The following is a 70,515-nucleotide window of genomic DNA, read 5'->3' as shown; positions in this document are numbered from 1 at the left end:
ATTTCTGAGTCAATTGCCGAAAGTCAGATTTTTGATGAAATTGTGACCCCGGGGCTTAGGGATTTTTCAAAAAAATATTTTTCTGCCGGTTAAGTTGTCGAGGGCTGATTTCTTGTCCTGTGATAAAAAGCCTTCTGTTTCGACCGCCAAACCTTTCAGGGGAGCATTTGCAACCGTTTCGCACCATTTTTGAGTCAATTGGAGAACGTCAGAGTTTTGATGAAATTGTGACCCCGGGGCTTAGGGATTTTTTCAAAAGAATCTTTTTCTACCGGTTTAGTTGTCGAGGGCTGATTTCTTTTCCTGTGATGAAAAGCCTTCTCTTTCGACCACCAAACCTTTCAGGGGAGCATTTGCAACCGTTTGGCACCATTTCTGAGTCAATTGGAGAACGCCAGAGTTTTGATGAAATTGTGACCCCGGGGCTTAGGGAATTTTTCAAAAAAATATTTTTCTGCCGGTTAAGTTGTCGAGGGCTCATTTCTTGTCCTGTGATAAAAAGCCTTCTCTTTCGACTGCCAAACCTTTCAGAGGAGCATTTGCAACCGTTTGGCACCATTTTTGAATCAATTGCCGAAAGTCAGATTTTTGATGAAATTGTGACCCTGGGGCTTAGGGATTTTTTCAAAAAAATCTTTTTCTGCCGGTTAAGTTGTCGAGGGCTGATTTCTTTTCCTGTGATGAAAAGCCTTCTCTTTCGACCACCAAACCTTTCAGGGGAGCATTTGGAACCGTTTGGCACCATTTCTGAGTCAATTGCCGAAAGTCAGATTTTTGATGAAATTGTGACCCCGGGGCTTAGGGATTTTTCCAAAAAAATATTTTTCTTCCGGTTAAGTTGTCGAGGGCTGATTTCTTGTCCTGTGATAAAAAGCCTTCTGTTTCGACCGCCAAACCTTTCAGGGGAGCATTTGCAACCGTTTGGCACCATTTTTGAGTGAATTGCCAAAAGTCAGATTTTTGAAGAAATTGTGACCCCGGGGCTTAGCGATTTTTTCAAAAAAATCTTTTTCTGCCGGTTAAGTTGTCGAGGGCTGATTTCTTTTCCTCTGATGAAAAGCCTTCTCTTTCGACCACCAAACCTTTCAGGGGAGCATTTGGAACCGTTTGGCAGCATTTCTGAGTCAATTGCCGAAAGTCAGATTTTTGATGAAATTGTGACCCCGGGGCTTAGGGATTTTTTCAAAAGAATCTTTTTCTACCGGTTTAGTTGTCGAGGGCTGATTTCTTTTCCTGTGATGAAAAGCCTTCTCTTTCGACCACCAAACCTTTCAGGGGAGCATTTGGCACCGTTTGGCACCATTTCTGAGACAATTGCCGCAAGTCAGATTTTTGATGAAATTGTGACCCCGGGGCTTAGGGATTTTTTCAAAAAAATATTTTTCTGCCGGTTAAGTTGTCGAGGGCTGATTTCTTGTCCTGTGATAAAAAGCCTTCTGTTTCGACCGCCAAACCTTTCAGGGGAGCATTTGCAACCGTTTGGCACCATTTTTGAGTCAATTGGAGATCGTCAGAGTTTTGATGAAATTGTGACCCCGGGGCTTAGGGATTTTTTCAAAAGAATCTTTTTCTACCGGTTTAGTTGTCGAGGGCTGATTTCTTTTCCTGTGATGAAAAGCCTTCTCTTTCGACCACCAAACCTTTCAGGGGAGCATTTGGAACCGTTTGGCACCATTTCTGAGTCAATTGCCAAAAGTCAGATTTTTGAAGAAATTGTGACCCCGGGGCTTAGTGATTTTTCCAAAAAAATATTTTTCTGCCGGTTAACTTGTCGACGGCTGATTTCTAGTCCTGTGATAAAAAGCCTTCTGTTTCGACCGCCAAACCTTTCAGGGGAGCATTTGCAACCGTTTGGCACCATTTTTGAATGAATTGCCAAAAGTCAGATTTTTGAAGAAATTGTGACCCCGGGGCTTAGGGATTTTTTCAAAAAAATATTTTTCTGCCGGTTAAGTTGTCGAGGGCTGATTTCTTGTCCTGTGATAAAAAGCCTTCTGTTTCGACCGCCAAACCTTTCAGGGGAGCATTTGCAACCGTTTGGCACCATTTTTGAGTGAATTGCCAAAAGTCAGATTTTTGAAGAAATTGTGACCCCGGGGCTTAGGGATTTTTTCAAAAAAATATTTTTCTGCCGGTTAAGTTGTCGAGGGCTGATTTCTTGTCCTGTGATAAAAAGCCTTCTGTTTCGACCGCCAAACCTTTCAGGGGAGCATTTGCAACCGTTTGGCACCATTTCTGAGTCAATTGGAGAACGTCAGAGTTTTGATGAAATTGTGACCCCGGGGCTTAGGGAATTTTTCAAAAAAATATTTTTCTGCTGGTTAAGTTGTCGAGGGCTCATTTCTTGTCCTGTGATAAAAAGCCTTCTCTTTCGACTGCCAAACCTTTCAGAGGAGCATTTGCAACCGTTTGGCACCATTTTTGAATCAATTGCCGAAAGTCAGATTTTTGATGAAATTGTGACCCTGGGGCTTAGGGATTTTTTCAAAAAAATCTTTTTCTGCCGGTTAAGTTGTCGAGGGCTGATTTCTTTTCCTGTGATGAAAAGCCTTCTCTTTCGATCACCAAACCTTTCAGGGGAGCATTTGGAACCGTTTGGCACCATTTCTGAGTCAATTGCCGAAAGTCAGATTTTTGATGAAATTGTGACCCCGGGGCTTAGGGATTTTTCCAAAAAAATATTTTTCTTCCGGTTAAGTTGTCGAGGGCTGATTTCTTGTCCTGTGATAAAAAGCCTTCTGTTTCGACCGCCAAACCTTTCAGGGGAGCATTTGCAACCGTTTGGCACCATTTTTGAGTGAATTGCCAAAAGTCAGATTTTTGAAGAAATTGTGACCCCGGGGCTTAGTGATTTTTCCAAAAAAATATTTTTCTGCCGGTTAACTTGTCGAGGGCTGATTTCTTGTCCTGTGATGAAAAGCCTTCTCTTTCGACCACCAAACCTTTCAGGGGAGCATTTGGAACCGTTTGGCACCATTTCTGAGTCAATTGCCAAAAGTCAGATTTTTGAAGAAATTGTGACCCCGGGGCTTAGGGATTTTTCCAAAAAAATATTTTTCTGCCGGTTAACTTGTCGAGGGCTGATTTCTTGTCCTGTGATAAAAAGCCTTCTGTTTCGACCGCCAAACCTTTCAGGGGAGCATTTGCAACCGTTTGGCACCATTTTTGAATGAATTGCCAAAAGTCAGATTTTTGAAGAAATTGTGACCCCGGGGCTTAGGGATTTTTTCAAAAAAATATTTTTCTGCCGGTTAAGTTGTCGAGGGCTGATTTCTTGTCCTGTGATAAAAAGCCTTCTGTTTCGACCGCCAAAGCTTTCAGGGGAGCATTTGCAACCGTTTGGCACCATTTTTGAGTCAATTGGAGAACGTCAGAGTTTTGATGAAATTGTGACCCCGGGGCTTAGGGAATTTTTCAAAAAAATATTTTTCTGCCGGTTAAGTTGTCGAGGGCTCATTTCTTGTCCTGTGATAAAAAGCCTTCTCTTTCGACCGCCAAACCTTTCAGGGGAGCATTTGCAACCGTTTGGCACCATTTTTGAATGAATTGCCAAAAGTCAGATTTTTGAAGAAATTGTGACCCCGGGGCTTAGGGATTTTTTCAAAAAAATATTTTTCTGCCGGTTAAGTTGTCGAGGGCTGATTTCTTGTCCTGTGATAAAAAGCCTTCTGTTTCGACCGCCAAACCTTTCAGGGGAGCATTTGCAACCGTTTGGCACCATTTTTGATTCAATTGGAGAACGTCAGAGTTTTGATGAAATTGTGACCCCGGGGCTTAGGGATTTTTTCAAAAGAATCTTTTTCTACCGGTTTAGTTGTCGAGGGCTGATTTCTTTTCCTGTGATGAAAAGCCTTCTCTTTCGACCACCAAACCTTTCAGGGGAGCATTTGCAACCGTTTGGCACCATTTCTGAGTCAATTGCCAAAAGTCAGATTTTTGAAGAAATTGTGACCCCGGGGCTTAGTGATTTTTCCAAAAAAATATTTTTCTGCCGGTTAACTTGTCGAGGGCTGATTTCTTGTCCTGTGATAAAAAGCCTTCTGTTTCGACCGCCAAACCTTTCAGGGGAGCATTTGCAACCGTTTGGCACCATTTTTGAATGAATTGCCAAAAGTCAGATTTTTGAAGAAATTGTGACCCCGGGGCTTAGGGAATTTTTCAAAAAAATATTTTTCTGCCGGTTAAGTTGTCGAGGGCTGATTTCTTGTCCTGTGATAAAAAGCCTTCTGTTTCGACCGCCAAACCTTTCAGGGGAGCATTTGCAACCGTTTGGCACCATTTCTGAGTCAATTGGAGAACGTCAGAGTTTTGATGAAATTGTGACCCCGGGGCTTAGGGAATTTTTCAAAAAAATATTTTTCTGCCGGTTAAGTTGTCGAGGGCTCATTTCTTGTCCTGTGATAAAAAGCCTTCTCTTTCGACTGCCAAAACTTTCAGAGGAGCATTTGCAACCGTTTGGCACCATTTTTGAATCAATTGCCGAAAGTCAGATTTTTGATGAAATTGTGACCCTGGGGCTTAGGGATTTTTTCAAAAAAATTTTTTTCTGCCGGTTAAGTTGTCGAGGGCTGATTTCTTTTCCTGTGATGAAAAGCCTTCTCTTTCGACCACCAAACCTTTCAGGGGAGCATTTGGAACCGTTTGGCACCATTTCTGAGTCAATTGCCGAAAGTCAGATTTTTGATGAAATTGTGACCCCGGGGCTTAGGGATTTTTCCAAAAAAATATTTTTCTTCCGGTTAAGTTGTCGAGGGCTGATTTCTTGTCCTGTGATAAAAAGCCTTCTGTTTCGACCGCCAAACCTTTCAGGGGAGCATTTGCAACCGTTTGGCACCATTTTTGAGTGAATTGCCAAAAGTCAGATTTTTGAAGAAATTGTGACCCCGGGGCTTAGCGATTTTTTCAAAAAAATCTTTTTCTGCCGGTTAAGTTGTCGAGGGCTGATTTCTTTTCCTGTGATGAAAAGCCTTCTCTTTCGACCACCAAACCTTTCAGGGGAGCATTTGGAACCGTTTGGCAGCATTTCTGAGTCAATTGCCGAAAGTCAGATTTTTGATGAAATTGTGACCCCGGGGCTTAGGGATTTTTTCAAAAGAATCTTTTTCTACCGGTTTAGTTGTCGAGGGCTGATTTCTTTTCCTGTGATGAAAAGCCTTCTCTTTCGACCACCAAACCTTTCAGGGGAGCATTTGGAACCGTTTGGCAGCATTTCTGAGTCAATTGCCAAAAGTCAGATTTTTGAAGAAATTGTGACCCCGGGGCTTAGTGATTTTTCCAAAAAAATATTTTTCTGCCGGTTAAGTTGTCGAGGGCTGATTTCTTGTCCTGTGATAAAAAGCCTTCTGTTTCGACCGCCAAACCTTTCAGGGGAGCATTTGCAACCGTTTGGCACCATTTTTGAATGAATTGCCAAAAGTCAGATTTTTGAAGAAATTGTGACCCCGGGGCTTAGGGATTTTTTCAAAAAAATATTTTTCTGCCGGTTAAGTTGTCGAGGGCTGATTTCTTGTCCTGTGATAAAAAGCCTTCTGTTTCGACCGCCAAACCTTTCAGGGGAGCATTTGCAACCGTTTGGCACCATTTCTGAGTCAATTGGAGAACGTCAGAGTTTTGATGAAATTGTGACCCCGGGGCTTAGGGAATTTTTCAAAAAAATATTTTTCTGCCGGTTAAGTTGTCGAGGGCTCATTTCTTGTCCTGTGATAAAAAGCCTTCTCTTTCGACTGCCAAAACTTTCAGAGGAGCATTTGCAACCGTTTGGCACCATTTTTGAATCAATTGCCGAAAGTCAGATTTTTGATGAAATTGTGACCCTGGGGCTTAGGGATTTTTTCAAAAAAAATCTTTTTCTGCCGGTTAAGTTGTCGAGGGCTGATTTCTTTTCCTGTGATGAAAAGCCTTCTCTTTCGACCACCAAACCTTTCAGGGGAGCATTTGGAACCGTTTGGCACCATTTCTGAGTCAGTTGCCGAAAGTCAGATTTTTGATGAAATTGTGACCCCGGGGCTTAGGGATTTTTCCAAAAAAATATTTTTCTTCCGGTTAAGTTGTCGAGGGCTGATTTTTTGTCCTGTGATAAAAAGCCTTCTGTTTCGACCGCCAAACCTTTCAGGGGAGCATTTGCAACCGTTTGGCACCATTTTTGAGTGAATTGCCAAAAGTCAGATTTTTGAAGAAATTGTGACCCCGGGGCTTAGGGATTTTTTCAAAAAAATCTTTTTCTGCCGGTTAAGTTGTCGAGGGCTGATTTCTTTTCCTGTGATGAAAAGCCTTCTCTTTCGACCACCAAACCTTTCAGGGGAGCATTTGGCACCGTTTGGCAGCATTTCTGAGTCATTTGCCGAAAGTCAGATTTTTGATGAAATTGTGACCCCGGGGCTTAGGGATTTTTTCAAAAAAAATTTTTTCTGCCGGTTAAGTTGTTGAGGGCTGACTTCTTTTTCTGTGATAAAAAGACTTCTGTTTCGACCGCCAAACCTTTCAGGGGAGCATTTGCAACCGTTTGGCAGCATTTCTGAGACAATTGCTGAAAGTCAGATTTTTGATGAAATTGTGACCCCGGGGCTTAGGGATTTTTTCAAAAAAATCTTTTTCTGCCCGTTAAGTTGTCGAGGGCTGATTTCTTTTCCTGTGATGAAAAGCCTTCTGTTTCGACCGCCAAACCTTTCAGGGGAGCATTTGCAACCGTTTGGCACCATTTTTGAGTCAATTGGAGAACGTCAGAGTTTTGATGAAATTGTGACCCCGGGGCTTAGGGATTTTTTCAAAAGAATATTTTTTTGCCGGTTAAGTTGTCGAAGGCTGATTTATTTTTCTGTGATAAAAAGCCTTCTGTTTCGACCGCCAAACCTTTCAGGGGAGCATTTGCAACCGTTTGGCACCATTTTTGAGTCAATTGGAGAACGTCAGAGTTTTGATGAAATTGTGACCCCGGGGCTTAGGGATTTTTTCAAAAGAATCTTTTTCTACCGGTTTAGTTGTCGAGGGCTGATTTCTTTTCCTGTGATGAAAAGCCTTCTCTTTCGACCACCAAACCTTTCAGGGGAGCATTTGGAACCGTTTGGCACCATTTCTGAGTCAATTGCCAAAAGTCAGATTTTTGAAGAAATTGTGACCCCGGGGCTTAGGGATTTTTTCAAAAAAATCTTTTTCTGCCGCTTAAGTTGTCGAGGGCTCATTTCTTTTCCTGTGATGAAAAGCCTTCTGTTTCGACCGCCAAACCTTTCAGGGGAGCATTTGCAACCGTTTGGCACCATTTTTGAATGAATTGCCAAAAGTCAGACTTTTGAAGAAATTGTGACCCCGGGGCTTAGGGATTTTTTCAAAAAAATATTTTTCTGCCGCTTAAGTTGTCGAGGGCTCATTTCTTGTCCTGTGATAAAAAGCCTTCTCTTTCGACCACCAAACCTTTCAGGGGAGCATTTGGAACCGTTTGGCACCATTTCTGAGTCAATTGCCGAAAGTCAGATTTTTGATGAAATTGTGACCCCGGGGCTTAGGGATTTTTCCAAAAAAATATTTTTCTTCCGGTTAAGTTGTCGAGGGCTGATTTCTTGTCCTGTGATAAAAAACCTTCTGTTTCGACCGCCAAACCTTTCAGGGGAGCATTTGCAACCGTTTGGCACCATTTTTGAGTGAATTGCCAAAAGTCAGATTTTTGAAGAAATTGTGACCCCGGGGCTTAGCGATTTTTTCAAAAAAATCTTTTTCTGCCGGTTAAGTTGTCGAGGGCTGATTTCTTTTCCTGTGATGAAAAGCCTTCTCTTTCGACCACCAAACCTTTCAGGGGAGCGTTTGGAACCGTTTGGCACCATTTTTTAGTGAATTGCCAAAAGTCAGATTTTTGAAGAAATTGTGACCCCGGGGCTTAGGGATTTTTTCAAAAAAATATTTTTCTGCCGGTTAAGTTTTCGAAGGCTGATTTATTTTTCTGTGATAAAAAGCCTTCTGTTTCGACCGCCAAACCTTTCAGGGGAGCATTTGCAACCGTTTGGCACCATTTTTGAGTCAAGTGGAGAACGTCAGAGTTTTGATGAAATTGTGACCCCGGGGCTTAGGGATTTTTTCAAAAAAATATTTTTCTGCCGGTTAAGTTGTCGAGGGCTGATTTCTTGTCCTGTGATAAAAAGCCTTCTGTTTCGACCGCCAAACCTTTCAGGGGAGCATTTGCAACCGTTTGGCACCATTTTTGAATGAATTGCCAAAAGTCAGATTTTTGAAGAAATTGTGACCCCGGGGCTTAGGGATTTTTTCAAAAAAATATTTTTCTGCCGGTTAAGTTGTCGAGGGCTGATTTCTTGTCCTGTGATAAAAAGCCTTCTGTTTCGACCGCCAAACCTTTCAGGGGAGCATTTGCAACCGTTTGGCACCATTTCTGAGTCAATTGGAGAACGTCAGAGTTTTGATGAAATTGTGACCCCGGGGCTTAGGGAATTTTTCAAAAAAATATTTTTCTGCCGGTTAAGTTGTCGAGGGCTCATTTCTTGTCCTGTGATAAAAAGCCTTCTCTTTCAACTGCCAAACCTTTCAGAGGAGCATTTGCAACCGTTTGGCACCATTTTTGAATCAATTGCCGAAAGTCAGATTTTTGATGAAATTGTGACCCTGGGGCTTAGGGATTTTTTCAAAAAAATCTTTTTCTGCCGGTTAAGTTGTCGAGGGCTGATTTCTTTTCCTGTGATGAAAAGCCTTCTCTTTCGACCGCCAAACCTTTCAGGGGAGCATTTGCAACCGTTTGGCACCATTTTTGAGTGAATTGCCAAAAGTCAGATTTTTGAAGAAATTGTGACCCCGGGGCTTAGGGATTTTTTCAAAAAAATATTTTTCTGCCGGTTAAGTTGTCGAAGGCTGATTTATTTTTCTGTGATAAAAAGCCTTCTGTTTCGACCGCCAAACCTTTCAGGGGAGCATTTGCAACCGTTTGGCACCATTTTTGAGTCAATTGGAGAACGTCAGAGTTTTGATGAAATTGTGACCCCGGGGCTTAGGGATTTTTTCAAAAGAATCCTTTTCTACCGGTTTAGTTGTCGAGGGCTGATTTCTTTTCCTGTGATGAAAAGCCTTCTCTTTCGACCACCAAACCTTTCAGGGGGTCATTTGGAACCGTTTGGCACCATTTCTGAGTCAATTGCCAAAAGTCAGATTTTTGAAGAAATTGTGACCCCGGGGCTTAGTGATTTTTCCAAAAAAATATTTTTCTGCCGGTTAACTTGTCGAGGGCTGATTTCTTGTCCTGTGATAAAAAGCCTTCTGTTTCGACCGCCAAACCTTTCAGGGGAGCATTTGCAACCGTTTGGCACCATTTTTGAATGAATTGCCAAAAGTCAGATTTTTGAAGAAATTGTGACCCCGGGGCTTAGGGATTTTTTCAAAAAAATATTTTTCTGCCGCTTAAGTTGTCGAGGGCTGATTTCTTGTCCTGTGATAAAAAGCCTTCTGTTTCGACCGCCAAACCTTTCAGGGGAGCATTTGCAACCGTTTGGCACCATTTCTGAGTCAATTGGAGAACGTCAGAGTTTTGATGAAATTGTGACCCCGGGGCTTAGGGAATTTTTCAAAAAAATATTTTTCTGCCGGTTAAGTTGTCGAGGGCTCATTTCTTGTCCTGTGATAAAAAGCCTTCTCTTTCGACTGCCAAACCTTTCAGAGGAGCATTTGCAACCGTTTGGCACCATTTTTGAATCAATTGCCGAAAGTCAGATTTTTGATGAAATTGTGACCCTGGGGCTTAGGGATTTTTTCAAAAAAAAATTTTTCTGCCGGTTAAGTTGTCGAGGGCTGATTTCTTTTCCTGTGATGAAAAGCCTTCTCTTTCGACCACCAAACCTTTCAGGGGAGCATTTGGAACCGTTTGGCACCATTTCTGAGTCAATTGCCGAAAGTCAGATTTTTGATGAAATTGTGACCCCGGGGCTTAGGGATTTTTCCAAAAAAATATTTTTCTTCCGGTTAAGTTGTCGAGGGCTGATTTCTTGTCCTGTGATAAAAAGCCTTCTGTTTCGACCGCCAAACCTTTCAGGGGAGCATTTGCAACCGTTTGGCACCATTTTTGAATGAATTGCCAAAAGTCAGATTTTTGAAGAAATTGTGACCCCGGGGCTTAGGGATTTTTTCAAAAAAATATTTTTCTGCCGGTTAAGTTGTCGAGGGCTCATTTCTTGTCCTGTGATAAAAAGCCTTCTCTTTCGACTGCCAAACCTTTCAGAGGAGCATTTGCAACCGTTTGGCACCATTTTTGAATCAATTGCCGAAAGTCAGATTTTTGATGAAATTGTGACCCTGGGGCTTAGGGATTTTTTCAAAAAAAAATTTTTCTGCCGGTTAAGTTGTCGAGGGCTGATTTCTTTTCCTGTGATGAAAAGCCTTCTCTTTCGACCACCAAACCTTTCAGGGGAGCATTTGGAACCGTTTGGCACCATTTCTGAGTCAATTGCCGAAAGTCAGATTTTTGAAGAAATTGTGACCCCGGGGCTTAGTGATTTTTCCAAAAAAATATTTTTCTGCCGGTTAACTTGTCGAGGGCTGATTTCTTGTCCTGTGATAAAAAGCCTTCTGTTTCGACCGCCAAACCTTTCAGGGGAGCATTTGCAACCGTTTGGCACCATTTTTGAATGAATTGCCAAAAGTCAGATTTTTGAAGAAATTGTGACCCCGGGGCTTAGGGATTTTTTCAAAAAAATATTTTTCTGCCGGTTAAGTTGTCGAGGGCTGATTTCTTGTCCTGTGATAAAAAGCCTTCTGTTTCGACCGCCAAACCTTTCAGGGGAGCATTTGCAACCGTTTGGCACCATTTCTGAGTCAATTGGAGAACGTCAGAGTTTTGATGAAATTGTGACCCCGGGGCTTAGGGAATTTTTCAAAAAAATATTTTTCTGTCGGTTAAGTTGTCGAGGGCTCATTTCTTGTCCTGTGATAAAAAGCCTTCTCTTTCGACTGCCAAAACTTTCAGAGGAGCATTTGCAACCGTTTGGCACCATTTTTGAATCATTTGCCGAAAGTCAGATTTTTGATGAAATTGTGACCCTGGGGCTTAGGGATTTTTTCAAAAAAAATCTTTTTCTGCCGGTTAAGTTGTCGAGGGCTGATTTCTTTTCCTGTGATGAAAAGCCTTCTCTTTCGACCACCAAACCTTTCAGGGGAGCATTTGGAACCGTTTGGCACCATTTCTGAGTCAGTTGCCGAAAGTCAGATTTTTGATGAAATTGTGACCCCGGGGCTTAGGGATTTTTCCAAAAAAATATTTTTCTTCCGGTTAAGTTGTCGAGGGCTGATTTTTTGTCCTGTGATAAAAAGCCTTCTGTTTCGACCGCCAAACCTTTCAGGGGAGCATTTGCAACCGTTTGGCACCATTTTTGAGTGAATTGCCAAAAGTCAGATTTTTGAAGAAATTGTGACCCCGGGGCTTAGGGATTTTTTCAAAAAAATCTTTTTCTGCCGGTTAAGTTGTCGAGGGCTGATTTCTTTTCCTGTGATGAAAAGCCTTCTCTTTCGACCACCAAACCTTTCAGGGGAGCATTTGGCACCGTTTGGCAGCATTTCTGAGTCATTTGCCGAAAGTCAGATTTTTGATGAAATTGTGACCCCGGGGCTTAGGGATTTTTTCAAAAAATTTTTTTTCTGCCGGTTAAGTTGTTGAGGGCTGACTTCTTTTTCTGTGATAAAAAGACTTCTGTTTCGACCGCCAAACCTTTCAGGGGAGCATTTGCAACCGTTTGGCAGCATTTCTGAGACAATTGCCGAAAGTCAGATTTTTGATGAAATTGTGACCCGGGGCTTAGGGATTTTTCCAAGAAAATATTTTTCTGCCGGTTAAGTTGTCGAGGGCTGATTTCTTGTCCTGTGATAAAAAGCCTTCTGTTTCGACCGCCAAACCTTTCAGGGGAGCATTTGCAACCGTTTGGCACCATTTTTGAATCAATTGCCGAAAGTCAGATTTTTGATGAAATTGTGACCCCGGGGCTTAGGGATTTTTTCAAAAAAATCTTTTTCTGCCGGTTAAGTTGTCGAGGGCTGATTTCTTTTCCTGTGATGAAAAGCCTTCTCTTTCGACCACCAAACCTTTCAGGGGAGCGTTTGGAACCGTTTGGCACCATTTTTTAGTGAATTGCCAAAAGTCAGATTTTTGAAGAAATTGTGACCCCGGGGCTTAGGGATTTTTTCAAAAAAATATTTTTCTGCCGGTTAAGTTTTCGAAGGCTGATTTATTTTTCTGTGATAAAAAGCCTTCTGTTTCGACCGCCAAACTTTTCAGGGGAGCATTTGCAACCGTTTGGCACCATTTTTGAGTCAATTGGAGAACGTCAGAGTTTTGATGAAATTGTGACCCCGGGGCTTAGGGATTTTTTCAAAAAAATATTTTTCTGCCGGTTAAGTTGTCGAGGGCTGATTTCTTGTCCTGTGATAAAAAGCCTTCTGTTTCGACCGCCAAACCTTTCAGGGGAGCATTTGCAACCGTTTGGCACCATTTTTGAATGAATTGCCAAAAGACAGATTTTTGAAGAAATTGTGACCCCGGGGCTTAGGGATTTTTTCAAAAAAATATTTTTCTGCCGGTTAAGTTGTCGAGGGCTGATTTCTTGTCCTGTGATAAAAAGCCTTCTGTTTCGACCGCCAAACCTTTCAGGGGAGCATTTGCAACCGTTTGGCACCATTTCTGAGTCAATTGGAGAACGTCAGAGTTTTGATGAAATTGTGACCCCGGGGCTTAGGGAATTTTTCAAAAAAATATTTTTCTGCCGGTTAAGTTGTCGAGGGCTGATTTCTTGTCCTGTGATAAAAAGCCTTCTGTTTCGACCGCCAAACCTTTCAGGGGAGCATTTGCAACCGTTTGGCACCATTTTTGAGTGAATTGCCGAAAGTCAGATTTTTGAAGAAATTGTGACCCCGGGGCTTAGGGATTTTTTCAAAAAAATCTTTTTCTGCCGGTTAAGTTGTCGAGGGCTGATTTCTTTTCCTGTGATGAAAAGCCTTCTCTTTCGACCACCAAACCTTCCAGGGGAGCATTTGGCACCGTTTGGCAGCATTTCTGAGTCATTTGCCGAAAGTCAGATTTTTGATGAAATTGTGAACCCGGGGCTTAGGGATTTTTTCAAAAAAAAAATTTTCTGCCGGTTAAGTTGTTGAGGGCTGACTTCTTTTTCTGTGATAAAAAGACTTCTGTTTCGACCGCCAAACCTTTCAGGGGAGCATTTGCAACCGTTTGGCAGCATTTCTGAGACAATTGCCGAAAGTCAGATTTTTGATGAAATTGTGACCCCGGGGCTTAGGGATTTTTCCAAAAAAATATTTTTCTTCCGGTTAAGTTGTCGAGGGCTGATTTTTTGTCCTGTGATAAAAAGCCTTCTGTTTCGACCACCAAACCTTTCAGGGGAGCGTTTGGAACCGTTTGGCACCATTTTTGAGTGAATTGCCAAAAGTCAGATTTTTGAAGAAATTGTGATCCCGGGGCTTAGGGATTTTTTCAAAAAAATCTTTTTCTGCCGGTTAAGTTTTCGAAGGCTGATTTATTTTTCTGTGATAAAAAGCCTTCTGTTTCGACCGCCAAACCTTTCAGGGGAGCATTTGCAACCGTTTGGCACCATTTTTGAGTCAATAGGAGAACGTCAGAGTTTTGATGAAATTGTGACCCCGGGGCTTAGGGATTTTTTCAAAAGAATATTTTTTTGCCGGTTAAGTTGTCGAAGGCTGATTTATTTTTCTGTGATAAAAAGCCTTCTGTTTCGACCGCCAAACCTTTCAGGGGAGCATTTGCAACCGTTTGGCACCATTTTTGAGTCAATTGGAGAACGTCAGAGTTTTGATGAAATTGTGACCCCGGGGCTTAGGGATTTTTTCAAAAGAATCTTTTTCTACCGGTTTAGTTGTCGAGGGCTGATTTCTTTTCCTGTGATGAAAAGCCTTCTCTTTCGACCACCAAACCTTTCAGGGGAGCATTTGGAACCGTTTGGCACCATTTCTGAGTCAATTGCCAAAAGTCAGATTTTTGAAGAAATTGTGACCCCGGGGCTTAGTGATTTTTCCAAAAAAATATTTTTCTGCCGGTTAACTTGTCGAAGGCTGATTTCTTGTCCTGTGATAAAAAGCCTTCTGTTTCGACCGCCAAACCTTTCAGGGGAGCATTTGCAACCGTTTGGCACCATTTTTGAATGAATTGCCAAAAGTCAGATTTTTGAAGAAATTGTGACCCCGGGGCTTAGGGATTTTTTCAAAAAAATATTTTTCTGCCGCTTAAGTTGTCGAGGGCTGATTTCTTGTCCTGTGATAAAAAGCCTCTGTTTCGACCGCCAAACCTTTCAGGGGAGCATTTGCAACCGTTTGGCACCATTTCTGAGTCAATTGGAGAACGTCAGAGTTTTGATGAAATTGTGACCCCGGGGCTTAGGGAATTTTTCAAAAAAATATTTTTCTGCCGGTTAAGTTGTCGAGGGCTCATTTCTTGTCCTGTGATAAAAAGCCTTCTCTTTCGACTGCCAAACCTTTCAGAGGAGCATTTGCAACCGTTTGGCACCATTTTTGAATCAATTGCCGAAAGTCAGATTTTTGATGAAATTGTGACCCTGGGGCTTAGGGATTTTTTCAAAAAAATTTTTTTCTGCCGGTTAAGTTGTCGAGGGCTGATTTCTTTTCCTGTGATGAAAAGCCTTCTCTTTCGACCACCAAACCTTTCAGGGGAGCATTTGGAACCGTTTGGCACCATTTCTGAGTCAATTGCCGAAAGTCAGATTTTTGATGAAATTGTGACCCCGGGGCTTAGGGATTTTTCCAAAAAAATATTTTTCTTCCGGTTAAGTTGTCGAGGGCTGATTTCTTGTCCTGTGATAAAAAGCCTTCTGTTTCGACCGCCAAACCTTTCAGGGGAGCCTTTGCAACCGTTTGGCACCATTTTTGAGTGAATTGCCAAAAGTCAGATTTTTGAAGAAATTGTGACCCCGGGGCTTAGCGATTTTTTCAAAAAAATCTTTTTCTGCCGCTTAAGTTGTCGAGGGCTGATTTCTTTTCCTGTGATGAAAAGCCTTCTCTTTCGACCACCAAACCTTTCAGGGGAGCATTTGGAACCGTTTGGCAGCATTTCTGAGTCAATTGCCGAAAGTCAGATTTTTGATGAAATTGTGACCCCGGGGCTTAGGGATTTTTTCAAAAGAATCTTTTTCTACCGGTTTAGTTGTCGAGGGCTGATTTCTTTTCCTGTGATGAAAAGCCTTCTCTTTCGACCACCAAACCTTTCAGGGGAGCATTTGGAACCGTTTGGCAGCATTTCTGAGTCAATTGCCAAAAGTCAGATTTTTGAAGAAATTGTGACCCCGGGGCTTAGTGATTTTTCCAAAAAAATATTTTTCTGCCGGTTAACTTGTCGAAGGCTGATTTCTTGTCCTGTGATAAAAAGCCTTCTGTTTCGACCGCCAAACCTTTCAGGGGAGCATTTGCAACCGTTTGGCACCATTTTTGAATGAATTGCCAAAAGTCAGATTTTTGAAGAAATTGTGACCCCGGGGCTTAGGGATTTTTTCAAAAAAATATTTTTCTGCCGGTTAAGTTGTCGAGGGCTGATTTCTTGTCCTGTGATAAAAAGCCTTCTGTTTCGACCGCCAAACCTTTCAGGGGAGCATTTGCAACCGTTTGGCACCATTTCTGAGTCAATTGGAGAACGTCAGAGTTTTGATGAAATTGTGACCCCGGGGCTTAGGGAATTTTTCAAAAAAATATTTTTCTGTCGGTTAAGTTGTCGAGGGCTCATTTCTTGTCCTGTGATAAAAAGCCTTCTCTTTCGACTGCCAAAACTTTCAGAGGAGCATTTGCAACCGTTTGGCACCATTTTTGAATCAATTGCCGAAAGTCAGATTTTTGATGAAATTGTGACCCTGGGGCTTAGGGATTTTTTCAAAAAAAATATTTTTCTGCCGGTTAAGTTGTCGAGGGCTGATTTCTTTTCCTGTGATGAAAAGCCTTCTCTTTCGACCACCAAACCTTTCAGGGGAGCATTTGGAACCGTTTGGCACCATTTCTGAGTCAGTTGCCGAAAGTCAGATTTTTGATGAAATTGTGACCCCGGGGCTTAGGGATTTTTCCAAAAAAATATTTTTCTTCCGGTTAAGTTGTCGAGGGCTGATTTTTTGTCCTGTGATAAAAAGCCTTCTGTTTCGACCGCCAAACCTTTCAGGGGAGCATTTGCAACCGTTTGGCACCATTTTTGAGTGAAGTGCCAAAAGTCAGATTTTTGAAGAAATTGTGACCCCGGGGCTTAGGGATTTTTTCAAAAAAATCTTTTTCTGCCGGTTAAGTTGTCGAGGGCTGATTTCTTTTCCTGTGATGAAAAGCCTTCTCTTTCGACCACCAAACCTTTCAGGGGAGCATTTGGCACCGTTTGGCAGCATTTCTGAGTCATTTGCCGAAAGTCAGATTTTTGATGAAATTGTGACCCCGGGGCTTAGGGATTTTTTCAAAAAAAAATTTTTCTGCCGGTTAAGTTGTTGAGGGCTGACTTCTTTTTCTGTGATAAAAAGACTTCTGTTTCGACCGCCAAACCTTTCAGGAGAGCATTTGCAACCGTTTGGCAGCATTTCTGAGACAATTGCCGAAAGTCAGATTTTTGATGAAATTGTGACCCCGGGGCTTAGGGATTTTTCCAAGAAAATATTTTTCTGCCGGTTAAGTTGTCGAGGGCTGATTTCTTGTCCTGTGATAAAAAGCCTTCTGTTTCGACCGCCAAACCTTTCAGGGGAGCATTTGCAACCGTTTGGCACCATTTTTGAATCAATTGCCGAAAGTCAGATTTTTGATGAAATTGTGACCCCGGGGCTTAGGGATTTTTTCAAAAAAATCTTTTTCTGCCGGTTAAGTTGTCGAGGGCTGATTTCTTTTCCTGTGATGAAAAGCCTTCTCTTTCGACCACCAAACCTTTCAGGGGAGCGTTTGGAACCGTTTGGCACCATTTTTTAGTGAATTGCCAAAAGTCAGATTTTTGAAGAAATTGTGACCCCGGGGCTTAGGGATTTTTTCAAAAAAATATTTTTCTGCCGGTTAAGTTTTCGAAGGCTGATTTATTTTTCTGTGATAAAAAGCCTTCTGTTTCGACCGCCAAACCTTTCAGGGGAGCATTTGCAACCGTTTGGCACCATTTTTGAGTCAATTGGAGAACGTCAGAGTTTTGATGAAATTGTGACCCCGGGGCTTAGGGATTTTTTCAAAAAAATATTTTTCTGCCGGTTAAGTTGTCGAGGGCTGATTTCTTGTCCTGTGATAAAAAGCCTTCTGTTTCGACCGCCAAACCTTTCAGGGGAGCATTTGCAACCGTTTGGCACCATTTTTGAATGAATTGCCAAAAGTCAGATTTTTGAAGAAATTGTGACCCCGGGGCTTAGGGATTTTTTCAAAAAAATATTTTTCTGCCGGTTAAGTTGTCGAGGGCTGATTTCTTGTCCTGTGATAAAAAGCCTTCTGTTTCGACCGCCAAACCTTTCAGGGGAGCATTTGCAACCGTTTGGCACCATTTCTGAGTCAATTGGAGAACGTCAGAGTTTTGATGAAATTGTGACCCCGGGGCTTAGGGAATTTTTCAAAAAAATATTTTTCTGCCGGTTAAGTTGTCGAGGGCTCATTTCTTGTCCTGTGATAAAAAGCCTTCTCTTTCAACTGCCAAACCTTTCAGAGGAGCATTTGCAACCGTTTGGCACCATTTTTGAATCAATTGCCGAAAGTCAGATTTTTGATGAAATTGTGACCCTGGGGCTTAGGGATTTTTTCAAAAAAATCTTTTTCTGCCGGTTAAGTTGTCGAGGGCTGATTTCTTTTCCTGTGATGAAAAGCCTTCTCTTTCGACCACCAAACCTTTCAGGGGAGCATTTGGAACCGTTTGGCACCATTTCTGAGTCAATTGCCGAAAGTCAGATTTTTGATGAAATTGTGACCCCGGGGCTTAGGGATTTTTCCAAAAAAATATTTTTCTTCCGGTTAAGTTGTCGAGGGCTGATTTCTTGTCCTGTGATAAAAAGCCTTCTGTTTCGACCGCCAAACCTTTCAGGGGAGCATTTGCAACCGTTTGGCACCATTTTTGAGTGAATTGCCAAAAGTCAGATTTTTGAAGAAATTGTGACCCCGGGGCTTAGGGATTTTTTCAAAAAAATATTTTTCTGCCGGTTAAGTTGTCGAAGGCTGATTTATTTTTCTGTGATAAAAAGCCTTCTGTTTCGACCGCCAAACCTTTCAGGGGAGCATTTGCAACCGTTTGGCACCATTTTTGAGTCAATTGGAGAACGTCAGAGTTTTGATGAAATTGTGACCCCGGGGCTTAGGGATTTTTTCAAAAGAATCTTTTTCTACCGGTTTAGTTGTCGAGGGCTGATTTCTTTTCCTGTGATGAAAAGCCTTCTCTTTCGACCACCAAACCTTTCAGGGGAGCATTTGGAACCGTTTGGCACCATTTCTGAGTCAATTGCCAAAAGTCAGATTTTTGAAGAAATTGTGACCCCGGGGCTTAGCGATTTTTTCAAAAAAATATTTTTCTGCCGGTTAAGTTGTCGAGGGCTGATTTCTTGTCCTGTGATAAAAAGCCTTCTGTTTCGACCGCCAAACCTTTCAGGGGAGCATTTGCAACCGTTTGGCACCATTTTTGAGTGAATTGCCAAAAGTCAGATTTTTGCAGAAATTGTGACCCCGGGGCTTAGCGATTTTTTCAAAAAAATCTTTTTCTGCCGGTTAAGTTGTCGAGGGCTGATTTCTTTTCCTGTGATGAAAAGCCTTCTCTTTCGACCACCAAACCTTTCAGGGGAGCATTTGGAACCGTTTGGCAGCATTTCTGAGTTAATTGCCGAAAGTCAGATTTTTGATGAAATTGTGACCCCGGGGCTTAGTGATTTTTCCAAAAAAATATTTTTCTGCCGGTTAACTTGTCGAGGGCTGATTTCTTGTCCTGTGATAAAAAGCCTTCTGTTTCGACCGCCAAACCTTTCAGGGGAGCATTTGCAACCGTTTGGCACCATTTTTGAATGAATTGCCAAAAGTCAGATTTTTGAAGAAATTGTGACCCCGGGGCTTAGGGATTTTTTCAAAAAAATATTTTTCTGCCGGTTAAGTTGTCGAGGGCTGATTTCTTGTCCTGTGATAAAAAGCCTTCTGTTTCGACCGCCAAACCTTTCAGGGGAGCATTTGCAACCGTTTGGCACCATTTCTGAGTCAATTGGAGAACGTCAGAGTTTTGATGAAATTGTGACCCCGGGGCTTAGGGAATTTTTCAAAAAAATATTTTTCTGCCGGTTAAGTTGTCGAGGGCTCATTTCTTGTCCTGTGATAAAAAGCCTTCTCTTTCGACTGCCAAACCTTTCAGAGGAGCATTTGCAACCGTTTGGCACAATTTTTGAATCAATTGCCGAAAGTCAGATTTTTGATGAAATTGGGACCCTGGGGCTTAGGGATTTTTTCAAAAAAAATCTTTTTCTGCCGGTTAAGTTGTCGAGGGCTGATTTCTTTTCCTGTGATGAAAAGCCTTCTCTTTCGACCACCAAACCTTTCAGGGGAGCATTTGGAACCGTTTGGCACCATTTTTGAATGAATTGCCAAAAGTCAGATTTTTGAAGAAATTGTGACCCCGGGGCTTAGGGATTTTTTCAAAAAAATATTTTTCTGCCGGTTAAGTTGTCGAGGGCTGATTTCTTGTCCTGTGATAAAAAGCCTTCTGTTTCGACCGCCAAACCTTTCAGGGGAGCATTTGCAACCGTTTGGCACCATTTTTGAGTGAATTGCCAAAAGTCAGATTTTTGAAGAAATTGTGACCCCGGGGCTTAGCGATTTTTTCAAAAAAATCTTTTTCTGCCGCTTAAGTTGTCGAGGGCTGATTTCTTTTCCTGTGATGAAAAGCCTTCTCTTTCGACCACCAAACCTTTCAGGGGAGCATTTGGAACCGTTTGGCAGCATTTCTGAGTCAATTGCCGAAAGTCAGATTTTTGATGAAATTGTGACCCCGGGGCTTAGGGATTTTTTCAAAAGAATCTTTTTCTACCGGTTTAGTTGTCGAGGGCTGATTTCTTTTCCTGTGATGAAAAGCCTTCTCTTTCGACCACCAAACCTTTCAGGGGAGCATTTGGAACCGTTTGGCAGCATTTCTGAGTCAATTGCCAAAAGTCAGATTTTTGAAGAAATTGTGACCCCAGGGCTTAGTGATTTTTCCAAAAAAATATTTTTCTGCCGGTTAACTTGTCGAGGGCTGATTTCTTGTCCTGTGATAAAAAGCCTTCTGTTTCGACCGCCAAACCTTTCAGGGGAGCATTTGCAACCGTTTGGCACCATTTCTGAGTCAATTGGAGAACGTCAGAGTTTTGATGAAATTGTGACCCCGGGGCTTAGGGAATTTTTCAAAAAAATATTTTTCTGTCGGTTAAGTTGTCGAGGGCTCATTTCTTGTCCTGTGATAAAAAGCCTTCTCTTTCGACTGCCAAAACTTTCAGAGGAGCATTTGCAACCGTTTGGCACCATTTTTGAATCAATTGCCGAAAGTCAGATTTTTGATGAAATTGTGACCCTGGGGCTTAGGGATTTTTTCAAAAAAAATCTTTTTCTGCCGGTTAATTTGTCGAGGGCTGATTTCTTTTCCTGTGATGAAAAGCCTTCTCTTTCGACCACCAAACCTTTCAGGGGAGCATTTGGAACCGTTTGGCACCATTTCTGAGTCAGTTGCCGAAAGTCAGATTTTTGATGAAATTGTGACCCCGGGGCTTAGGGATTTTTCCAAAAAAATATTTTTCTTCCGGTTAAGTTGTCGAGGGCTGATGTTTTGTCCTGTGATAAAAAGCCTTCTGTTTCGACCGCCAAACCTTTCAGGGGAGCATTTGCAACCGTTTGGCACCATTTTTGAGTGAAGTGCCAAAAGTCAGATTTTTGAAGAAATTGTGACCCCGGGGCTTAGGGATTTTTTCAAAAAAATCTTTTTCTGCCGGTTAAGTTGTCGAGGGCTGATTTCTTTTCCTGTGATGAAAAGCCTTCTCTTTCGACCACCAAACCTTTCAGGGGAGCATTTGGCACCGTTTGGCAGCAATTCTGAGTCATTTGCCGAAAGTCAGATTTTTGATGAAATTGTGACCCCGGGGCTTAGGGATTTTTTCAAAAAAATTTTTTTCTGCCGGTTAAGTTGTTGAGGGCTGACTTCTTTTTCTGTGATAAAAAGACTTCTGTTTCGACCGCCAAACCTTTCAGGGGAGCATTTGCAACCGTTTGGCAGCATTTCTGAGACAATTGCCGAAAGTCAGATTTTTGATGAAATTGTGACCCCGGGGCTTAGGGATTTTTCCAAGAAAATATTTTTCTGCCGCTTAAGTTGTCGAGGGCTGATTTCTTGTCCTGTGATAAAAAGCCTTCTGTTTCGACCGCCAAACCTTTCAGGGGAGCATTTGCAACCGTTTGGCACCATTTTTGAATCAATTGCCGAAAGTCAGATTTTTGATGAAATTGTGACCCCGGGGCTTAGGGATTTTTTCAAAAAAATCTTTTTCTGCCGGTTAAGTTGTCGAGGGCTGATTTCTTTTCCTGTAATGAAAAGCCTTCTCATTCGACCACCAAACCTTTCAGGGGAGCGTTTGGAACCGTTTGGCACCATTTTTTAGTGAATTGCCAAAAGTCAGATTTTTGAAGAAATTGTGACCCCGGGGCTTAGGGATTTTTTCAAAAAAATATTTTTCTGCCGGTTAAGTTTTCGAAGGCTGATTTATTTTTCTGTGATAAAAAGCCTTCTGTTTCGACCGCCAAACCTTTCAGGGGAGCATTTGCAACCGTTTGGCACCATTTTTGAGTCAATTGGAGAACGTCAGAGTTTTGATGAAATTGTGACCCCGGGGCTTAGGGATTTTTTCAAAAAAATATTTTTCTGCCGGTTAAGTTGTCGAGGGCTGATTTCTTGTCCTGTGATAAAAAGCCTTCTGTTTCGACCGCCAAACCTTTCAGGGGAGCATTTGCAACCGTTTGGCACCATTTTTGAATGAATTGCCAAAAGTCAGATTTTTGAAGAAATTGTGACCCCGGGGCTTAGGGATTTTTTCAAAAAAATATTTTTCTGCCGGTTAAGTTGTCGAGGGCTGATTTCTTGTCCTGTGATAAAAAGCCTTATGTTTCGACCGCCAAACCTTTCAGGGGAGCATTTGCAACCGTTTGGCACCATTTCTGAGTCAATTGGAGAACGTCAGAGTTTTGATGAAATTGTGACCCCGGGGCTTAGGGAATTTTTCAAAAAAATATTTTTCTGCCGGTTAAGTTGTCGAGGGCTCATTTCTTGTCCTGTGATAAAAAGCCTTCTCTTTCAACTGCCAAACCTTTCAGAGGAGCATTTGCAACCGTTTGGCACCATTTTTGAATCAATTGCCGAAAGTCAGATTTTTGATGAAATTGTGACCCTGGGGCTTAGGGATTTTTTCAAAAAAATCTTTTTCTGCCGGTTAAGTTGTCGAGGGCTGATTTCTTTTCCTGTGATGAAAAGCCTTCTCTTTCGACCACCAAACCTTTCAGGGGAGCATTTGGAACCGTTTGGCACCATTTCTGAGTCAATTGCCGAAAGTCAGATTTTTGATGAAATTGTGACCCCGGGGCTTAGGGATTTTTCCAAAAAAATATTTTTCTTCCGGTTAAGTTGTCGAGGGCTGATTTCTTGTCCTGTGGTAAAAAGCCTTCTGTTTCGACCGCCAAACCTTTCAGGGGAGCATTTGCAACCGTTTGGCACCATTTTTGAGTGAATTGCCAAAAGTCAGATTTTTGAAGAAATTGTGACCCCGGGGCTTAGGGATTTTTTCAAAAAAATATTTTTCTGCCGGTTAAGTTGTCGAAGGCTGATTTATTTTTCTGTGATAAAAAGCCTTCTGTTTCGACCGCCAAACCTTTCAGGGGAGCATTTGCAACCGTTTGGCACCATTTTTGAGTCAATTGGAGAACGTCAGAGTTTTGATGAAATTGTGACCCCGGGGCTTAGGGATTTTTTCAAAAGAATCTTTTTCTACCGGTTTAGTTGTCGAGGGCTGATTTCTTTTCCTGTGATGAAAAGCCTTCTCTTTCGACCACCAAACCTTTCAGGGGAGCATTTGGAACCGTTTGGCACCATTTCTGAGTCAATTGCCAAAAGTCAGATTTTTGAAGAAATTGTGACCCCGGGGCTTCGGGATTTTTTCAAAAAAATATTTTTCTGCCGGTTAAGTTGTCGAGGGCTGATTTCTTGTCCTGTGATAAAAAGCCTTCTGTTTCGACCGCCAAACCTTTCAGGGGAGCATTTGCAACCGTTTGGCACCATTTTTGAGTCAATTGGAGAACGTCAGAGTTTTGATGAAATTGTGACCCCGGGGCTTAGGGATTTTTTCAAAAGAATCTTTTTCTACCGGTTTAGTTGTCGAGGGCTGATTTCTTTTCCTGTGATGAAAAGCCTTCTCTTTCGACCACCAAACCTTTCAGGGGAGCATTTGGAACCGTTTGGCACCATTTCTGAGTCAATTGCCAAAAGTCAGATTTTTGAAGAAATTGTGACCCCGGGGCTTCGGGATTTTTTCAAAAAAATATTTTTCTGCCGGTTAAGTTGTCGAGGGCTGATTTCTTGTCCTGTGATAAAAAGCCTTCTGTTTCGACCGCCAAACCTTTCAGGGGAGCATTTGCAACCGTTTGGCACCATTTTTGAGTGAATTGCCAAAAGTCAGATTTTTGCAGAAATTGTGACCCCGGGGCTGAGCGATTTTTTCAAAAAAATCTTTTTCTGCCGGTTAAGTTGTTGAGGGCTGATTTCTTTTCCTGTGATGAAAAGCCTTCTCTTTCGACCACCAAACCTTTCAGGGGAGCATTTGGAACCGTTTGGCACCATTTCTGAGTCAATTGCCGAAAGTCAGATTTTTGATGAAATTGTGACCCCGGGGCTTAGTGATTTTTCCAAAAAAATATTTTTCTGCCGGTTAACTTGTCGAGGGCTGATTTCTTGTCCTGTGATAAAAAGCCTTCTGTTTCGACCGCCAAACCTTTCAGGGGAGCATTTGCAACCGTTTGGCACCATTTTTGAATGAATTGCCAAAAGTCAGATTTTTGAAGAAATTGTGACCCCGGGGCTTAGGGATTTTTTCAAAAAAATCTTTTTCTGCCGGTTAAGTTGTCGAGGGCTGATTTCTTGTCCTGTGATAAAAAGCCTTCTGTTTCGACCGCCAAACCTTTCAGGGGAGCATTTGCAACCGTTTGGCACCATTTCTGAGTCAATTGGAGAACGTCAGAGTTTTGATGAAATTGTGACCCCGGGGCTTAGGGAATTTTTCAAAAAAATATTTTTCTGCCGGTTAAGTTGTCGAGGGCTCATTTCTTGTCCTGTGATAAAAAGCCTTCTCTTTCGACTGCCAAACCTTTCAGAGGAGCATTTGCAACCGTTTGGCACAATTTTTGAATCAATTGCCGAAAGTCAGATTTTTGATGAAATTGTGACCCTGGGGCTGAGGGATTTTTTCAAAAAAAATCTTTTTCTGCCGGTTAAGTTGTCGAGGGCTGATTTCTTTTCCTGTGATGAAAAGCCTTCTCTTTCGACCACCAAACCTTTCAGGGGAGCATTTGGAACCGTTTGGCACCATTTCTGAGTCAATTGCCGAAAGTCAGATTTTTGATGAAATTGTGACCCCGGGGCTTAGGGATTTTTCCAAAAAAATATTTTTCTTCCGGTTAAGTTGTCGAGGGCTGATTTCTTGTCCTGTGATAAAAAGCCTTCTGTTTCGACCGCCAAACCTTTCAGAGGAGCATTTGCAACCGTTTGGCACCATTTTTGAGTGAATTGCCAAAAGTCAGATTTTTGAAGAAATTGTGACCCCGGGGCTTAGGGATTTTTTCAAAAAAATCTTTTTCTGCCGGTTAAGTTGTCGAGGGCTGATTTCTTTTCCTGTGATGAAAAGCCTTCTCTTTCGACCACCAAACCTTTCAGGGGAGCATTTGGAACCGTTTGGCACCATTTCTGAGTCAATTGCCGAAAGTCAGATTTTTGATGAAATTGTGACCCCGGGGCTTAGGGATTTTTTTTAAAAAATCTTTTTCTGCCGGTTAAGTTGTCGAGGGCTGATTTCTTGTCCTGTGATAAAAAGCCTTCTGTTTCGACCGCCAAACCTTTCAGGGGAGCATTTGCAACTGTTTGGAACCATTTTTGAATCAATTGCCGAAAGTCTGATTTTTGATGAAATTGTGACCCCGGGGCTTAGGGATTTTTTCAAAAAAATCTTTTTCTGCCGGTTAAGTTGTCGAGGGCTGATTTCTTTTCCTGTGATGAAAAGCCTTCTCTTTCGACCACCAAACCTTTCAGGGGAGCATTTGGAACCGTTTGGCACCATTTCTGAGTCAATTGCCAAAAGTCAGATTTTTGAAGAAATTGTGACCCCGGGGCTTCGGGATTTTTTCAAAAAAATATTTTTCTGCCGGTTAAGTTGTCGAGGGCTGATTTCTTGTCCTGTGATAAAAAGCCTTCTGTTTCGACCGCCAAACCTTTCAGGGGAGCATTTGCAACCGTTTGGCACCATTTTTGAGTGAATTGCCAAAAGTCAGATTTTTGCAGAAATTGTGACCCCGGGGCTGAGCGATTTTTTCAAAAAAATCTTTTTCTGCCGGTTAAGTTGTTGAGGGCTGATTTCTTTTCCTGTGATGAAAAGCCTTCTCTTTCGACCACCAAACCTTTCAGGGGAGCATTTGGAACCGTTTGGCACCATTTCTGAGTCAATTGCCGAAAGTCAGATTTTTGATGAAATTGTGACCCCGGGGCTTAGTGATTTTTCCAAAAAAATATTTTTCTGCCGGTTAACTTGTCGAGGGCTGATTTCTTGTCCTGTGATAAAAAGCCTTCTGTTTCGACCGCCAAACCTTTCAGGGGAGCATTTGCAACCGTTTGGCACCATTTTTGAATGAATTGCCAAAAGTCAGATTTTTGAAGAAATTGTGACCCCGGGGCTTAGGGATTTTTTCAAAAAAATCTTTTTCTGCCGGTTAAGTTGTCGAGGGCTGATTTCTTGTCCTGTGATAAAAAGCCTTCTGTTTCGACCGCCAAACCTTTCAGGGGAGCATTTGCAACCGTTTGGCACCATTTCTGAGTCAATTGGAGAACGTCAGAGTTTTGATGAAATTGTGACCCCGGGGCTTAGGGAATTTTTCAAAAAAATATTTTTCTGCCGGTTAAGTTGTCGAGGGCTCATTTCTTGTCCTGTGATAAAAAGCCTTCTCTTTCGACTGCCAAACCTTTCAGAGGAGCATTTGCAACCGTTTGGCACAATTTTTGAATCAATTGCCGAAAGTCAGATTTTTGATGAAATTGTGACCCTGGGGCTGAGGGATTTTTTCAAAAAAAATCTTTTTCTGCCGGTTAAGTTGTCGAGGGCTGATTTCTTTTCCTGTGATGAAAAGCCTTCTCTTTCGACCACCAAACCTTTCAGGGGAGCATTTGGAACCGTTTGGCACCATTTCTGAGTCAATTGCCGAAAGTCAGATTTTTGATGAAATTGTGACCCCGGGGCTTAGGGATTTTTCCAAAAAAATATTTTTCTTCCGGTTAAGTTGTCGAGGGCTGATTTCTTGTCCTGTGATAAAAAGCCTTCTGTTTCGACCGCCAAACCTTTCAGAGGAGCATTTGCAACCGTTTGGCACCATTTTTGAGTGAATTGCCAAAAGTCAGATTTTTGAAGAAATTGTGACCCCGGGGCTTAGGGATTTTTTCAAAAAAATCTTTTTCTGCCGGTTAAGTTGTCGAGGGCTGATTTCTTTTCCTGTGATGAAAAGCCTTCTCTTTCGACCACCAAACCTTTCAGGGGAGCATTTGGAACCGTTTGGCACCATTTCTGAGTCAATTGCCGAAAGTCAGATTTTTGATGAAATTGTGACCCCGGGGCTTAGGGATTTTTTTTAAAAAATCTTTTTCTGCCGGTTAAGTTGTCGAGGGCTGATTTCTTGTCCTGTGATAAAAAGCCTTCTGTTTCGACCGCCAAACCTTTCAGGGGAGCATTTGCAACTGTTTGGAACCATTTTTGAATCAATTGCCGAAAGTCTGATTTTTGATGAAATTGTGACCCCGGGGCTTAGGGATTTTTTCAAAAAAATCTTTTTCTGCCGGTTAAGTTGTCGAGGGCTGATTTCTTTTCCTGTGATGAAAAGCCTTCTCTTTCGACCACCAAACCTTTCAGGGGAGCATTTGGCACCGTTTGGCAGCATTTCTGAGTCATTTGCCGAAAGTCAGATTTTTGATGAAATTGTGACCCCGGGGCTTAGGGATTTTTTTCAAAAAAAATTTTTTCTGCCGGTTAAGTTGTTGAGGGCTGACTTCTTTTTCTGTGTTAAAAAGACTTCTGTTTCGACCGCCAAACCTTTCAGGGGAGCATTTGCAACCGTTTGGCAGCATTTCTGAGACAATTGCCGAAAGTCAGATTTTTGATGAAATTGTGACCCCGGGGCTTAGGGATTTTTTCAAAAAAATATTTTTCTGCCGGTTAAGTTGTCGAGGGCTGATTTCTTGTCCTGTGATAAAAAGCCTTCTGTTTCGACAGCCAAACCTTTCAGGGAAGCATTTGCAACCGTTTGGCACCATTTTTGAATCAATTGCCGAAAGTCAGATTTTTGATGAAATTGTGACCCCGGGGCTTAGGGATTTTTTCAAAAAAATCTTTTTCTGCCGGTTAAGTTGTCGAGGGCTGATTTCTTTTCCTGTGATGAAAAGCCTTCTCTTTCGACCACCAAACCTTTCAGGGGCGCATTTGGCACCGTTTGGCAGCATTTCTGAGTCATTTGCCGAAAGTCAGATTTTTGATGAAATTGTGACCCCGGTGCTTCGGGATTTTTTCAAAAAAATATTTTTCTGCCGGTTAAGTTGTCGAAGGCTGATTTCTTGTCCTGTGATAAAAAGCCTTCAGTTTCGACCCCCAAACCTTTCAGGGGAGCATTTGGAACCCTTTGGCATCATCTTTGATTCAATTGCCGAAAGTCAGATTTTTGAAGAAATTGTGACCCCGGGGCTTCGGGATTTTTTCAAAAAAATATTTTTCTGCCGGTTAAGTTGTCGAGGGCTTATTTCTTGTCCTGTGATAAAAAGCCTTCTGTTTCGACCGCCAAACCTTTCAGGGGAGCATTTGCAACCGTTTGGCACCATTTTTGAGTGAATTGCCAAAAGTCAGATTTTTGAAGAAATTGTGACCCCGGGGCTTAGGGATTTTTTCAAAAAAATTTTTTTCTGCCGGTTAAGTTGTTGAGGGCTGACTTCTTTTTCTGTGATAAAAAGACTTCTGTTTCGACCGCCAAACCTTTCAGGGGAGCATTTGCCACCGTTTGGCACCATTTTTGAGTCAATTGGAGAACGTCAGAGTTTTGAAGAAATTGTGACCCCGGGGCTTAGGGATTTTTTCAAAAAAATATTTTTCTGCCGCTTAAGTTGTCGAGGGCTGATTTCTTGTCCTGTGATAAAAAGCCTTCTGTTTCGACCGCCAAACCTTTCAGGGGAGCATTTGCAACCGTTTGGCAGCATTTCTGAGACAATTGCCGAAAGTCAGATTTTTGATGAAATTGTGACCCCGGGGCTTAGGGATTTTTTCAAAAAAATATTTTTCTGCCGGTTAAGTTGTCGAGGGCTGATTTCTTGTCCTGTGATAAAAAGCCTTCTGTTTCGACAGCCAAACCTTTCAGGGAAGCATTTGCAACCGTTTGGCACCATTTTTGAATCAATTGCCGAAAGTCAGATTTTTGATGAAATTGTGACCCCGGGGCTTAGGGATTTTTTCAAAAAAATCTTTTTCTGCCGGTTAAGTTGTCGAGGGCTGATTTCTTTTCCTGTGATGAAAAGCCTTCTCTTTCGACCACCAAACCTTTCAGGGGCGCATTTGGCACCGTTTGGCAGCATTTCTGAGTCATTTGCCGAAAGTCAGATTTTTGATGAAATTGTGACCCCGGTGCTTCGGGATTTTTTCAAAAAAATATTTTTCTGCCGGTTAAGTTGTCAAAGGCTGATTTCTTGTCCTGTGATAAAAAGCCTTCAGTTTCGACCCCCAAACCTTTCAGGGGAGCATTTGGAACCCTTTGGCATCATCTTTGATTCAATGGCCGAAAGTCAGATTTTTGAAGAAATTGTGACCCCGGGGCTTCGGGATTTTTTCAAAAAAATATTTTTCTGCCGGTTAAGTTGTCGAGGGCTGATTTCTTGTCCTGTGATAAAAAGCCTTCTGTTTCGACCGCCAAACCTTTCAGGGGAGCATTTGCAACCGTTTGGCACCATTTTTGAGTGAATTGCCAAAAGTCAGATTTTTGAAAAGTTAGGGATTTTTTCAAAAAAATCTTTTTCTGCCGGTTAAGTTGTCGAGGGCTGATTTCTTTTCCTGTGATGAAAAGCCTTCTCTTTCGACCACCAAACCTTTCAGGGGAGCATTTGGCACCGTTTGGCAGCATTTCTGAGTCATTTGCCGAAAGTCAGATTTTTGATGAAATTGTGACCCCGGGGCTTAGGGATTTTTTCAAAAAAATTTTTTTCTGCCGGTTAAGTTGTTGAGGGCTGACTTCTTTTTCTGTGATAAAAAGACTTCTGTTTCGACCGCCAAACCTTTCAGGGGAGCATTTGCAACCGTTTGGCAGCATTTCTGAGACAATTGCCGAAAGTCAGATTTTTGATGAAATTGTGACCCCGGGGCTTAGGGATTTTTCCAAGAAAATATTTTTCTGCCGGTTAAGTTGTCGAGGGCTGATTTCTTGTCCTGTGATAAAAAGCCTTCTGTTTCGACCGCCAAACCTTTCAGGGGAGCATTTGCAACCGTTTGGCACCATTTTTGAATGAATTGCCAAAAGTCAGATTTTTGAAGAAATTGTGACCCCGGGGCTTAGGGATTTTTTCAAAAAAATATTTTTCTGCCGCTTAAGTTGTCGAGGGCTGATTTCTTGTCCTGTGATAAAAAGCCTTCTGTTTCGACCGCCAAACCTTTCAGGGGAGCATTTGCAACCGTTTGGCACCATTTCTGAGTCAATTGGAGAACGTCAGAGTTTTGATGAAATTGTGACCCCGGGGCTTAGGGAATTTTTCAAAAAAATATTTTTCTGCCGGTTAAGTTGTCGAGGGCTCATTTCTTGTCCTGTGATAAAAAGCCTTCTCTTTCGACTGCCAAACCTTTCAGAGGAGCATTTGCAACCGTTTGGCACCATTTTTGAATCAATTGCCGAAAGTCAGATTTTTGATGAAATTGTGACCCTGGGGCTTAGGGATTTTTTCAAAAAAAATTTTTTCTGCCGGTTAAGTTGTCGAGGGCTGATTTCTTTTCCTGTGATGAAAAGCCTTCTCTTTCGACCACCAAACCTTTCAGGGGAGCATTTGGAACCGTTTGGCACCATTTTTGAATGAATTGCCAAAAGTCAGATTTTTGAAGAAATTGTGACCCCGGGGCTTAGGGATTTTTTCAAAAAAATATTTTTCTTCCGGTTAAGTTGTCGAGGGCTGATTTCTTGTCCTGTGATAAAAAGCCTTCTGTTTCGACCGCCAAACCTTTCAGGGGAGCATTTGCAACCGTTTGGCACCATTTTTGAGTGAATTGCCAAAAGTCAGATTTTTGAAGAAATTGTGACCCCGGGGCTTAGCGATTTTTTCAAAAAAATCTTTTTCTGCCGCTTAAGTTGTCGAGGGCTGATTTCTTTTCCTGTGATGAAAAGCCTTCTCTTTCGACCACCAAACCTTTCAGGGGAGCATTTGGAACCGTTTGGCAGCATTTCTGAGTCAATTGCCGAAAGTCAGATTTTTGATGAAATTGTGACCCCGGGGCTTAGGGATTTTTTCAAAAGAATCTTTTTCTACCGGTTTAGTTGTCGAGGGCTGATTTCTTTTCCTGTGATGAAAAGCCTTCTCTTTCGACCACCAAACCTTTCAGGGGAGCATTTGGAACCGTTTGGCAGCATTTCTGAGTCAATTGCCAAAAGTCAGATTTTTGAAGAAATTGTGACCCCGGGGCTTAGTGATTTTTCCAAAAAAATATTTTTCTGCCGGTTAACTTGTCGAGGGCTGATTTCTTGTCCTGTGATAAAAAGCCTTCTGTTTCGACCGCCAAACCTTTCAGGGGAGCATTTGCAACCGTTTGGCACCATTTTTGAATGAATTGCCAAAAGTCAGATTTTTGAAGAAATTGTGACCCCGGGGCTTAGGGATTTTTTCAAAAAAATATTTTTCTGCCGGTTAAGTTGTCGAGGGCTGATTTCTTGTCCTGTGATAAAAAGCCTTCTGTTTCGACCGCCAAACCTTTCAGGGGAGCATTTGCAACCGTTTGGCACCATTTCTGAGTCAATTGGAGAACGTCAGAGTTTTGATGAAATTGTGACCCCGGGGCTTAGGGAATTTTCCAAGAAAATATTTTTCTGCCGGTTAAGTTGTCGAGGGCTGATTTCTTGTCCTGTGATAAAAAGCCTTCTGTTTCGCCCGCCAAACCTTTCAGGGGAGCATTTGCAACCGTTTGGCACCATTTTTGAATCAATTGCCGAAAGTCAGATTTTTGATGAAATTGTGACCCCGGGGCTTAGGGATTTTTTCAAAAAAATCTTTTTCTGCCGGTTAAGTTGTCGAGGGCTGATTTCTTTTCCTGTGATGAAAAGCCTTCTCTTTCGACCACCAAACCTTTCAGGGGAGCGTTTGGAACCGTTTGGCACCATTTTTTAGTGAATTGCCAAAAGTCAGATTTTTGAAGAAATTGTGACCCCGGGGCTTAGGGATTTTTTCAAAAAAATATTTTTCTGCCGGTTAAGTTTTCGAAGGCTGATTTATTTTTCTGTGATAAAAAGCCTTCTGTTTCGACCGCCAAACCTTTCAGGGGAGCATTTGCAACCGTTTGGCACCATTTTTGAGTCAATTGGAGAACGTCAGAGTTTTGATGAAATTGTGACCCCGGGGCTTAGGGATTTTTTCAAAAAAATATTTTTCTGCCGGTTAAGTTGTCGAGGGCTGATTTCTTGTCCTGTGATAAAAAGCCTTCTGTTTCGACCGCCAAACCTTTCAGGGGAGCATTTGCAACCGTTTGGCACCATTTTTGAATGAATTGCCAAAAGTCAGATTTTTGAAGAAATTGTGACCCCGGGGCTTAGGGATTTTTTCAAAAAAATATTTTTCTGCCGCTTAAGTTGTCGAGGGCTGATTTCTTGTCCTGTGATAAAAAGCCTTCTGTTTCGACCGCCAAACCTTTCAGGGGAGCATTTGGCACCGTTTGGCAGCATTTCTGAGTCATTTGCCGAAAGTCAGATTTTTGATGAAATTGTGACCCCGGGGCTTAGGGATTTTTTCAAAAAAATTTTTTTCTGCCGGTTAAGTTGTTGAGGGCTGACTTCTTTTTCTGTGATAAAAAGACTTCTGTTTCGACCGCCAAACCTTTCAGGGGAGCATTTGCAACCGTTTGGCAGCATTTCTGAGACAATTGCCGAAAGTCAGATTTTTGATGAAATTGTGACCCCGGGGCTTAGGGATTTTTTCAAAAAAATCTTTTTCTGCCGGTTAAGTTGTCGAGGGCTGATTTCTTTTCCTGTGATGAAAAGCCTTCTCTTTCGACCACCAAACCTTTCAGGGGAGCATTTGGCACCGTTTGGCAGCATTTCTGAGTCATTTGCCGAAAGTCAGATTTTTGATGAAATTGTGACCCCGGGGCTTAGGGATTTTTTCAAAAAAAAATTTTTCTGCCGGTTAAGTTGTTGAGGGCTGACTTCTTTTTCTGTGATAAAAAGACTTCTGTTTCGACCGCCAAACCTTTCAGGGGAGCATTTGCCACCGTTTGGCACCATTTTTGAGTCAATTGGAGAACGTCAGAGTTTTGATGAAATTGTGACCCCGGGGCTTAGGGATTTTTTCAAAAAAAATTTTTTCTGCCGGTTAAGTTGTCGAGGGCTGATTTCTTGTCCTGTGATAAAAAGCCTTCTGTTTCGACCGCCAAACCTTTCAGGGGAGCATTTGCAACCGTTTGGCAGCATTTCTGAGACAATTGCCGAAAGTCAGATTTTTGATGAAATTGTGACCCCGGGGCTTAGGGATTTTTTCAAAAAAATATTTTTCTGCCGGTTAAGTTGTCGAGGGCTGATTTCTTGTCCTGTAATAAAAAGCCTTCTGTTTCGACAGCCAAACCTTTCAGGGAAGCATTTGCAACCGTTTGGCACCATTTTTGAATCAATTGCCGAAAGTCAGATTTTTGATGAAATTGTGACCCCGGGGCTTAGGGATTTTTTCAAAAAAATCTTTTTCTGCCGGTTAAGTTGTCGAGGGCTGATTTCTTTTCCTGTGATGAAAAGCCTTCTCTTTCGACCACCAAACCTTTCAGGGGCGCATTTGGCACCGTTTGGCAGCATTTCTGAGTCATTTGCCGAAAGTCAGATTTTTGATGAAATTGTGACCCCGGTGCTTCGGGATTTTTTCAAAAAAATATTTTTCTGCCGGTTAAGTTGTCAAAGGCTGATTTCTTGTCCTGTGATAAAAAGCCTTCAATTTCGACCCCCAAACCTTTCAGGGGAGCATTTGGAACCCTTTGGCATCATCTTTGATTCAATGGCCGAAAGTCAGATTTTTGAAGAAATTGTGACCCCGGGGCTTAGGGATTTTTTCAAAAAAATATTTTTCTGCCGGTTAAGTTGTCGAGGGCTGATTTCTTGTCCTGTGATAAAAAGCCTTCTGTTTCGACCGCCAAACCTTTCAGGGGAGCATTTGCAACCGTTTGGCACCATTTTTGAGTGAATTGCCAAAAGTCAGATTTTTGAAAAAATTGTGACCCCGGGGCTTAGGGATTTTTTCAAAAAAATCTTTTTCTGCCGGTTAAGTTGTCGAGGGCTGATTTCTTTTCCTGTGATGAAAAGCCTTCTCTTTCGACCACCAAACCTTTCAGGGGAGCATTTGGCACCGTTTGGCAGCATTTCTGAGTCATTTGCCGAAAGTCAGATTTTTGATGGAATTGTGACCCCGGGGCTTAGGGATTTTTTCAAAAAAAAATTTTTCTGCCGGTTAAGTTGTTGAGGGCTGACTTCTTTTTCTGTGATAAAAAGACTTCTGTTTCGACCGCCAAACCTTTCAGGGGAGCATTTGCAACCGTTTGGCAGCATTTCTGAGACAATTGCCGAAAGTCAGATTTTTGATGAAATTGTGACCCCGGGGCTTAGGGATTTTTCCAAGAAAATATTTTTCTGCCGGTTAAGTTGTCGAGGGCTGATTTCTTGTCCTGTGATAAAAAGCCTTCTGTTTCGACCGCCAAACCTTTCAGGGGAGCATTTGCAACCGTTTGGCACCATTTTTGAATGAATTGCCAAAAGTCAGATTTTTGAAGAAAATGTGACCCCGGGGCTTAGGGATTTTTTCAAAAAAATATTTTTCTGCCGCTTAAGTTGTCGAGGGCTGATTTCTTGTCCTGTGATAAAAAGCCTTCTGTTTCGACCGCCAAACCTTTCAGGGGAGCATTTGCAACCGTTTGGCACCATTTCTGAGTCAATTGGAGAACGTCAGAGTTTTGATGAAATTGTGACCCCGGGGCTTAGGGAATTTTTCAAAAAAATATTTTTCTGCCGGTTAAGTTGTCGAGGGCTCATTTCTTGTCCTGTGATAAAAAGCCTTCTCTTTCGACTGCCAAACCTTTCAGAGGAGCATTTGCAACCGTTTGGCACCATTTTTGAATCAATTGCCGAAAGTCAGATTTTTGATGAAATTGTGACCCTGGGGCTTAGGGATTTTTTCAAAAAAAATTTTTTCTGCCGGTTAAGTTGTCGAGGGCTGATTTCTTTTCCTGTGATGAAAAGCCTTCTCTTTCGACCACCAAACCTTTCAGGGGAGCATTTGGAACCGTTTGGCACCATTTCTGAGTCAATTGCCGAAAGTCAGATTTTTGATGAAATTGTGACCCCGGGGCTTAGGGATTTTTCCCAAAAAATATTTTTCTTCCGGTTAAGTTGTCGAGGGCTGATTTCTTGTCCTGTGATAAAAAGCCTTCTGTTTCGACCGCCAAACCTTTCAGGGGAGCATTTGCAACCGTTTGGCACCATTTTTGAGTGAATTGCCAAAAGTCAGATTTTTGAAGAAATTGTGACCCCGGGGCTTAGCGATTTTTTCAAAAAAATCTTTTTCTGCCGCTTAAGTTGTCGAGGGCTGATTTCTTTTCCTGTGATGAAAAGCCTTCTCTTTCGACCACCAAACCTTTCAGGGGAGCATTTGGAACCGTTTGGCAGCATTTCTGAGTCAATTGCCGAAAGTCAGATTTTTGATGAAATTGTGACCCCGGGGCTTAGGGATTTTTTCAAAAGAATCTTTTTCTACCGGTTTAGTTGTCGAGGGCTGATTTCTTTTCCTGTGATGAAAAGCCTTCTCTTTCGACCACCAAACCTTTCAGGGGAGCATTTGGAACCGTTTGGCAGCATTTCTGAGTCAATTGCCAAAAGTCAGATTTTTGAAGAAATTGTGACCCCGGGGCTTAGTGATTTTTCCAAAAAAATATTTTTCTGCCGGTTAACTTGTCGAGGGCTGATTTCTTGTCCTGTGATAAAAAGCCTTCTGTTTCGACCGCCAAACCTTTCAGGGGAGCATTTGCAACCGTTTGGCACCATTTTTGAATGAATTGCCAAAAGTCAGATTTTTGAAGAAATTGTGACCCCGGGGCTTAGGGATTTTTTCAAAAAAATATTTTTCTGCCGGTTAAGTTGTCGAGGGCTGATTTCTTGTCCTGTGATAAAAAGCCTTCTGTTTCGACCGCCAAACCTTTCAGGGGAGCATTTGCAACCGTTTGGCACCATTTCTGAGTCAATTGGAGAACGTCAGAGTTTTGATGAAATTGTGACCCCGGGGCTTAGGGAATTTTCCAATAAAATATTTTTCTGCCGGTTAAGTTGTCGAGGGCTGATTTCTTGTCCTGTGATAAAAAGCCTTCTGTTTCGACCGCCAAACCTTTCAGGGGAGCATTTGCAACCGTTTGGCACCATTTTTGAATCAATTGCCGAAAGTCAGATTTTTGATGAAATTGTGACCCCGGGGCTTAGGGATTTTTTCAAAAAAATCTTTTTCTGCCGGTTAAGTTGTCGAGGGCTGATTTCTTTTCCTGTGATGAAAAGCCTTCTCTTTCGACCACCAAACCTTTCAGGGGAGCGTTTGGAACCGTTTGGCACCATTTTTTAGTGAATTGCCAAAAGTCAGATTTTTGAAGAAATTGTGACCCCGGGGCTTAGGGATTTTTTCAAAAAAATATTTTTCTGCCGGTTAAGTTTTCGAAGGCTGATTTATTTTTCTGTGATAAAAAGCCTTCTGTTTCGACCGCCAAACCTTTCAGGGGAGCATTTGCAACCGTTTGGCACCATTTTTGAGTCAATTGGAGAACGTCAGAGTTTTGATGAAATTGTGACCCCGGGGCTTAGGGATTTTTTCAAAAAAATATTTTTCTGCCGGTTAAGTTGTCGAGGGCTGATTTCTTGTCCTGTGATAAAAAGCCTTCTGTTTCGACCGCCAAACCTTTCAGGGGAGCATTTGCAACCGTTTGGCACCATTTTTGAATGAATTGCCAAAAGTCAGATTTTTGAAGAAATTGTGACCCCGGGGCTTAGGGATTTTTTCAAAAAAATATTTTTCTGCCGCTTAAGTTGTCGAGGGCTGATTTCTTGTCCTGTGATAAAAAGCCTTCTGTTTCGACCGCCAAACCTTTCAGGGGAGCATTTGGCACCGTTTGGCAGCATTTCTGAGTCATTTGCCGAAAGTCAGATTTTTGATGAAATTGTGACCCCGGGGCTTAGGGATTTTTTCAAAAAAATTTTTTTCTGCCGGTTAAGTTGTTGAGGGCTGACTTCTTTTTCTGTGATTAAAAGACTTCTGTTTCGACCGCCAAACCTTTCAGGGGAGCATTTGCAACCGTTTGGCACCATTTCTGAGTCAATTGGAGAACGTCAGAGTTTTGATGAAATTGTGACCCCGGGGCTTAGGGAATTTTCCAAGAAAATATTTTTCTGCCGGTTAAGTTGTCGAGGGCTGATTTCTTGTCCTGTGATAAAAAGCCTTCTGTTTCGACCGCCAAACCTTTCAGGGGAGCATTTGCAACCGTTTGGGACCATTTTTGAATCAATTGCCGAAAGTCAGATTTTTGATGAAATTGTGACCCCGGGGCTTAGGGATTTTTTCAAAAAAATCTTTTTCTGCCGGTTAAGTTGTCGAGGGCTGATTTCTTTTCCTGTGATGAAAAGCCTTCTCTTTCGACCACCAAACCTTTCAGGGGAGCGTTTGGAACCGTTTGGCACCATTTTTTAGTGAATTGCCAAAAGTCAGATTTTTGAAGAAATTGTGACCCCGGGGCTTAGGGATTTTTTCAAAAAAATATTTTTCTGCCGGTTAAGTTTTCGAAGGCTGATTTATTTTTCTGTGATAAAAAGCCTTCTGTTTCGACCGCCAAACCTTTCAGGGGAGCATTTGCAACCGTTTGGCACCATTTTTGAGTCAATTGGAGAACGTCAGAGTTTTGATGAAATTGTGACCCCGGGGCTTAGGGATTTTTTCAAAAAAATATTTTTCTGCCGGTTAAGTTGTCGAGGGCTGATTTCTTGTCCTGTGATAAAAAGCCTTCTGTTTCGACCGCCAAACCTTTCAGGGGAGCATTTGCAACCGTTTGGCACCATTTTTGAATGAATTGCCAAAAGTCAGATTTTTGAAGAAATTGTGACCCCGGGGCTTAGGGATTTTTTCAAAAAAATATTTTTCTGCCGCTTAAGTTGTCGAGGGCTGATTTCTTGTCCTGTGATAAAAAGCCTTCTGTTTCGACCGCCAAACCTTTCAGGGGAGCATTTGGCACCGTTTGGCAGCATTTCTGAGTCATTTGCCGAAAGTCAGATTTTTGATGAAATTGTGACCCCGGGGCTTAGGGATTTTTTCAAAAAAATTTTTTTCTGCCGGTTAAGTTGTTGAGGGCTGACTTCTTTTTCTGTGATAAAAAGACTTCTGTTTCGACCGCCAAACCTTTCAGGGGAGCATTTGCAACCGTTTGGCAGCATTTCTGAGACAATTGCCGAAAGTCAGATTTTTGATGAAATTGTGACCCCGGGGCTTAGGGATTTTTCCAAGAAAATATTTTTCTGCCGGTTAAGTTGTCGAGGGCTGATTTCTTGTCCTGTGATAAAAAGCCTTCTGTTTCGACCGCCAAACCTTTCAGGGGAGCATTTGCAACCGTTTGGCACCATTTTTGAATGAATTGCCAAAAGTCAGATTTTTGAAGAAATTGTGACCCCGGGGCTTAGGGATTTTTTCAAAAAAATATTTTTCTGCCGCTTAAGTTGTCGAGGGCTGATTTCTTGTCCTGTGATAAAAAGCCTTCTGTTTCGACCGCCAAACCTTTCAGGGGAGCATTTGCAACCGTTTGGCACCATTTCTGAGTCAATTGGAGAACGTCAGAGTTTTGATGAAATTGTGACCCCGGGGCTTAGGGAATTTTTCAAAAAAATATTTTTCTGCCGGTTAAGTTGTCGAGGGCTCATTTCTTGTCCTGTGATAAAAAGCCTTCTCTTTCGACTGCCAAACCTTTCAGAGGAGCATTTGCAACCGTTTGGCACCATTTTTGAATCAATTGCCGAAAGTCAGATTTTTGATGAAATTGTGACCCTGGGGCTTAGGGATTTTTTCAAAAAAAATTTTTTCTGCCGGTTAAGTTGTCGAGGGCTGATTTCTTTTCCTGTGATGAAAAGCCTTCTCTTTCGACCACCAAACCTTTCAGGGGAGCATTTGGAACCGTTTGGCAGCATTTCTGAGTCATTTGCCGAAAGTCAGATTTTTGATGAAATTGTGACCCCGGTGCTTCGGGATTTTTTCAAAAAAATATTTTTCTGCCGGTTAAGTTGTCGAAGGCTGATTTCTTGTCCTGTGATAAAAAGCCTTCAGTTTCGACCCCCAAACCTTTCAGGGGAGCATTTGGAACCCTTTGGCATCATCTTTGATTCAATTGCCGAAAGTCAGATTTTTGAAGAAATTGTGACCCCGGGGCTTCGGGATTTTTTCAAAAAAATCTTTTTCTGCCGGTTAAGTTGTCGAGGGCTGATTTCTTTTCCTGTGATGAAAAGCCTTCTCTTTCGACCACCAAACCTTTCAGGGGAGCGTTTGGAACCGTTTGGCACCATTTTTTAGTGAATTGCCAAAAGTCAGATTTTTGAAGAAATTGTGACCCCGGGGCTTAGGGATTTTTTCAAAAAAATATTTTTCTGCCGGTTAAGTTTTCGAAGGCTGATTTATTTTTCTGTGATAAAAAGCCTTCTGTTTCGACCGCCAAACCTTTCAGGGGAGCATTTGCAACCGTTTGGCACCATTTTTGAGTCAATTGGAGAACGTCAGAGTTTTGATGAAATTGTGACCCCGGGGCTTAGGGATTTTTTCAAAAAAATATTTTTCTGCCGGTTAAGTTGTCGAGGGCTGATTTCTTGTCCTGTGATAAAAAGCCTTCTGTTTCGACCGCCAAACCTTTCAGGGGAGCATTTGCAACCGTTTGGCACCATTTTTGAATGAATTGCCAAAAGTCAGATTTTTGAAGAAATTGTGACCCCGGGGCTTAGGGATTTTTTCAAAAAAATATTTTTCTGCCGCTTAAGTTGTCGAGGGCTGATTTCTTGTCCTGTGATAAAAAGCCTTCTGTTTCGACCGCCAAACCTTTCAGGGGAGCATTTGGCACCGTTTGGCAGCATTTCTGAGTCATTTGCCGAAAGTCAGATTTTTGATGAAATTGTGACCCCGGGGCTTAGGGATTTTTTCAAAAAAAATTTTTTCTGCCGGTTAAGTTGTTGAGGGCTGACTTCTTTTTCTGTGATAAAAAGACTTCTGTTTCGACCGCCAAACCTTTCAGGGGAGCATTTGCAACCGTTTGGCAGCATTTCTGAGACAATTGCCGAAAGTCAGATTTTTGATGAAATTGTGACCCCGGGGCTTAGGGATTTTTCCAAGAAAATATTTTTCTGCCGGTTAAGTTGTCGAGGGCTGATTTCTTGTCCTGTGATAAAAAGCCTTCTGTTTCGACCGCCAAACCTTTCAGGGGAGCATTTGCAACCGTTTGGCACCATTTTTGAATGAATTGCCAAAAGTCAGATTTTTGAAGAAATTGTGACCCCGGGGCTTAGGGATTTTTTCAAAAAAATATTTTTCTGCCGCTTAAGTTGTCGAGGGCTGATTTCTTGTCCTGTGATAAAAAGCCTTCTGTTTCGACCGCCAAACCTTTCAGGGGAGCATTTGCAACCGTTTGGCACCATTTCTGAGTCAATTGGAGAACGTCAGAGTTTTGATGAAATTGTGACCCCGGGGCTTAGGGAATTTTTCAAAAAAATATTTTTCTGCCGGTTAAGTTGTCGAGGGCTCATTTCTTGTCCTGTGATAAAAAGCCTTCTCTTTCGACTGCCAAACCTTTCAGAGGAGCATTTGCAACCGTTTGGCACCATTTTTGAATCAATTGCCGAAAGTCAGATTTTTGATGAAATTGTGACCCTGGGGCTTAGGGATTTTTTCAAAAAAATTTTTTTCTGCCGGTTAAGTTGTCGAGGGCTGATTTCTTTTCCTGTGATGAAAAGCCTTCTCTTTCGACCACCAAACCTTTCAGGGGAGCATTTGGAACCGTTTGGCAGCATTTCTGAGTCATTTGCCGAAAGTCAGATTTTTGATGAAATTGTGACCCCGGTGCTTCGGGATTTTTTCAAAAAAATATTTTTCTGCCGGTTAAGTTGTCGAAGGCTGATTTCTTGTCCTGTGATAAAAAGCCTTCAGTTTCGACCCCCAAACCTTTCAGGGGAGCATTTGGAACCCCTTGGCATCATCTTTGATTCAATTGCCGAAAGTCAGATTTTTGAAGAAATTGTGACCCCGGGGCTTCGGGATTTTTTCAAAAAAATATTTTTCTGCCGGTTAAGTTGTCGAGGGCTGATTTCTTGTCCTGTGATAAAAAGCCTTCTGTTTCGACCGCCAAACCTTTCAGGGGAGCATTTGCAACCGTTTGGCACCATTTTTGAGTGAATTGCCAAAAGTCAGATTTTTGAAGAAATTGTGACCCCGGGGCTTAGGGATTTTTTCAAAAAAATCTTTTTCTGCCGGTTAAGTTGTCGAGGGCTGATTTCTTTTCCTGTGATGAAAAGCCTTCTCTTTCGACCACCAAACCTTTCAGGGGAGCATTTGGCACCGTTTGGCAGCATTTCTGAGTCATTTGCCGAAAGTCAGATTTTTGATGAAATTGTGACCCCGGGGCTTAGGGATTTTTTCAAAAAAAATTTTTTCTGCCGGTTAAGTTGTTGAGGGCTGACTTCTTTTTCTGTGATAAAAAGACTTCTGTTTCGACCGCCAAACCTTTCAGGGGAGCATTTGCCACCGTTTGGCACCATTTTTGAGTCAATTGGAGAACGTCAGAGTTTTGATGAAATTGTGACCCCGGGGCTTAGGGATTTTTTCAAAAAAATATTTTTCTGCCGGTTAAGTTGTCGAGGGCTGATTTCTTGTCCTGTGATAAAAAGCCTTCTGTTTCGACCGCCAAACCTTTCAGGGGAGCATTTGCAACCGTTTGGCAGCATTTCTGAGACAATTGCCGAAAGTCAGATTTTTGATGAAATTGTGACCCCGGGGCTTAGGGATTTTTTCAAAAAAATATTTTTCTGCCGGTTAAGTTGTCGAGGGCTGATTTCTTGTCCTGTGATAAAAAGCCTTCTGTTTCGACAGCCAAACCTTTCAGGGAAGCATTTGCAACCGTTTGGCACCATTTTTGAATCAATTGCCGAAAGTCAGATTTTTGATGAAATTGTGACCCCGGTGCTTAGGGATTTTTTCAAAAAAATATTTTTCTGCCGGTTAAGTTGTCGAGGGCTGATTTCTTGTCCTGTGATAAAAAGCCTTCTGTTTCGACCGCCAAACCTTTCAGGGGAGCATTTGCAACCATTTGGCACCATTTTTGAGTGAATTGCCAAAAGTCAGATTTTTGAAAAAATTGTGACCCCGGGGCTTAGGGATTTTTTCAAAATAATCTTTTTCTGCCGGTTAAGTTGTCGAGGGCTGATTTCTTTTCCTGTGATGAAAAGCCTTCTCTTTCGACCACCAAACCTTTCAGGGGAGCATTTGGCACCGTTTGGCAGCATTTCTGAGTCATTTGCCGAAAGTCAGATTTTTGATGAAATTGTGACCCCGGGGCTTAGGGATTTTTTCAAAAAAATTTTTTTCTGCCGGTTAAGTTGTTGAGGGCTGACTTCTTTTTCTGTGATAAAAAGACTTCTGTTTCGACCGCCAAACCTTTCAGGGGAGCATTTGCAACCGTTTGGCAGCATTTCTGAGACAATTGCCGAAAGTCAGATTTTTGATGAAATTGTGACCCCGGGGCTTAGGGATTTTTCCAAGAAAATATTTTTCTGCCGGTTAAGTTGTCGAGGGCTGATTTCTTGTCCTGTGATAAAAAGCCTTCTGTTTCGACCGCCAAACCTTTCAGGGGAGCATTTGCAACCGTTTGGCACCATTTTTGAATGAATTGCCAAAAGTCAGATTTTTGAAGAAATTGTGACCCCGGGGCTTAGGGATTTTTTCAAAAAAATATTTTTCTGCCGGTTAAGTTGTCGAGGGCTGATTTCTTGTCCTGTGATAAAAAGCCTTCTGTTTCGACCGCCAAACCTTTCAGGGGAGCATTTGCAACCGTTTGGCACCATTTCTGAGTCAATTGGAGAACGTCAGAGTTTTGATGAAATTGTGACCCCGGGGCTTAGGGAATTTTCCAAGAAAATATTTTTCTGCCGGTTAAGTTGTCGAGGGCTGATTTCTTGTCCTGTGATAAAAAGCCTTCTGTTTCGACCGCCAAACCTTTCAGGGGAGCATTTGCAACCGTTTGGCACCATTTTTGAATCAATTGCCGAAAGTCAGATTTTTGATGAAATTGTGACCCCGGGGCTTAGGGATTTTTTCAAAAAAATCTTTTTCTGCCGGTTAAGTTGTCGAGGGCTGATTTCTTTTCCTGTGATGAAAAGCCTTCTCTTTCGACCACCAAACCTTTCAGGGGAGCGTTTGGAACCGTTTGGCACCATTTTTTAGTGAATTGCCAAAAGTCAGATTTTTGAAGAAATTGTGACCCCGGGGCTTAGGGATTTTTTCAAAAAAATATTTTTCTGCCGGTTAAGTTTTCGAAGGCTGATTTATTTTTCTGTGATAAAAAGCCTTCTGTTTCGACCGCCAAACCTTTCAGGGGAGCATTTGCAACCGTTTGGCACCATTTTTGAGTCAATTGGAGAACGTCAGAGTTTTGATGAAATTGTGACCCCGGGGCTTAGGGATTTTTTCAAAAAAATATTTTTCTGCCGGTTAAGTTGTCGAGGGCTGATTTCTTGTCCTGTGATAAAAAGCCTTCTGTTTCGACCGCCAAACCTTTCAGGGGAGCATTTGCAACCGTTTGGCACCATTTTTGAATGAATTGCCAAAAGTCAGATTTTTGAAGAAATTGTGACCCCGGGGCTTAGGGATTTTTTCAAAAAAATATTTTTCTGCCGCTTAAGTTGTCGAGGGCTGATTTCTTGTCCTGTGATAAAAAGCCTTCTGTTTCGACCGCCAAACCTTTCAGGGGAGTATTTGCAACCGTTTGGCACCATTTCTGAGTCAATTGGAGAACGTCAGAGTTTTGATGAAATTGTGACCCCGGGGCTTAGGGATTTTTTCAAAATAATCTTTTTCTGCCGGTTAAGTTGTCGAGGGCTGATTTCTTTTCCTGTGATGAAAAGCCTTCTCTTTCGACCACCAAACCTTTCAGGGGAGCATTTGGCACCGTTTGGCAGCATTTCTGAGTCATTTGCCGAAAGTCAGATTTTTGATGAAATTGTGACCCCGGGGCTTAGGGATTTTTTCAAAAAAATTTTTTTCTGCCGGTTAAGTTGTTGAGGGCTGACTTCTTTTTCTGTGATAAAAAGACTTCTGTTTCGACCGCCAAACCTTTCAGGGGAGCATTTGCAACCGTTTGGCAGCATTTCTGAGACAATTGCCGAAAGTCAGATTTTTGATGAAATTGTGACCCCGGGGCTTAGGGATTTTTCCAAGAAAATATTTTTCTGCCGGTTAAGTTGTCGAGGGCTGATTTCTTGTCCTGTGATAAAAAGCCTTCTGTTTCGACCGCCAAACCTTTCAGGGGAGCATTTGCAACCGTTTGGCACCATTTTTGAATGAATTGCCAAAAGTCAGATTTTTGAAGAAATTGTGACCCCGGGGCTTAGGGATTTTTTCAAAAAAATATTTTTCTGCCGCTTAAGTTGTCGAGGGCTGATTTCTTGTCCTGTGATAAAAAGCCTTCTGTTTCGACCGCCAAACCTTTCAGGGGAGCATTTGCAACCGTTTGGCACCATTTCTGAGTCAATTGGAGAACGTCAGAGTTTTGATGAAATTGTGACCCCGGGGCTTAGGGAATTTTTCAAAAAAATATTTTTCTGCCGGTTAAGTTGTCGAGGGCTCATTTCTTGTCCTGTGATAAAAAGCCTTCTCTTTCGACTGCCAAACCTTTCAGAGGAGCATTTGCAACCGTTTGGCACCATTTTTGAATCAATTGCCGAAAGTCAGATTTTTGATGAAATTGTGACCCTGGGGCTTAGGGATTTTTTCAAAAAAATTTTTTTCTGCCGGTTAAGTTGTCGAGGGCTGATTTCTTTTCCTGTGATGAAAAGCCTTCTCTTTCGACCACCAAACCTTTCAGGGGAGCATTTGGAACCGTTTGGCACCATTTCTGAGTCAATTGCCGAAAGTCAGATTTTTGATGAAATTGTGACCCCGGGGCTTAGGGATTTTTCCAAAAAAATATTTTTCTTCCGGTTAAGTTGTCGAGGGCTGATTTCTTGTCCTGTGATAAAAAGCCTTCTGTTTCGACCGCCAAACCTTTCAGGGGAGCATTTGCAACCGTTTGGCACCATTTTTGAGTGAATTGCCAAAAGTCAGATTTTTGAAGAAATTGTGACCCCGGGGCTTAGCGATTTTTTCAAAAAAATCTTTTTCTGCCGCTTAAGTTGTCGAGGGCTGATTTCTTTTCCTGTGATGAAAAGCCTTCTCTTTCGACCACCAAACCTTTCAGGGGAGCATTTGGAACCGTTTGGCAGCATTTCTGAGTCAATTGCCGAAAGTCAGATTTTTGATGAAATTGTGACCCCGGGGCTTAGGGATTTTTTCAAAAGAATCTTTTTCTACCGGTTTAGTTGTCGAGGGCTGATTTCTTTTCCTGTGATGAAAAGCCTTCTCTTTCGACCACCAAACCTTTCAGGGGAGCATTTGGAACCGTTTGGCAGCATTTCTGAGTCAATTGCCAAAAGTCAGATTTTTGAAGAAATTGTGACCCCGGGGCTTAGTGATTTTTCCAAAAAAATATTTTTCTGCCGGTTAACTTGTCGAGGGCTGATTTCTTGTCCTGTGATAAAAAGCCTTCTGTTTCGACCGCCAAACCTTTCAGGGGAGCATTTGCAACCGTTTGGCACCATTTTTGAATGAATTGCCAAAAGTCAGATTTTTGAAGAAATTGTGACCCCGGGGCTTAGGGATTTTTTCAAAAAAATATTTTTCTGCCGGTTAAGTTGTCGAGGGCTGATTTCTTGTCCTGTGATAAAAAGCCTTCTGTTTCGACCGCCAAACCTTTCAGGGGAGCATTTGCAACCGTTTGGCACCATTTTTGAATGAATTGCCAAAAGTCAGATTTTTGAAGAAATTGTGACCCCGGGGCTTAGGGATTTTTTCAAAAAAATATTTTTCTGCCGGTTAAGTTGTCGAGGGCTGATTTCTTGTCCTGTGATAAAAAGCCTTCTGTTTCGACCGCCAAACCTTTCAGGGGAGCGTTTGGAACCGTTTGGCACCATTTTTTAGTGAATTGCCAAAAGTCAGATTTTTGAAGAAATTGTGACCCCGGGGCTTAGGGATTTTTTCAAAAAAATATTTTTCTGCCGGTTAAGTTTTCGAAGGCTGATTTATTTTTCTGTGATAAAAAGCCTTCTGTTTCGACCGCCAAACCTTTCAGGGGAGCATTTGCAACCGTTTGGCACCATTTTTGAGTCAATTGGAGAACGTCAGAGTTTTGATGAAATTGTGACCCCGGGGCTTAGGGATTTTTTCAAAAAAATATTTTTCTGCCGGTTAAGTTGTCGAGGGCTGATTTCTTGTCCTGTGATAAAAAGCCTTCTGTTTCGACCGCCAAACCTTTCAGGGGAGCATTTGCAACCGTTTGGCACCATTTTTGAATGAATTGCCAAAAGTCAGATTTTTGAAGAAATTGTGACCCCGGGGCTTAGGGATTTTTTCAAAAAAATATTTTTCTGCCGCTTAAGTTGTCGAGGGCTGATTTCTTGTCCTGTGATAAAAAGCCTTCTGTTTCGACCGCCAAACCTTTCAGGGGAGCATTTGGCACCGTTTGGCAGCATTTCTGAGTCATTTGCCGAAAGTCAGATTTTTGATGAAATTGTGACCCCGGGGCTTAGGGATTTTTTCAAAAAAAATTTTTTCTGCCGGTTAAGTTGTTGAGGGCTGACTTCTTTTTCTGTGATAAAAAGACTTCTGTTTCGACCGCCAAACCTTTCAGGGGAGCATTTGCAACCATTTGGCAGCATTTCTGAGACAATTGCCGAAAGTCAGATTTTTGATGAAATTGTGACCCCGGGGCTTAGGGATTTTTCCAAGAAAATATTTTTCTGCCGGTTAAGTTGTCGAGGGCTGATTTCTTGTCCTGTGATAAAAAGCCTTCTGTTTCGACCGCCAAACCTTTCAGGGGAGCATTTGCAACCGTTTGGCACCATTTTTGAATGAATTGCCAAAAGTCAGATTTTTGAAGAAATTGTGACCCCGGGGCTTAGGGATTTTTTCAAAAAAATATTTTTCTGCCGCTTAAGTTGTCGAGGGCTGATTTCTTGTCCTGTGATAAAAAGCCTTCTGTTTCGACCGCCAAACCTTTCAGGGGAGCATTTGCAACCGTTTGGCACCATTTCTGAGTCAATTGGAGAACGTCAGAGTTTTGATGAAATTGTGACCCCGGGGCTTAGGGAATTTTTCAAAAAAATATTTTTCTGCCGGTTAAGTTGTCGAGGGCTCATTTCTTGTCCTGTGATAAAAAGCCTTCTCTTTCGACTGCCAAACCTTTCAGAGGAGCATTTGCAACCGTTTGGCACCATTTTTGAATCAATTGCCGAAAGTCAGATTTTTGATGAAATTGTGACCCTGGGGCTTAGGGATTTTTTCAAAAAAAATTTTTTCTGCCGGTTAAGTTGTCGAGGGCTGATTTCTTTTCCTGTGATGAAAAGCCTTCTCTTTCGACCACCAAACCTTTCAGGGGAGCATTTGGAACCGTTTGGCACCATTTCTGAGTCAATTGCCGAAAGTCAGATTTTTGATGAAATTGTGACCCCGGGGCTTAGGGATTTTTCCAAAAAAATATTTTTCTTCCGGTTAAGTTGTCGAGGGCTGATTTCTTGTCCTGTGATAAAAAGCCTTCTGTTTCGACCGCCAAACCTTTCAGGGGAGCATTTGCAACCGTTTGGCACCATTTTTGAGTGAATTGCCAAAAGTCAGATTTTTGAAGAAATTGTGACCCCGGGGCTTAGCGATTTTTTCAAAAAAATCTTTTTCTGCCGCTTAAGTTGTCGAGGGCTGATTTCTTTTCCTGTGATGAAAAGCCTTCTCTTTCGACCACCAAACCTTTCAGGGGAGCATTTGGAACCGTTTGGCAGCATTTCTGAGTCAATTGCCGAAAGTCAGATTTTTGATGAAATTGTGACCCCGGGGCTTAGGGATTTTTTCAAAAGAATCTTTTTCTACCGGTTTAGTTGTCGAGGGCTGATTTCTTTTCCTGTGATGAAAAGCCTTCTCTTTCGACCACCAAACCTTTCAGGGGAGCATTTGGAACCGTTTGGCAGCATTTCTGAGTCAATTGCCAAAAGTCAGATTTTTGAAGAAATTGTGACCCCGGGGCTTAGTGATTTTTCCAAAAAAATATTTTTCTGCCGGTTAACTTGTCGAGGGCTGATTTCTTGTCCTGTGATAAAAAGCCTTCTGTTTCGACCGCCAAACCTTTCAGGGGAGCATTTGCAACCGTTTGGCACCATTTTTGAATGAATTGCCAAAAGTCAGATTTTTGAAGAAATTGTGACCCCGGGGCTTAGGGATTTTTTCAAAAAAATATTTTTCTGCCGGTTAAGTTGTCGAGGGCTGATTTCTTGTCCTGTGATAAAAAGCCTTCTGTTTCGACCGCCAAACCTTTCAGGGGAGCATTTGCAACCGTTTGGCACCATTTCTGAGTCAATTGGAGAACGTCAGAGTTTTGATGAAATTGTGACCCCGGGGCTTAGGGAATTTTCCAAGAAAATATTTTTCTGCCGGTTAAGTTGTCGAGGGCTGATTTCTTGTCCTGTGATAAAAAGCCTTCTGTTTCGACCGCCAAACCTTTCAGGGGAGCATTTGCAACCGTTTGGCACCATTTTTGAATCAATTGCCGAAAGTCAGATTTTTGATGAAATTGTGACCCCGGGGCTTAGGGATTTTTTCAAAAAAATCTTTTTCTGCCGGTTAAGTTGTCGAGGGCTGATTTCTTTTCCTGTGATGAAAAGCCTTCTCTTTCGACCACCAAACCTTTCAGGGGAGCGTTTGGAACCGTTTGGCACCATTTTTTAGTGAATTGCCAAAAGTCAGATTTTTGAAGAAATTGTGACCCCGGGGCTTAGGGATTTTTTCAAAAAAATATTTTTCTGCCGGTTAAGTTTTCGAAGGCTGATTTATTTTTCTGTGATAAAAAGCCTTCTGTTTCGACCGCCAAACCTTTCAGGGGAGCATTTGCAACCGTTTGGCACCATTTTTGAGTCAATTGGAGAACGTCAGAGTTTTGATGAAATTGTGACCCCGGGGCTTAGGGATTTTTTCAAAAAAATATTTTTCTGCCGGTTAAGTTGTCGAGGGCTGATTTCTTGTCCTGTGATAAAAAGCCTTCTGTTTCGACCGCCAAACCTTTCAGGGGAGCATTTGCAACCGTTTGGCACCATTTTTGAATGAATTGCCAAAAGTCAGATTTTTGAAGAAATTGTGACCCCGGGGCTTAGGGATTTTTTCAAAAAAATATTTTTCTGCCGCTTAAGTTGTCGAGGGCTGATTTCTTGTCCTGTGATAAAAAGCCTTCTGTTTCGGCCGCCAAACCTTTCAGGGGAGTATTTGCAACCGTTTGGCACCATTTCTGAGTCAATTGGAGAACGTCAGAGTTTTGATGAAATTGTGACCCCGGGGCTTAGGGAATTTTTCAAAAAAATCTTTTTCTGCCGGTTAAGTTGTCGAGGGCTCATTTCTTGTCCTGTGATAAAAAGCCTTCTCTTTCGACTGCCAAACCTTTCAGAGGAGCATTTGCAACCGTTTGGCACCATTTTTGAATCAATTGCCGAAAGTCAGATTTTTGATGAAATTGTGACCCTGGGGCTTAGGGATTTTTTCAAAAAAATTTTTTTCTGCCGGTTAAGTTGTCGAGGGCTGATTTCTTTTCCTGTGATGAAAAGCCTTCTCTTTCGACCACCAAACCTTTCAGGGGAGCATTTGGAACCGTTTGGCACCATTTCTGAGTCAATTGCCGAAAGTCAGATTTTTGATGAAATTGTGACCCCGGGGCTTAGGGAATTTTCCAAAAAAATATTTTTCTTCCGGTTAAGTTGTCGAGGGCTGATTTCTTGTCCTGTGATAAAAAGCCTTCTGTTTCGACCGCCAAACCTTTCAGGGGAGCATTTGCAACCGTTTGGCACCATTTTTGAGTGAATTGCCAAAAGTCAGATTTTTGAAGAAATTGTGACCCCGGGGCTTAGCGATTTTTTCAAAAAAATCTTTTTCTGCCGCTTAAGTTGTCGAGGGCTGATTTCTTTTCCTGTGATGAAAAGCCTTCTCTTTCGACCACCAAACCTTTCAGGGGAGCATTTGGAACCGTTTGGCAGCATTTCTGAGTCAATTGCCGAAAGTCAGATTTTTGATGAAATTGTGACCCCGGGGCTTAGGGATTTTTTCAAAAGAATCTTTTTCTACCGGTTTAGTTGTCGAGGGCTGATTTCTTTTCCTGTGATGAAAAGCCTTCTCTTTCGACCACCAAACCTTTCAGGGGAGCATTTGGAACCGTTTGGCAGCATTTCGGAGTCAATTGCCAAAAGTCAGATTTTTGAAGAAATTGTGACCCCGGGGCTTAGTGATTTTTCCAAAAAAATATTTTTCTGCCGGTTAACTTGTTGAGGGCTGATTTCTTGTCCTGTGATAAAAAGCCTTCTGTTTCGACCGCCAAACCTTTCAGGGGAGCATTTGCAACCGTTTGGCACCATTTTTGAATGAATTGCCAAAAGTCAGATTTTTGAAGAAATTGTGACCCCGGGGCTTAGGGATTTTTTCAAAAAAATATTTTTCTGCCGGTTAAGTTGTCGAGGGCTGATTTCTTGTCCTGTGATAAAAAGCCTTCTGTTTCGACCGCCAAACCTTTCAGGGGAGCATTTGCAACCGTTTGGCACCATTTCTGAGTCAATTGGAGAACGTCAGAGTTTTGATGAAATTGTGACCCCGGGGCTTAGGGAATTTTTCAAAAAAATATTTTTCTGTCGGTTAAGTTGTCGAGGGCTCATTTCTTGTCCTGTGATAAAAAGCCTTCTCTTTCGACTGCCAAAACTTTCAGAGGAGCATTTGCAACCGTTTGGCACCATTTTTGAATCAATTGCCGAAAGTCAGATTTTTGATGAAATTGTGACCCCGGGGCTTAGGGATTTTTCCAAAAAAATATTTTTCTTCCGGTTAAGTTGTCGAGGGCTGATTTTTTGTCCTGTGATAAAAAGCCTTCTGTTTCGACCGCCAAACCTTTCAGGGGAGCATTTGCAACCGTTTGGCACCATTTTTGAGTGAAGTGCCAAAAGTCAGATTTTTGAAGAAATTGTGACCCCGGGGCTTAGGGATTTTTTCAAAAAAATCTTTTTCTGCCGGTTAAGTTGTCGAGGGCTGATTTCTTTTCCTGTGATGAAAAGCCTTCTCTTTCGACCACCAAACCTTTCAGGGGAGCATTTGGCACCGTTTGGCAGCATTTCTGAGTCATTTGCCGAAAGTCAGATATTTGATCAAATTGTGACCCCGGGGCTTAGGGATTTTTTCAAAAAAAATTTTTTCTGCCGGTTAAGTTGTTGAGGGCTGACTTCTTTTTCTGTGATAAAAAGACTTCTGTTTCGACCGCCAAACCTTTCAGGGGAGCATTTGCAACCGTTTGGCAGCATTTCTGAGACAATTGCCGAAAGTCAGATTTTTGATGAAATTGTGACCCCGGGGCTTAGGGATTTTTCCAAGAAAATATTTTTCTGCCGGTTAAGTTGTCGAGGGCTGATTTCTTGTCCTGTGATAAAAAGCCTTCTGTTTCGACCGCCAAACCTTTCAGGGGAGCATTTGCAACCGTTTGGCACCATTTTTGAATCAATTGCCGAAAGTCAGATTTTTGATGAAATTGTGACCCCGGGGCTTAGGGATTTTTTCAAAAAAATCTTTTTCTGCCGGTTAAGTTGTCGAGGGCTGATTTCTTTTCCTGTGATGAAAAGCCTTCTCTTTCGACCACCAAACCTTTCAGGGGAGCGTTTGGAACCGTTTGGCACCATTTTTTAGTGAATTGCCAAAAGTCAGATTTTTGAAGAAATTGTGACCCCGGGGCTTAGGGATTTTTTCAAAAAAATATTTTTCTGCCGGTTAAGTTTTCGAAGGCTGATTTATTTTTCTGTGATAAAAAGCCTTCTGTTTCGACCGCCAAACCTTTCAGGGGAGCATTTGCAACCGTTTGGCACCATTTTTGAGTCAATTGGAGAACGTCAGAGTTTTGATGAAATTGTGACCCCGGCTTAGGGATTTTTTCAAAAAAATATTTTTCTGCCGGTTAAGTTGTCGAGGGCTGATTTCTTGTCCTGTGATAAAAAGCCTTCTGTTTCGACCGCCAAACCTTTCAGGGGAGCATTTGCAACCGTTTGGCACCATTTTTGAATGAATTGCCAAAAGTCAGATTTTTGAAGAAATTGTGACCCCGGGGCTTAGGGATTTTTTCAAAAAAATATTTTTCTGCCGGTTAAGTTGTCGAGGGCTGATTTCTTGTCCTGTGATAAAAAGCCTTCTGTTTCGACCGCCAAACCTTTCAGGGGAGCATTTGCAACCGTTTGGCACCATTTCTGAGTCAATTGGAGAACGTCAGAGTTTTGATGAAATTGTGACCCCGGGGCTTAGGGAATTTTTCAAAAAAATATTTTTCTGCCGGTTAAGTTGTCGAGGGCTCATTTCTTGTCCTGTGATAAAAAGCCTTCTCTTTCAACTGCCAAACCTTTCAGAGGAGCATTTGCAACCGTTTGGCACCATTTTTGAATCAATTGCCGAAAGTCAGATTTTTGATGAAATTGTGACCCTGGGGCTTAGGGATTTTTTCAAAAAAATCTTTTTCTGCCGGTTAAGATGTCGAGGGCTGATTTCTTTTCCTGTGATGAAAAGCCTTCTTTTTCGACCACCAAACCTTTCAGGGGAGCATTTGGAACCGTTTGGCACCATTTCTGAGTCAATTGCCGAAAGTCAGATTTTTGATGAAATTGTGACCCCGGGGCTTAGGGATTTTTCCAAAAAAATATTTTTCTTCCGGTTAAGTTGTCGAGGGCTGATTTCTTGTCCTGTGATAAAAAGCCTTCTGTTTCGACCGCCAAACCTTTCAGGGGAGCATTTGCAACCGTTTGGCACCATTTTTGAGTGAATTGCCAAAAGTCAGATTTTTGAAGAAATTGTGACCCCGGGGCTTAGGGATTTTTTCAAAAAAATATTTTTCTGCCGGTTAAGTTGTCGAAGGCTGATTTATTTTTCTGTGATAAAAAGCCTTCTGTTTCGACCGCCAAACCTTTCAGGGGAGCATTTGTAACCGTTTGGCACCATTTTTGAGTCAATTGGAGAACGTCAGAGTTTTGATGAAATTGTGACCCCGGGGCTTAGGGATTTTTTCAAAAGAATCTTTTTCTACCGGTTTAGTTGTCGAGGGCTGATTTCTTTTCCTGTGATGAAAAGCCTTCTCTTTCGACCACCAAACCTTTCAGGGGAGCATTTGGAACCGTTTGGCAGCATTTCTGAGTCAATTGCCGAAAGTCAGATTTTTGATGAAATTGTGACCCCGGGGCTTAGTGATTTTTCCAAAAAAATATTTTTCTGCCGGTTAACTTGTCGAGGGCTGATTTCTTGTCCTGTGATAAAAAGCCTTCTGTTTCGACCGCCAAACCTTTCAGGGGAGCATTTGCAACCGTTTGGCACCATTTTTGAATGAATTGCCAAAAGTCAGATTTTTGAAGAAATTGTGACCCCGGGGCTTAGGGATTTTTTCAAAAAAATATTTTTCTGCCGGTTAAGTTGTCGAGGGCTGATTTCTTGTCCTGTGATAAAAAGCCTTCTGTTTCGACCGCCAAACCTTTCAGGGGAGCATTTGCAACCGTTTGGCACCATTTCTGAGTCAATTGGAGAACGTCAGAGTTTTGATGAAATTGTGACCCCGGGGCTTAGGGAATTTTTCAAAAAAATATTTTTCTGCCGGTTAAGTTGTCGAGGGCTCATTTCTTGTCCTGTGATAAAAAGCCTTCTCTTTCGACTGCCAAACCTTTCAGAGGAGCATTTGCAACCGTTTGGCACCATTTTTGAATCAATTGCCGAAAGTCAGATTTTTGATGAAATTGTGACCCTGGGGCTTAGGGATTTTTTCAAAAAAAATCTTTTTCTGCCGGTTATGTTGTCGAGGGCTGATTTCTTTTCCTGTGATGAAAAGCCTTCTCTTTCGACCACCAAACCTTTCAGGGGAGCATTTGGAACCGTTTGGCACCATTTCTGAGTCAATTGCCGAAAGTCAGATTTTTGATGAAATTGTGACCCCGGGGCTTAGGGATTTTTCCAAAAAAATATTTTTCTTCCGGTTAAGTTGTCGAGGGCTGATTTCTTGTCCTGTGATAAAAAGCCTTCTGTTTCGACCGCCAAACCTTTCAGGGGACCATTTGCAACCGTTTGGCACCATTTTTGAGTGAATTGCCAAAAGTCAGATTTTTGAAGAAATTGTGACCCCGGGGCTTAGGGATTTTTTCAAAAAAATCTTTTTCTGCCGGTTAAGTTGTCGAGGGCTGATTTCTTTTCCTGTGATGAAAAGCCTTCTCTTTCGACCACCAAACCTTTCAGGGGAGCATTTGGAACCGTTTGGCCGCATTTCTGAGTCAATTGCCGAAAGTCAGATTTTTGATGAAATTGTGACCCCGGGGCTTAGGGATTTTTTTTAAAAAATCTTTTTCTGCCGGTTAAGTTGTCGAGGGCTGATTTCTTGTCCTGTGATAAAAAGCCTTCTGTTTCGACCGCCAAACCTTTCAGGGGAGCATTTGCAACCGTTTGGAACCATTTTTGAATCAATTGCCGAAAGTCTGATTTTTGATGAAATTGTGACCCCGGGGCTTAGGGATTTTTTCAAAAAAATCTTTTTCTGCCGGTTAAGTTGTCGAGGGCTGATTTCTTTTCCTGTGATGAAAAGCCTTCTCTTTCGACCACCAAACCTTTCAGGGGAGCATTTGGCACCGTTTGGCAGCATTTCTGAGTCATTTGCCGAAAGTCAGATTTTTGATGAAATTGTGACCCCGGGGCTTAGGGATTTTTTCAAAAATTTTTTTTTCTGCCGGTTAAGTTGTTGAGGGCTGACTTCTTTTTCTGTGTTAAAAAGACTTCTGTTTCGACCGCCAAACCTTTCAGGGGAGCATTTGCAACCGTTTGGCAGCATTTCTGAGACAATTGCCGAAAGTCAGATTTTTGATGAAATTGTGACCCCGGGGCTTAGGGATTTTTTCAAAAAAATATTTTTCTGCCGGTTAAGTTGTCGAGGGCTGATTTCTTGTCCTGTGATAAAAAGCCTTCTGTTTCGACAGCCAAACCTTTCAGGGAAGCATTTGCAACCGTTTGGCACCATTTTTGAATCAATTGCCGAAAGTCAGATTTTTGATGAAATTGTGACCCCGGGGCTTAGGGATTTTTTCAAAAAAATCTTTTTCTGCCGGTTAAGTTGTCGAGGGCTGATTTCTTTTCCTGTGATGAAAAGCCTTCTCTTTCGACCACCAAACCTTTCAGGGGCGCATTTGGCACCGTTTGGCAGCATTTCTGAGTCATTTGCCGAAAGTCAGATTTTTGATGAAATTGTGACCCCGGTGCTTCGGGATTTTTTCAAAAAAATATTTTTCTGCCGGTTAAGTTGTCGAAGGCTGATTTCTTGTCCTGTGATAAAAAGCCTTCAGTTTCGACCCCCAAACCTTTCAGGGGAGCATTTGGAACCCTTTGGCATCATCTTTGATTCAATTGCCGAAAGTCAGATTTTTGAAGAAATTGTGACCCCGGGGCTTCGGGATTTTTTCAAAAAAATATTTTTCTGCCGGTTAAGTTGTCGAGGGCTGATTTCTTGTCCTGTGATAAAAAGCCTTCTGTTTCGACCGCCAAACCTTTCAGGGGAGCATTTGCAACCGTTTGGCACCATTTTTGAGTGAATTGCCAAAAGTCAGATTTTTGAAGAAATTGTGACCCCGGGGCTTAGGGATTTTTTCAAAAAAATCTTTTTCTGCCGGTTAAGTTGTCGAGGGCTGATTTCTTTTCCTGTGATGAAAAGCCTTCTCTTTCGACCACCAAACCTTTCAGGGGAGCATTTGGCACCGTTTGGCAGCATTTCTGAGTCATTTGCCGAAAGTCAGATTTTTGATGAAATTGTGACCCCGGGGCTTAGGGATTTTTTCAAAAAATTTTTTTTCTGCCGGTTAAGTTGTTGAGGGCTGACTTCTTTTTCTGTGATAAAAAGACTTCTGTTTCGACCGCCAAACCTTTCAGGGGAGCATTTGCCACCGTTTGGCACCATTTTTGAGTCAATTGGAGAACGTCAGAGTTTTGATGAAATTGTGACCCCGGGGCTTAGGGATTTTTTCAAAAAAATATTTTTCTGCCGGTTAAGTTGTCGAGGGCTGATTTCTTGTCCTGTGATAAAAAGCCTTCTGTTTCGACCGCCAAACCTTTCAGGGGAGCATTTGCAACCGTTTGGCACCATTTTTGAGTGAATTGCCAAAAGTCAGATTTTTGAAGAAATTGTGACCCCGGGGCTTAGGGATTTTTTCAAAAAAATCTTTTTCTGCCGGTTAAGTTGTCGAGGGCTGATTTCTTTTCCTGTGATGAAAAGCCTTCTCTTTCGACCACCAAACCTTTCAGGGGAGCATTTGGCACCGTTTGGCAGCATTTCTGAGTCATTTGCCGAAAGTCAAATTTTTGATGAAATTGTGACCCCGGGGCTTAGGGATTTTTTCAAAAAAATTTTTTTCTGCCGGTTAAGTTGTTGAGGGCTGACTTCTTTTTCTGTGATAAAAAGACTTCTGTTTCGACCGCCAAACCTTTCAGGGGAGCATTTGCCACCGTTTGGCACCATTTTTGAGTCAATTGGAGAACGTCAGAGTTTTGATGAAATTGTGACCCCGGGGCTTAGGGATTTTTTCAAAAAAATATTTTTCTGCCGGTTAAGTTGTCGAGGGCTGATTTCTAGTCCTGTGATAAAAAGCCTTCTGTTTCGACCGCCAAACCTTTCAGGGGAGCATTTGCAACCGTTTGGCAGCATTTCTGAGACAATTGCCGAAAGTCAGATTTTTGATGAAATTGTGACCCCGGGGCTTAGGGATTTTTTCAAAAAAATATTTTTCTGCCGGTTAAGTTGTCGAGGGCTGATTTCTTGTCCTGTGATAAAAAGCCTTCTGTTTCGACAGCCAAACCTTTCAGGGAAGCATTTGCAACCGTTTGGCACCATTTTTGAATCAATTGCCGAAAGTCAGATTTTTGATGAAATTGTGACCCCGGGGCTTAGGGATTTTTTCAAAAAAATCTTTTTCTGCCGGTTAAGTTGTCGAGGGCTGATTTCTTTTCCTGTGATGAAAAGCCTTCTCTTTCGACCACCAAACCTTTCAGGGGCGCATTTGGCACCGTTTGGCAGCATTTCTGAGTCATTTGCCGAAAGTCAGATTTTTGATGAAATTGTGACCCCGGTGCTTCGGGATTTTTTCAAAAAAATATTTTTCTGCCGGTTAAGTTGTCGAAGGCTGATTTCTTGTCCTGTGATAAAAAGCCTTCAGTTTCGACCCCCAAACCTTTCAGGGGAGCATTTGGAACCCTTTGGCATCATCTTTGATTCAATGGCCGAAAGTCAGATTTTCGAAGAAATTGTGACCCCGGGGCTTCGGGATTTTTTCAAAAAAATATTTTTCTGCCGGTTAAGTTGTCGAGGGCTGATTTCTTGTCCTGTGATAAAACGCCTTCTGTTTCGACCGCCAAACCTTTCAGGGGAGCATTTGCAACCGTTTGGCACCATTTTTGAGTGAATTGCCAAAAGTCAGATTTTTGAAGAAATTGTGACCCCGGGGCTTAGGGATTTTTTCAAAAAAATCTTTTTCTGCCGGTTAAGTTGTCGAGGGCTGATTTCTTTTCCTGTGATGAAAAGCCTCTTTCGACCACCAAACCTTTCAGGGGAGCATTTGGCACCGTTTGGCAGCATTTCTGAGTCATTTGCCGAAAGTCAGATTTTTGATGAAATTGTGACCCCGGGGCTTAGGGATTTTTTCAAAAAAAAAATTTTCTGCCGGTTAAGTTGTTGAGGGCTGACTTCTTTTTCTGTGATAAAAAGACTTCTGTTTCGACCGCCAAACCTTTCAGGGGAGCATTTGCAACCGTTTGGCAGCATTTCTGAGACAATTGCCGAAAGTCAGATTTTTGATGAAATTGTGACCCCGGGGCTTCGGGATTTTTCCAAGAAAATATTTTTCTGCCGGTTAAGTTGTCGAGGGCTGATTTCTTGTCCTGTGATAAAAAGCCTTCTGTTTCGACCGCCAAACCTTTCAGGGGAGCATTTGCAACCGTTTGGCACCATTTTTGAATCAATTGCCGAAAGTCAGATTTTTGATGAAATTGTGACCCCGGGGCTTAGGGATTTTTTCAAAAAAATCTTTTTCTGCCGGTTAAGTTGTCGAGGGCTGATTTCTTTTCCTGTGATGAAAAGCCTTCTCTTTCGACCACCAAACCTTTCAGGGGAGCGTTTGGAACCGTTTGGCACCATTTTTGAGTGAATTGCCAAAAGTCAGATTTTTGAAGAAATTGTGACCCCGGGGCTTAGGGATTTTTTCAAAAAAATATTTTTCTGCCGGTTAAGTTTTCGAAGGCTGATTTATTTTTCTGTGATAAAAAGCCTTCTGTTTCGACCGCCAAACCTTTCAGGGGAGCATTTGCCACCGTTTGGCACCATTTTTGAATGAATTGCCAAAAGTCAGATTTTTGAAGAAATTGTGACCCCGGGGCTTAGGGATTTTTTCAAAAAAATATTTTTCTGCCGGTTAAGTTGTCGAGGGCTGATTTCTTTTCCTGTGATGAAAAGCCTTCTCTTTCGACCACCAAACCTTTCAGGGGAGCGTTTGGAACCGTTTGGCACCATTTTTGAGTGAATTGCCAAAAGTCAGATTTTTGAAGAAATTGTGACCCCGGGGCTTAGGGATTTTTTCAAAAAAATATTTTTCTGCCGGTTAAGTTTTCGAAGGCTGATTTATTTTTCTGTGATAAAAAGCCTTCTGTTTCGACCGCCAAACCTTTCAGGGGAGCATTTGCCACCGTTTGGCACCATTTTTGAGTCAATTGGAGAACGTCAGAGTTTTGATGAAATTGTGACCCCGGGGCTTAGGGATTTTTTCAAAAAAATCTTTTTCTGCCGGTTAAGTTGTCGAGGGCTGATTTCTTGTCCTGTGATAAAAAGCCTTCTGTTTCGACCGCCAAACCTTTCAGGGGAGCATTTGCAACCGTTTGGCACCATTTTTGAATGAATTGCCAAAAGTCAGATTTTTGAAGAAATTGTGACCCCGGGGCTTAGGGATTTTTTCAAAAAAATATTTTTCTGCCGGTTAAGTTGTCGAGGGCTGATTTCTTGTCCTGTGATAAAAAGCCTTCTCTTTCGACCGCCAAACCTTTCAGGGGAGCATTTGCAACCGTTTGGCACCATTTCTGAGTCAATTGGAGAACGTCAGAGTTTTGATGAAATTGTGACCCCGGGGCTTAGGGAATTTTTCAAAAAAATATTTTTCTGCCGGTTAAGTTGTCGAGGGCTCATTTCTTGTCCTGTGATAAAAAGCCTTCTCTTTCAACTGCCAAACCTTTCAGAGGAGCATTTGCAACCGTTTGGCACCATTTTTGAATCAATTGCCGAAAGTCAGATTTTTGATGAAATTGTGACCCTGGGGCTTAGGGATTTTTTCAAAAAAAATCTTTTTCTGCCGGTTATGTTGTCGAGGGCTGATTTCTTTTCCTGTGATGAAAAGCCTTCTCTTTCGACCACCAAACCTTTCAGGGGAGCATTTGGAACCGTTTGGCACCATTTCTGAGTCAATTGCCGAAAGTCAGATTTTTGATGAAATTGTGACCCCGGGGCTTAGGGATTTTTCCAAAAAAATATTTTTCTTCCGGTTAAGTTGTCGAGGGCTGATTTCTTGTCCTGTGATAAAAAGCCTTCTGTTTCGACCGCCAAACCTTTCAGGGGACCATTTGCAACCGTTTGGCACCATTTTTGAGTGAATTGCCAAAAGTCAGATTTTTGAAGAAATTGTGACCCCGGGGCTTAGGGATTTTTTCAAAAAAATCTTTTTCTGCCGGTTAAGTTGTCGAGGGCTGATTTCTTTTCCTGTGATGAAAAGCCTTCTCTTTCGACCACCAAACCTTTCAGGGGAGCATTTGGAACCGTTTGGCCGCATTTCTGAGTCAATTGCCGAAAGTCAGATTTCTGATGAAATTGTGACCCCGGGGCTTAGGGATTTTTTTTAAAAAATCTTTTTCTGCCGGTTAAGTTGTCGAGGGCTGATTTCTTTTCCTGTGATGAAAAGCCTTCTCTTTCGACCACCAAACCTTTCAGGGGAGCATTTGGAACCGTTTGGCCGCATTTCTGAGTCAATTGCCGAAAGTCAGATTTCTGATGAAATTGTGACCCCGGGGCTTAGGGATTTTTTCAAAAAAATCTTTTTCTGCCGGTTAAGTTGTCGAGGGCTGATTTCTTTTCCTGTGATGAAAAGCCTTCTCTTTCGACCACCAAACCTTTCAGGGGAGCATTTGGCACCGTTTGGCAGCATTTCTGAGTCATTTGCCGAAAGTCAGATTTTTGATGAAATTGTGACCCCGGGGCTTAGGGATTTTTTCAAAAATTTTTTTTTCTGCCGGTTAAGTTGTTGAGGGCTGACTTCTTTTTCTGTGTTAAAAAGACTTCTGTTTCGACCGCCAAACCTTTCAGGGGAGCATTTGCAACCGTTTGGCAGCATTTCTGAGACAATTGCCGAAAGTCAGATTTTTGATGAAATTGTGACCCCGGGGCTTAGGGATTTTTTCAAAAAAATATTTTTCTGCCGGTTAAGTTGTCGAGGGCTGATTTCTTGTCCTGTGATAAAAAGCCTTCTGTTTCGACAGCCAAACCTTTCAGGGAAGCATTTGCAACCGTTTGGCACCATTTTTGAATCAATTGCCGAAAGTCAGATTTTTGATGAAATTGTGACCCCGGGGCTTAGGGATTTTTTCAAAAAAATCTTTTTCTGCCGGTTAAGTTGTCGAGGGCTGATTTCTTTTCCTGTGATGAAAAGCCTTCTCTTTCGACCACCAAACCTTTCAGGGGCGCATTTGGCACCGTTTGGCAGCATTTCTGAGTCATTTGCCGAAAGTCAGATTTTTGATGAAATTGTGACCCCGGTGCTTCGGGATTTTTTCAAAAAAATATTTTTCTGCCGGTTAAGTTGTCGAAGGCTGATTTCTTGTCCTGTGATAAAAAGCCTTCAGTTTCGACCCCCAAACCTTTCAGGGGAGCATTTGGAACCCTTTGGCATCATCTTTGATTCAATTGCCGAAAGTCAGATTTTTGAAGAAATTGTGACCCCGGGGCTTCGGGATTTTTTCAAAAAAATATTTTTCTGCCGGTTAAGTTGTCGAGGGCTGATTTCTTGTCCTGTGATAAAAAGCCTTCTGTTTCGACCGCCAAACCTTTCAGGGGAGCATTTGCAACCGTTTGGCACCATTTTTGAGTGAATTGCCAAAAGTCAGATTTTTGAAGAAATTGTGACCCCGGGGCTTAGGGATTTTTTCAAAAAAATCTTTTTCTGCCGGTTAAGTTGTCGAGGGCTGATTTCTTTTCCTGTGATGAAAAGCCTTCTCTTTCGACCACCAAACCTTTCAGGGGAGCATTTGGCACCGTTTGGCAGCATTTCTGAGTCATTTGCCGAAAGTCAGATTTTTGATGAAATTGTGACCCCGGGGCTTAGGGATTTTTTCAAAAAATTTTTTTTCTGCCGGTTAAGTTGTTGAGGGCTGACTTCTTTTTCTGTGATAAAAAGACTTCTGTTTCGACCGCCAAACCTTTCAGGGGAGCATTTGCCACCGTTTGGCACCATTTTTGAGTCAATTGGAGAACGTCAGAGTTTTGATGAAATTGTGACCCCGGGGCTTAGGGATTTTTTCAAAAAAATATTTTTCTGCCGGTTAAGTTGTCGAGGGCTGATTTCTTGTCCTGTGATAAAAAGCCTTCTGTTTCGACCGCCAAACCTTTCAGGGGAGCATTTGCAACCGTTTGGCACCATTTTTGAGTGAATTGCCAAAAGTCAGATTTTTGAAGAAATTGTGACCCCGGGGCTTAGGGATTTTTTCAAAAAAATCTTTTTCTGCCGGTTAAGTTGTCGAGGGCTGATTTCTTTTCCTGTGATGAAAAGCCTTCTCTTTCGACCACCAAACCTTTCAGGGGAGCATTTGGCACCGTTTGGCAGCATTTCTGAGTCATTTGCCGAAAGTCAAATTTTTGATGAAATTGTGACCCCGGGGCTTAGGGATTTTTTCAAAAAAATTTTTTTCTGCCGGTTAAGTTGTTGAGGGCTGACTTCTTTTTCTGTGATAAAAAGACTTCTGTTTCGACCGCCAAACCTTTCAGGGGAGCATTTGCCACCGTTTGGCACCATTTTTGAGTCAATTGGAGAACGTCAGAGTTTTGATGAAATTGTGACCCCGGGGCTTAGGGATTTTTTCAAAAAAATATTTTTCTGCCGGTTAAGTTGTCGAGGGCTGATTTCTAGTCCTGTGATAAAAAGCCTTCTGTTTCGACCGCCAAACCTTTCAGGGGAGCATTTGCAACCGTTTGGCAGCATTTCTGAGACAATTGCCGAAAGTCAGATTTTTGATGAAATTGTGACCCCGGGGCTTAGGGATTTTTTCAAAAAAATATTTTTCTGCCGGTTAAGTTGTCGAGGGCTGATTTCTTGTCCTGTGATAAAAAGCCTTCTGTTTCGACAGCCAAACCTTTCAGGGAAGCATTTGCAACCGTTTGGCACCATTTTTGAATCAATTGCCGAAAGTCAGATTTTTGATGAAATTGTGACCCCGGGGCTTAGGGATTTTTTCAAAAAAATCTTTTTCTGCCGGTTAAGTTGTCGAGGGCTGATTTCTTTTCCTGTGATGAAAAGCCTTCTCTTTCGACCACCAAACCTTTCAGGGGCGCATTTGGCACCGTTTGGCAGCATTTCTGAGTCATTTGCCGAAAGTCAGATTTTTGATGAAATTGTGACCCCGGTGCTTCGGGATTTTTTCAAAAAAATATTTTTCTGCCGGTTAAGTTGTCGAAGGCTGATTTCTTGTCCTGTGATAAAAAGCCTTCAGTTTCGACCCCCAAACCTTTCAGGGGAGCATTTGGAACCCTTTGGCATCATCTTTGATTCAATGGCCGAAAGTCAGATTTTCGAAGAAATTGTGACCCCGGGGCTTCGGGATTTTTTCAAAAAAATATTTTTCTGCCGGTTAAGTTGTCGAGGGCTGATTTCTTTTCCTGTGATGAAAAGCCTTCTCTTTCGACCACCAAACCTTTCAGGGGAGCATTTGGAACCGTTTGGCACCATTTCTGAGTCAATTGCCGAAAGTCAGATTTTTGATGAAATTGTGACCCCGGGGCTTAGGGATTTTTCCAAAAAAATATTTTTCTTCCGGTTAAGTTGTCGAGGGCTGATTTCTTGTCCTGTGATAAAAAGCCTTCTGTTTCGACCGCCAAACCTTTCAGGGGAGCATTTGCAACCGTTTGGCACTATTTTTGAGTGAATTGCCAAAAGTCAGATTTTTGAAGAAATTGTGACCCCGGGGCTTAGGGATTTTTTCAAAAAAATATTTTTCTGCCGGTTAAGTTGTCGAAGGCTGATTCATTTTTCTGTGATAAAAAGCCTTCTGTTTCGACCGCCAAACCTTTCAGGGGAGCATTTGCAACCGTTTGGCACCATTTTTGAGTCAATTGGAGAACGTCAGAGTTTTGATGAAATTGTGACCCCGGGGCTTAGGGATTTTTTCAAAAGAATCTTTTTCTACCGGTTTAGTTGTCGAGGGCTGATTTCTTTTCCTGTGATGAAAAGCCTTCTCTTTCGACCACCAAACCTTTCAGGGGAGCATTTGGAACCGTTTGGCAGCATTTCTGAGTCAATTGCCGAAAGTCAGATTTTTGATGAAATTGTGACCCCGGGGCTTAGGGATTTTTTCAAAAGAATGTTTTTCTACCGGTTTAGTTGTCGAGGGCTGATTTCTTTTCCTGTGCTGAAAAGCCTTCTCTTTCGACCACCAAACCTTTCAGGGGAGCATTTGGAACCGTTTGGCAGCATTTATGAGTCAATTGCCAAAAGTCAGATTTTTGAAGAAATTGTGACCCCGGGGCTTAGTGATTTTTCCAAAAAAATATTTTTCTGCCGGTTAACTTGTCGAGGGCTGATTTCTTGTCCTGTGATAAAAAGCCTTCTGTTTCGACCGCCAAACCTTTCAGGGGAGCATTTGCAACCGTTTGGCACCATTTTTGAATGAATTGCCAAAAGTCAGATTTTTGAAGAAATTGTGACCCCGGGGCTTCGGGATTTTTTCAAAAAAATATTTTTCTGCCGGTTAAGTTGTCGAGGGCTGATTTCTTGTCCTGTGATAAAAAGCCTTCTGTTTCGACCGCCAAACCTTTCAGGGGAGCATTTGCAACTGTTTGGCACCATTTCTGAGTCAATTGGAGAACGTCAGAGTTTTGATGAAATTGTGACCCCGGGGCTTAGGGAATTTTTCAAAAAAATATTTTTCTGCCGGTTAAGTTGTCGAGGGCTCATTTCTTGTCCTGTGATAAAAAGCCTTCTCTTTCGACTGCCAAACCTTTCAGAGGAGCATTTGCAACCGTTTGGCACCATTTTTGAATCAATTGCCGAAAGTCAGATTTTTGATGAAATTGTGACCCTGGGGCTTAGGGATTTTTTCAAAAAAAATCTTTTTCTGCCGGTTAAGTTGTCGAGGGCTGATTTCTTTTCCTGTGATGAAAAGCCTTCTCTTTCGACCACCAAACCTTTCAGGGGAGCATTTTGAACCGTTTGGCACCATTTCTGAGTCAATTGCCGAAAGTCAGATTTTTGCAGAAATTGTGACCCCGGGGCTTAGGGATTTTTTCAAAAAAATATTTTTCTGCCAGTTAAGTTGTCGAAGGCTGATTTATTTTTCGGTGATAAAAAGCCTTCTGTTTCGACCGCCAAACCTTTCAGGGGAGCATTTGCAACCGTTTGGCACCATTTTTGAGTCAATTGGAGAACGTCAGAGTTTTGATGAAATTGTGACCCCGGGGCTTAGGGATTTTTTCAAAAAAATCTTTTTCTGCCGGTTAAGTTGTCGAGGGCTGATTTCTTTTCCTGTGATGAAAAGCCTTCTCTTTCGACCGCCAAACCTTTCAGGGGAGCATTTGGAACCGTTTGGCACCATTTTTGAGTCAATTGGAGAACGTCAGAGTTTTGATGAAATTGTGACCCCGGGGCTTAGGGATTTTTTCAAAAAAATCTTTTTCTGCCGGTTAAGTTGTCGAGGGCTGATTTCTTTTCCTGTGATGAAAAGCCTTCTCTTTCGACCACCAAACCTTTCAGGGGAGCATTTGGCACCGTTTGGCAGCATTTCTGAGTCATTTGCCGAAAGTCAGATTTTTGATGAAATTGTGACCCCGGGGCTTAGGGATTTTTTCAAAAAAATTTTTTTCTGCCGGTTAAGTTGTTGAGGGCTGACTTCTTTTTCTGTGATAAAAAGACTTCTGTTTCGACCGCCAAACCTTTCAGGGGAGCATTTGCAACCGTTTGGCAGCATTTCTGAGACAATTGCCGAAAGTCAGATTTTTGATGAAATTGTGACCCCGGGGCTTAGGGATTTTTTCAAAAAAATCTTTTTCTGCCGGTTAAGTTGTCGAGGGCTGATTTCTTTTCCTGTGATAAAAAGCCTTCTCTTTCGACCACCAAACCTTTCAGGGGCGCATTTGGCACCGTTTGGCAGCATTTCTGAGTCATTTGCCGAAAGTCAGATTTTTGATGAAATTGTGACCCCGGTGCTTCGGGATTTTTTCAAAAAAATATTTTTCTGCCGGTTAAGTTGTCGAAGGCTGATTTCTTGTCCTGTGATAAAAAGCCTTCAGTTTCGACCCCCAAACCTTTCAGGGGAGCATTTGGAACCCTTTGGCATCATCTTTGATTCAATTGCCGAAAGTCAGATTTTTGAAGAAATTGTGACCCCGGGGCTTCGGGATTTTTTCAAAAAAATATTTTTCTGCCGGTTAAGTTGTCGAGGGCTGATTTCTTGTCCTGTGATAAAAAGCCTTCTGTTTCGACCGCCAAACCTTTCAGGGGAGCATTTGCAACCGTTTGGCACCATTTTTGAGTGAATTGCCAAAAGTCAGATTTTTGAAGAAATTGTGACCCCGGGGCTTAGGGATTTTTTCAAAAAAATCTTTTTCTGCCGGTTAAGTTGTCGAGGGCTGATTTCTTTTCCTGTGATGAAAAGCCTTCTCTTTCGACCACCAAACCTTTCAGGGGAGCATTTGGCACCGTTTGGCAGCATTTCTGAGTCATTTGCCGAAAGTCAGATTTTTGATGAAATTGTGACCGCGGGGCTTAGGGATTTTTTCAAAAAAATTTTTTTCTGCCGGTTAAGTTGTTGAGGGCTGACTTCTTTTTCTGTGATAAAAAGACTTCTGTTTCGACCGCCAAACCTTTCAGGGGAGCATTTGCCACCGTTTGGCACCATTTTCGAGTCAATTGGAGAATGTCAGAGTTTTGATGAAATTGTGACCCCGGGGCTTAGGGATTTTTTCAAAAAAATATTTTTCTGCCGGTTAAGTTGTCGAGGGCTGATTTCTTGTCCTGTGATAAAAAGCCTTCTGTTTCGACCGCCAAACCTTTCAGGGGAGCACTTGCAACCGTTTGGCAGCATTTCTGAGACAATTGCCGAAAGTCAGATTTTTGATGAAATTGTGACCCCGGGGCTTAGGGATTTTTTCAAAAAAATATTTTTCTGCCGGTTAAGTTGTCGAGGGCTGATTTCTTGTCCTGTGATAAAAAGCCTTCTGTTTCGACAGCCAAACCTTTCAGGGAAGCATTTGCAACCGTTTGGCACCATTTTTGAATCAATTGCCGAAAGTCAGATTTTTGATGAAATTGTGACCCCGGGGCTTAGGGATTTTTTCAAAAAAATCTTTTTCTGCCGGTTAAGTTGTCGAGGGCTGATTTCTTTTCCTGTGATGAAAAGCCTTCTCTTTCGACCACCAAACCTTTCAGGGGCGCATTTGGCACCGTTTGGCAGCATTTCTGAGTCATTTGCCGAAAGTCAGATTTTTGATGAAATTGTGACCCCGGTGCTTCGGGATTTTTTCAAAAAAATATTTTTCTGCCGGTTAAATTGTCGAAGGCTGATTTCTTGTCCTGTGATAAAAAGCCTTCAGTTTCGACCCCCAAACCTTTCAGGGGAGCATTTGGAAACCTTTGGCATCATCTTTGATTCAATTGCCGAAAGTCAGATTTTTGAAGAAATTGTGACCCCGGGGCTTCGGGATTTTTTCAAAAAAATATTTTTCTGCCGGTTAAGTTGTCGAGGGCTGATTTCTTGTCCTGTGATAAAAAGCCTTCTGTTTCGACCGCCAAACCTTTCAGGGGAGCATTTGCAACCGTTTGGCACCATTTTTGAGTGAATTGCCAAAAGTCAGATTTTTGAAGAAATTGTGACCCCGGGGCTTAGGGATTTTTTCAAAAAAATCTTTTTCTGCCGGTTAAGTTGTCGAGGGCTGATTTCTTTTCCTGTGATGAAAAGCCTTCTCTTTCGACCACCAAACCTTTCAGGGGAGCATTTGGCACCGTTTGGCAGCATTTCTGAGTCATTTGCCGAAAGTCAGATTTTTGATGAAATTGTGACCGCGGGGCTTAGGGATTTTTTCAAAAAAAAATTTTTCTGCCGGTTAAGTTGTTGAGGGCTGACTTCTTTTTCTGTGATAAAAAGACTTCTGTTTCGACCGCCAAACCTTTCAGGGGAGCATTTGCCACCGTTTGGCACCATTTTTGAGTCAATTGGAGAATGTCAGAGTTTTGATGAAATTGTGACCCCGGGGCTTAGGGATTTTTTCAAAAAAATATTTTTCTGCCGGTTAAGTTGTCGAGGGCTGATTTCTTGTCCTGTGATAAAAAGCCTTCTGTTTCGACCGCCAAACCTTTCAGGGGAGCACTTGCAACCGTTTGGCAGCATTTCTGAGACAATTGCCGAAAGTCAGATTTTTGATGAAATTGTGACCCCGGGGCTTAGGGATTTTTTCAAAAAAATATTTTTCTGCCGGTTAAGTTGTCGAGGGCTGATTTCTTGTCCTGTGATAAAAAGCCTTCTGTTTCGACAGCCAAACCTTTCAGGGAAGCATTTGCAACCGTTTGGCACCATTTTTGAATCAATTGCCGAAAGTCAGATTTTTGATGAAATTGTGACCCCGGGGCTTAGGGATTTTTTCAAAAAAATCTTTTTCTGCCGGTTAAGTTGTCGAGGGCTGATTTCTTTTCCTGTGATGAAAAGCCTTCTCTTTCGACCACCAAACCTTTCAGGGGCGCATTTGGCACCGTTTGGCAGCATTTCTGAGTCATTTGCCGAAAGTCAGATTTTTGATGAAATTGTGACCCCGGTGCTTCGGGATTTTTTCAAAAAAATATTTTTCTGCCGGTTAAGTTGTCGAAGGCTGATTTCTTGTCCTGTGATAAAAAGCCTTCAGTTTCGACCCCCAAACCTTTCAGGGGAGCATTTGGAACCCTTTGGCATCATCTTTGATTCAATTGCCGAAAGTCAGATTTTTGAAGAAATTGTGACCCCGGGGCTTCGGGATTTTTTCAAAAAAATATTTTTCTGCCGCTTAAGTTGTCGAGGGCTGATTTCTAGTCCTGTGATAAAAAGCCTTCTGTTTCGACCGCCAAACCTTTCAGGGGAGCATTTGGCACCATTTGGCAGCATTTCTGAGTCATTTGCCGAAAGTCAGATTTTTGATGAAATTGTGACCCCGGGGCTTAGGGATTTTTTCAAAAAAATTTTTTTCTGCCGGTTAAGTTGTTGAGGGCTGACTTCTTTTTCTGTGATAAAAAGACTTCTGTTTCGACCGCCAAACCTTTCAGGGGAGCATTTGCAACCGTTTGGCAGCATTTCTGAGACAATTGCCGAAAGTCAGATTTTTGATGAAATTGTGACCCCGGGGCTTAGGGATTTTTCCAAGAAAATATTTTTCTGCCGGTTAAGTTGTCGAGGGCTGATTTCTTGTCCTGTGATAAAAAGCCTTCTGTTTCGACCGCCAAACCTTTCAGGGGAGCATTTGCAACCGTTTGGCACCATTTTTGAATCAATTGCCGAAAGTCAGATTTTTTATGAAATTGTGACCCCGGGGCTTAGGGATTTTTTCAAAAAAATCTTTTTCTGCCGGTTAAATTGTCGAGGGCTGATTTCTTTTCCTGTGATGAAAAGCCTTCTCTTTCGACCACCAAACCTTTCAGGGGAGCATTTGGAACCGTTTGGCACCATTTTTGAATGAATTGCCAAAAGTCAGATTTTTGAAGAAATTGTGACCCCGGGGCTTAGGGATTTTTTCAAAAAAATATTTTTCTGCCGCTTAAGTTGTCGAGGGCTGATTTCTTGTCCTGTGATAAAAAGCCTTCTGTTTCGACCGCCAAACCTTTCAGGGGAGCATTTGCAACCGTTTGGCACCATTTCTGAGTCAATTGGAGAACGTCAGAGTTTTGATGAAATTGTGACCCCGGGGCTTAGGGAATTTTTCAAAAAAATATTTTTCTGCCGGTTAAGTTGTCGAGGGCTCATTTCTTGTCCTGTGATAAAAAGCCTTCTCTTTCGACTGCCAAACCTTTCAGAGGAGCATTTGCAACCGTTTGGCACCATTTTTGAATCAATTGCCGAAAGTCAGATTTTTGATGAAATTGTGACCCTGGGGCTTAGGGATTTTTTCAAAAAAAATCTTTTTCTGCCGGTTAAGTTGTCGAGGGCTGATTTCTTTTCCTGTGATGAAAAGCCTTCTCTTTCGACCACCAAACCTTTCAGGGGAGCATTTGGAACCGTTTGGCACCATTTCTGAGTCAATTGCCGAAAGTCAGATTTTTGATGAAATTGTGACCCCGGGGCTTAGGGATTTTTCCCAAAAAATATTTTTCTTCCGGTTAAGTTGTCGAGGGCTGATTTCTTGTCCTGTGATAAAAAGCCTTCTGTTTCGACCGCCAAACCTTTCAGGGGAGCATTTGCAACCGTTTGGCACCATTTTTGAGTGAATTGCCGAAAGTCAGATTTTTGAAGAAATTGTGACCCCGGGGCTTAGGGATTTTTTCAAAAAAATCTTTTTCTGCCGGTTAAGTTGTCGAGGGCTGATTTCTTGTCCTGTGATGAAAAGCCTTCTCTTTCGACCACCAAACCTTTCAGGGGAGCATTTGGCACCGTTTGGCAGCATTTCTGAGTCATTTGCCGAAAGTCAGATTTTTGATGAAATTGTGACCCCGGGGCTTAGGGATTTTTTCAAAAAAATCTTTTTCTGCCGGTTAAGTTGTCGAGGGCTGATTTCTTTTCCTGTGATGAAAAGCCTTCTCTTTCGACCACCAAACCTTTCAGGGGCGCATTTGGCACCGTTTGGCAGCATTTCTGAGTCATTTGCCGAAAGTCAGATTTTTGATGAAATTGTGACCCCGGTGCTTCGGGATTTTTTCAAAAAAATATTTTTCTGCCGGTTAAGTTGTCGAAGGCTGATTTCTTGTCCTGTGATAAAAAGCCTTCAGTTTCGACCCCCAAACCTTTCAGGGGAGCATTTGGAACCCTTTGGCATCATCTTTGATTCAATTGCCGAAAGTCAGATTTTTGAAGAAATTGTGACCCCGGGGCTTCGGGATTTTTTCAAAAAAATATTTTTCTGCCGGTTAAGTTGTCGAGGGCTGATTTCTTGTCCTGTGATAAAAAGCCTTCTGTTTCGACCGCCAAACCTTTCAGGGGAGCATTTGGCACCGTTTGGCAGCATTTCTGAGTCATTTGCCGAAAGTCAGATTTTTGATGAAATTGTGACCCCGGGGCTTAGGGATTTTTTCAAAAAATTTTTTTTCTGCCGGTTAAGTTGTTGAGGGCTGACTTCTTTTTCTGTGATAAAAAGACTTCTGTTTCGACCGCCAAACCTTTCAGGGGAGCATTTGCAACCGTTTGGCAGCATTTCTGAGACAATTGCCGAAAGTCAGATTTTT

This window comes from Podarcis gaigeae, assembly GCF_964106915.1.
Source record: "Podarcis gaigeae genome assembly, chromosome: 7".
Lineage (NCBI taxonomy): Eukaryota > Metazoa > Chordata > Lepidosauria > Squamata > Lacertidae > Podarcis > Podarcis gaigeae.
Note: the sequence above shows the minus strand (reverse complement) of the source record.